Source organism: Amblyomma americanum, chromosome 2, assembly GCF_052857255.1.
Source record: "Amblyomma americanum isolate KBUSLIRL-KWMA chromosome 2, ASM5285725v1, whole genome shotgun sequence".
Taxonomy (NCBI): Eukaryota; Metazoa; Arthropoda; class Arachnida; order Ixodida; family Ixodidae; genus Amblyomma; species Amblyomma americanum.
The window spans coordinates 74270091-74335797 of NC_135498.1; the positions used below are offsets into that span (position 1 = coordinate 74270091).

The 65707-nt window shown below is 45.6% G+C and overlaps 1 long non-coding RNA gene across 1 annotated transcript; it reads left to right on the forward strand.

The window, feature by feature from the left end:
* The first annotated feature begins 56254 nt into the window (after positions 1–56254).
* LOC144119773 (uncharacterized) lies at positions 56255–60712 on the forward strand. Its single transcript, XR_013312410.1, has 2 exons — positions 56255–56289; positions 60455–60712. It is a non-coding gene; the product is annotated as an uncharacterized LOC144119773 (long non-coding RNA).
* Positions 60713–65707: the final 4995 nt, after the last annotated feature.

A 65707-nucleotide genomic window follows, 5' to 3' on the forward strand; every position in this document is an offset into this window, starting at 1 on the left:
AACGTGACTTCCCGTAGAACAGAATAGCAAGTTCCGTTTACTCATACGTGAAACGGCGCGTGCAATCTAAAGGACAAAAGCATCTCATAACAGAGTATGCTCTCTTGCGACGACTTACTGTTACTTCTGACAAAAGAACTTCTATAGGTAACTAACTATTCGCAACATGTAGTGATCAGCCTAACTTCATGCGCGTTCAATAAACGGGACACGTATTTTCTGATTGCTGTTATTATTACACAGGTCGCTACTTGTTTCGATGACACACACACACGCATCTCTGCATCACAAGAGGCAGTCGTGCGCTTATTAAGGCTGAGTGCGCAGTGATTTCTTGCATGGTGCATGCGTAATGCTTCAATCTGCTGAACGTCGCACAAGTGGGCAGGTGTGAGTGTGAAAGCTTTGATTGGGAGCAGCCTTAAGTGTTTGTTCCTATCTGCAATGTATGGCTCTGTAGCGCTTATAGTGTTAAGAATGCTCTGCTTAAAAGCCCAGAAACTTTATTCTGACAGCACCACTATCATAATAAGTAATTCTAGGTGGCTCACTCCCCATAGAAACTTAACTGAATGCTCCTCTTTAACACGTCAGCCAAAAACTTATGTATTTCGTGTAAAGCTGATCATTGCAGCCACGGTACAATTCACGCTGTCAAGCGATACAAGCACACACAAATACTCATGGCGCTTTGCTGGCATTATTAATATGGGGAAATATTTTTAGGTGGTTTAGGTTTCTTAGCAACCTCACGAGTACACTGCAGATCTGAAACGTCCGCGTGGCGATGACGTGATAAAAAGTGCAAGAGCTTCAGTACCACTTGCGGCATTAATGGGGAAAGCCAATATCTGCTTCAAATGCGTGTATAGCTCCCATCACTGACCGCTCGGATCCGTGATGCGTCTTCCAACCAGTGTCTTGACTTCCTACAAGAAAGCCTAAGTTGTTGGTCTGAGATCTAGAGATACAAGGCCCGCATTCCTAATCCCACGGGGATAACACTCGCAAGACTGCGATCAAGGCGCCGTAAATAGAGCGGTAACCTTGCCATGGCTGCTTCACTGCGTGTAGGATAGACGCGTAGGGCGGCAACAACTTCGCAGGATGTGACACGTGGGGGCTATGTCAGGAACGCAAGGATGAGTGGCGAGGCCAGCTTATGGAATCTTGGAATGTATAACCTCCCATTCTTCGCGCTGCCTGTTCCGTCAGGTCTTGGAGCATCAGGCAAAGCTCGCCAGGTCTAGTTTTCAGCCCAATGGTGTGCTTTTTCGGGCTAGTTGATATATTACAGAAATGGTAATAATATAGGCCGAAACAAGACGACCCAAGGCAAGCCCTTAAACTTGCTGCTGACTTTCAGCTCCTTTTTATTTCTAGAAATTCGAAATAAATTTGCTACTAGCTATTTTATAAAACATGCCGTCCGAACACCTGACTCATAGTTTGTTCTGATCTGGTCGCTGGTATATATTTGTTTGGCGTTGCCAAGAATAAACTGTTTGTTAATGCGGTGTCAGCCTTAGTCGTTTGTGGTCCGTTCGTGTGCCCTCGGCTTACTCTACACAAAATTATTTCCATTAGAGTTCTACGCACCGGTTAAATACTCCGCGTGCTCGAAAACGAATTTCTAAGAAACTCATTATGGTTGTCCTCCAAGTCAACAATTTCTCTTATTTTCGGTAGTTTCCCGCGTTGTATAATTTAAATGATTTAGTTATGAAACATGAATACGTTAACTACGCCGGTATGAACACCTAGTTGAAGCCCTCCAACAGTGTGTGCAGTATTCGTATAATCACACTTTCTGGAAAAACCAGGCCGTATCCAGTTAGCCTCACATACATAAGTGGTTCTCTTAACTTCTATGAGGGCTCGAACTGTCTATAACGCCGCAAGGAAAAATAATGAAATACTGGATTTTTATGAATGATCCGCTGTGCATGTATGAATTGTGTCGGATTGGATATTTAATTTGGTAGGCAACTGCGACATTGCCCGCTTCTTGTGCACAGAATTAGGTGACTGCTCAAAACCTCTGCCTTATTAGGGAACTTGTAAAGTTTCTTGATTCATTTTAAGAGCCACTTTTTTTTCTTTGCATATCTATTCCAATAAAGTCACCGCGTTCGATGCGCGCACTCATGATGTATGCATCGAAGTTCTTAAGCCTTTGCTGCAGCATGGCAAAATTTCGAAATCTCAAAAAAAAAACTTTCATCAGCTCAGGTTCTGCCATGACCTGCAGGCATCAAGAGGACGCATTACAAAACATGTTACACGGCGATCAATTTTAATGTAGTAGCATTAGAGGCCCAGTTCACGGGAAAATCCGGCGTCGTAACGAAGTTCCCGTTTGCCGAGATGGTCCTGACGTGGTCGTCAGCGCTGTCGTCGAGAATAAAAAGAGATCGAGAGGGCATTGAACCGCTGCCCTTTGGGTGTCGAGTCGAGTGTACTGCTACCCCTACACCTCTAAGGAGAGTCCTTTCAATGCGACAGTTCTTGTGCGACCACCTCATACTGCAAAAAAGGCAACAAATACTTATTTAATGAGAGTTACAAATTAGCGTCCCCAATTATCGTCACCACCTAAGAAACACTCTATGCGCATTGAACAGCCGGAAGAGACATGTCTGACGCGTCATGCTATTTCACTGTATTCTCAAGTGTAGGTTAAGCGCCGGACAAGATTTTATTCCTACAGAAGAGGTAGGTATATTTTGAACCCAAAATTAGTAGAGATCGCTTTTTTCAAAAGATAAGAGGTAAGATTCTCCGACATCACTGAAGAAACTTAACAATATCCCCACACTATACATATGCAGAATGATTGGCAGACCTCCATGATTAGCAGACCTTTTGACTGCTACATTGAAAGTAGTTCTCTCTGAGAAAGGGAAGCCCCTCAGTTCCAGGACAAGGCACAGTCATAAATGCTCTTTAACAGCTATTTTCGCTCGTACAGTTTTTCTTAAAAACAGTTTTTTTCCCGCACGGGTGCTGAGTGGAATTCACTACCGGCTAACGTTCTCGAGAAAACAAATTTTGTGGCTGAAGCAGAGCGTCTGTTCTTGGTTGGTTAGAATTTAATCCTCTTTTATACACTGCTTTGGGTAGTTTACTGTGCTGCTTGTTTTTCATCATTTATTAACACTTTTGTCGTGATGCTGTTCAGCTCATTCATTTATTGTCCCATCGGCTAAGGCCAAAGAAATGACCTGCAGTATATTGAAAAATAAATAAATTTTAAAATCTACACAGCGGACGAACTGAAGATGGCCTACATCGACATTCAGTTTAAAAAACAATGTGTCGAATTTTATGCTGAGAAAGTTGAACCTCAATATTTTGCCACCACTGGATTCAAAATCGAGACGTCTCCACCGTAGAGGACTCCGTGATTACCGTATTGTAGTGAATGGCAGTGTAGTATAGCCTTTGGGATCCGAGAAAACTATACATGTCGACGCACTCAGTTTACCTAGGAAATCAGCCGGTGATGGAGACTCCTTCATTTTGTTGTTTCTGGTCTTCTAGTTCATAAAAACTCCGTTTTTATGGGAGTTTTTTTTGTGCTTCCAACACAGTGCACCCTAAAGATACAGTCCAACTTCAGCTTGTCTCCAGGGTTCCTATGATAGTACGCGACAAAAACTCGTTGATAGGTTCCTTACGCGCTCCAAGTAGCACGTCTAAAGCCATTCAAGCATTCACTCATACACCTGCCAGTAACTTCAAATCTGCAATAAACAACTTCGAATGCGCAAGATTCACCGCAATGTCGGGTAGGGGACCTACCAAAATATCCTTTTCGTAGGCGGGGAACGGGTCCGCTTAGGCAGTTTTCTGCTCCTCGGAAGTACAGAGCGTATGCATACAGTAACGGTCACTGAATGTGCAGGGATGATTTGTAACCTTCAAAGAAAATTTTCACACCGAAACAACTTCAGGAAACCCTGTGATGTGACCTTCGCCTATCATGGAAAAATGACACAAATAATCTCTGTTTGAACCATTAAAACGATGCTTTCTTAATATTTTTAGCACCAACAGCAATGTATAGGTGTCCTTACAGTTAGCAAAACCAAAGTAGGACCGTATGCACTTCTGCCCGAACTCCTAAACGCGATTCCAGCAGGGTGGGAAGTTGAGATATTTTGTAAAGAATGAAAAAATATATATATTAACATAATGATCACAAGGGACGCCTCACCAGCGACGTATGAATCCATTGCGCATGATATGTGCATTCCCGTAATGAATCGTATAAATGAAGTAGGCTCGAAATTTTACATTAAAAACGGCGCGTAGTGGAGATCTACCATTTTTCTCGCACCCGTACTTAGCCTAATTTAGAACTCTGACGACATAATCCTTTAACTGGTTCATGCAATTCGCCGCACAAATCGTTCTAGGTAATGTTTTATCTCTGCACCTTAGACCTCCGGAAGCGGATACGCATGTTCGTTCATGAACTGCGATTGCTCATTGGCTGGGCTGTCAATAGAAAACAAATAAGCTCCAAAAATGCAGTCTTTTCAACGCAAAAAAAAAGTTTCTTGAAGCTGCAAGTGAAAAGGCTTATGTTTAGTTTTATGGGGGTTTAAAGTTCCACAGTGACTCAGGCTATGAGGGACGCCGTAGTGAAGGGCTCTGGAAATTTCGACCACCTGGGGTTCTTTAACGTGCACTGACATCGCACAGTACACGGGCTTCTAGAGTTTTGCCTCCATCGAAATTCGACCGCCGCCGCCGGGATCGAAACCGCGCCTTTCGGGCCAGCAGCCGAGCGCCATAACCACTCAGCCACCGCGGCTGCTCCTGCAAATGAAAAATTTGCATCAGAATCACCTTATAAAGCCATTTTTAGTACACAATTAATGAGCACCCAAAATGTAATTACACCATGGTGTTGAGATAAAGGAGCCGAGTGAAAAAATTCGCACTCTAATAGTAATGAGCACACCTCGCATTACAGTCCCCGGGTTTCAAAATTCGGAACGTCAACACAGTATACACCTGAATGAAATGACGGCACCCTTTTTCTTCCACCCAGAAATACAAAGAAGAAAGCACTGGCTACAAGCAGTATCTTTTTTCATTCGCATTTAGAGAAAAATATACCAAACAATACAAGACCGCCTGACGTAGATATAGGCATTCATAAAAATTTGTCAACAGCTCACCCTATATTCCACTTCGAGATACACCTGCGGACCAGTAAAGAGCAAAGCTTCGAGAAGAAAAACGTCCCAACCGTCGGGTTGCGATGCTCGAGTCCACAAGAAAAGATAGGGGAGATAGAGCAATATTGGGAAAATTAGAGACAGGCGGATCACGTTACCTCCAGAAGTGCGTTCCGAGATAATGATCACGCGACAACTTTATTGGTCTCACGTCTGCAGCCACTTCCTCATTGACCCCTCACGTGTCACTAGGCGGACTCTATAACGACTCTTTACGAGCCCGCTTCACCTGTGTAGGCTGCACATGTCGCTGATGATGACGGCAACGACCGGCAAGGTCCCCCACTATAGGCGCTTGCATTCTTGTACTTGCGTCGTTGTTCATTTAATTCCTCGATCAAAACATCCGCGCAGAAGGCCTGCAGAGATTACTTCTAGTTTTCCTCTTCTATTTCAATCTCAATAACTTTACACATATGATGCGTCAGGGTTGCATTCTTTACCCTCCATATATGTAGTTCTTTCCCTCATGCTTTCATAGTTCTTTCCCTCATGCTTTCATTCCACTTTACTACAGTCTGTTCTTACGTCAGATGTGGCACTCCGCAGGTATATAAAAGGAAACCGCGACCATCACAGCACCAATTCGTCCTTTGGAGCCTCATTCAAGAGCCCCCCAAGAAAGAACCATGATCACTGTGAGTATGGCAAGTACTTCTAGGATTCAGTTGATTAAGTGTACATGAATATAACTACATAGCGAACGTTCAGTGTATGAAATAACCTGTCTCTCCCGAACACTGAGTTTTTGTATCCCAGCAGTTAATGGTCTTTACTTGCTTATAACCGGGAAATGAGTAAATAAACGCCGTATGAAAGGTCGAACAAGCACCAGGACGCCTGAAAACGCAATAGAGTCTATTTTGTGCAAGCTTACCCTCTCTGGTCTTGAAAAGGCGATCAAAATGCTTTTACTTGTACGCATTGCTGAACTGATTAACTGTTTTTAGCACATTTACCTTTTCATAAACAAAAAAGTAATGTTGTAAAACATATGCGGCTGCGTAAGGAATCAATACATGGTTTCGAGAACGTGATATATTTTTTTTGCTTCTTCTTTACAGTTCGGCATCATCCTTACATTGGCCAGCGCCGCCATCGCCACCCATGTTTCTGCACACGCCGTCCCTGTAGCAAGTGTCGCCACCACCTACCATCACGCCGTAGTGCCAGCACCCTACGTTGCTGCTGCGGTTCCCGCCGTATCCACCACGTATCACCACGCACCTGCCGTGTCCAAGGCCAGCCGGGTGACCAGCTTCCAGACCGTTCACCCGGGTGTGCCGCACACCGTAGCCAAGGTGTCCACCTACACGCCCGCAGCCACCGCCGTCCACACTGTGCACAGCTCGGTGCCCACCGCTGTGGTCGGCGCGGTACACCATGTTCCCGCGTACGGCTACCTACCTCACTACACCCATCGCGTTGATGCCCACCCCTACGTCTACGGCCTTAGTCCGTACGGTTTCAACTACGGCTACGGAGTGAAAGACATCACCCACGTGACACCCATCAAGAAATGTAAGAGGAACCCTTCACTAACGCGAAGTTCATTGTTGTGTCTACGTTTGTGAGTAATAGTGTGTTATTGAGTGCGAGTAATGAGGCTGCTCAGAAAGCTCTCTAAAGGTCTAATTTTAACCTTTATTTCACTGTGAATTTACTGCCGTATTTTTTAAAAGTTGTTTCTTTGCATGCACTTTATGATTTAAAGTGTAATTTGGCAGCTAATATTTTTCTAGCATCCATTTTTTTTATGATGTGCCGTAAGCTTTTTTACAGATGAGAAAAGAATAGCGTGCCATGTTATCGCATTTTGCGGAAATCCTGGCTATTTGCTCCACATAAATGATATGTGCATTCATTATTTATCTGATTTCCAGAAGGACCACGCCGTGCACACCGGCAAGACCTTATCCCCTGGCACCTGCGCCGCCTTAAGGCAGCTGCATCAACCTTTCAGTGAGAATCTATTCCACCACCACCAATGGGGCGTCGTTCCTTTTAGAAATAAAACGTTTTTGTTTCTGCACTTCTCCGTTTCATACGTTGCTCGGAATTTCCTATACACAAGAGGGTACAGCAAGTGCTCTCCCCTTGCCTACATTCCGCAAAGAGCACGAAAATTTCCGTTAGCTGCGCATCACAATTTCTTGAGCGTGCAAGAAAAGAATGCAGCATACACGATATTCACTCTTTCGTATAATACTAACATTTTTTAGCGGGAGAAATGAAAAGTCGGGGTTTCTTCATCCCACCATCATGAACGAGATTACATTTATTGAACTAACTCAGAAAAAAATTTGTAAAGCTTGGCATAGCGTCTTAGAGCATTAATCAGCGAAAGGGGTTATAGCTGTGGTTGAGCGCGATTTCGAGTGGGCCCAGGGTGCTCGGGCTACGTCCCTGGATACGTCTCTGCCACGGATGCCGCTTAGGTTGCCGGAGACGATGGTGCCAGGCTTGCTTGAGGAAAAGTTGATGGACCGCAAGTAATAGCTATCATAGACAGAGCCGACGTGGCGTGCGATGTGGCGCAGCCGCATCCCCTGAGTCGACACAGGTCTGAGTGAAGCACTCGGACACTCGGTTCAAACACCTTTCACGACGGAGCATAACCTGACTAAGTGACGTATTCTATATGCAACTAAAGATCACGTGACACCACCTGCAACGGTGTGCGGCGAACGACTGTGCCGAAATTTTACGCGACAGCGTATGCAGCTCACTCGGTGGAAAAGCCGTTGGCGTAGTCGGCGCCGCGTGTCATGAGTATTCGGGGCTGCGTAAAAAAAAAAGTCGTATCATGCCAGTTGTTTGCCGCAGAATGTTCTGAATGGTGTCATACGATTCAGCGTTCCATGCAGAATTAACTTACTAGTGAAGTTAGAGCCTAGCTTATGACATGGATTCGAACCGGCGATTAATAGTCGGGGACTGCTCCAATCCACTGTGCCTCCAATCCAAACTGTTTCTCTAATCCACACTGTGAGGGTAGTTGAACAGCGAAGCTGTAAAACGACACCCAATTACTCATTGTGACGTCGCTCGAAAAATCACGAACGTGCCTCTACAAAGAATGAAACTAGAGACAAGTGAAACGTACTGATTTTATCCTTTATTACTTCACAACTTTATTATCAGCATGATGTACGATTTCTATGCTGTTGGGTACTTTTCCCCTCGGAGCTGTTTAGGCAACCGTAATCTTTAATGGGAAACACACGCGGGGAGAAGAAACGTGCTTCGCATTGTTTGCAGGCGCCGTTATCATACATCGTGCGGTTTGCACTTCACACGAGGGCTTCGAACGAGGTCAACCCCTTTCGAAGCAGCTGTAAGCCTAATTATCACCGGAACGCGTCGGACAGTGTTCTCATTGTTCACACGCGCATTATCATCAATCATGTAGTTTTCATGCTTGTTTTGTGGTTTTTCCTGTTGAAAACCAGTACTGAGCTGTGTGCTGTATGCTGTATTCCTGATTTCAAAGGAGATATGGTGTTTCTATCAAGGTGGCTGGACAACGAAGGTGTAAGACGACACCAATTACCTACTGCGACGGCACTTGAAAATTCACACACGTGACTGGACAAAGAGTGAAAGCGGAGAGAAGTGAAATGGACTTATATTACCCTTTATATACTCTTTTTTTACTTTTTATATATTTTGAATTTCTTATATTTCTTGTATTTTTTTGCGCTGTTGGTTACTTTTCCACTCGGAGTAACATTCAGTTTTTAGCCTGGCGTTTTTTTTTTTGCTTACGACGACACAATTTTTCTCACGGCTACACGAAACTTTCCTGGCACAGTAGTCAACGGACTATGCGCCCCCGCGTCGGCAGCCACTATTCGCAGCCGCAACATAGAGACGGCAGAACAAGTTGCCATAGCTCTCGCTTGCGTTGGAACGAAAGCAAAATTCATAGTCAGGGATAGTAAAACTGCCATCTGGAATTTCATGAAAGGCAGAATCTCGCCGGAAGCGGCGAGGATCCTGGCCGGCAGAGAGCTGACCCGCAAAGTCAGCTTAATATTGACCACAGCGCACACATCGGTTCCCGGCAACAAAGCGGCACACGAGTTAGTCCGAGCTCTCTACTTCCGGGTAACCATATGGAACCGCCGGGCTGTCAGAATCTGGATGAGCGCGCGCACCTGTTCCGAAATCTTTGCGAAATACAGACTGAACAGAAAACTGGTGCCACCACCGGATAAGAAGGTAAGTAATAGAGAAGCGACCGCGTGGCGGCGCCTGCAAGCCGGAATTTCGTTAACCCGGTATGGGCCTTTCATGCCCTACCAGGGGAACACGAAAACGATGTTTGTAAAACGTGCGGAGAGAGGGCCACCCTCGACCACATAATATGGGAATGCGCCGACTCAACCGGAGTCGAACAAAATATTGCTAGCAGAGAAAGTTGCCAAGCCCTGATCCGCCTGGCGCTTGACGCCGCAAAGAGACAAAATCTCTTTGTTAGCCTTTAGTGGCACAGGCTCCGGCCCCCGTCCTCCTTGTCTGCGTGCCGCGGGTGGGCAGTAGTAAGGGGTCTTCATTCACGGTGGAAATACAAGTTGTCAACCATGCATCTTGGACGGTAGAGGTATAATCGTCACTGTAAAAATTGGAGGACGTTTAAGCTTCGTCGTTGAGTGGAACGCGACAGCGTGTTGCCGCGCTGCCAGGAAGGCCACGAAACGCCATCGCCAGTTCGGCGCGACACCTTGCCCGTTGGACAAATCGCTCGGAATCTACCTGCTCTATCCCTTCCGTTACAGCACGGTTCAGGTGTCCGCCGAGATGTGAGACAGATACTGCGCTATTTCCTTTTCCCAACAACCAATTTCCCGATTTACTCTCGGAGGCCTCTCAAAAGAGCCCATCCGCCGCCTGATGAGATCCCGAACGCGTGCTGCAGTGACACTGCTCCTTGAACTGGCCGTTGTGCGTCTCAGTTGTGATTGTTACTTTAGAGGAAAGGAAAGGCGCAGTAACTGTCTTACATATCGGTGGACACCTGAGTCACGCTTTGAGAGGCCTCCAAAAGACTCCGAGCAATTGGCCACGGGCAAGGCGGGCAAGACTGCCTGGCAGCGCTGCAACACGCTGTCACCTTCCACTCTTAAAGGCGAAGCTTAAACGTCCTCCAATCTTTTGGTATGAAAAATTGGTTGAATTTTGGGGAAAATAAATGGCGCAGTATCTGTCTCACATATCGGCGGACACCTGAACCGTGCCGTAAGGGAAGAGATAAAGGAGGGGGTGAAAGAAGAACGGAAGAAAAAAATTGGCAGTGGTTTAGCTCAGCTATGCCAGGATATACGTAGCGAGAGCTATAGTTCTCCGCTGGTTACGCATGTTGCCGAGTTTGTTGTTGTGACTAAAATGTTAAGCATTGAAGAAGTATTCGGTGAGACACATTGTTTATTTATTCAATTGTTTTGACAGACATAAACACTGCCCGATGATCGGTAAAGTAACACACAGTTGTCTCAATGCTGCCTACACAGTATTTAGACGGGTTGCTTTCTCTCAGATAAACAAGGTCAATCCCTCCAGTCCAGGATCCGGAGTACCCAGGATCATACCCGACCGCGCCATAAGGGAAGGAATAAAGGAGGGACTCCAGAAGAGCGCCGACGAAGCGGGCGGCGCACCAACTCCTCCTCCCCGGTTGCCATGGTAACGGCGCATGCGCACAACTGGCCTTAACCTTGCACCATGGTAAAGGCGCATGCGCACAACTATCCTCTCGCGTGTACAGAGAAATGCTCGACTGGTAGCCTAGTGTACCCGCCGCGGTGGCTCAGTGGTGACGGCACTCGGCTACTGATCCGGAGTTCCCGGGTTAGAACCCGACCGCGGCGGCTGCGTTTCGATGGAGGCGAAACGCTAAGGCACCCATGTGCTGTGCGATGTCAGTGGATGTTAAAGATCCCCAGGTGGTCGAAATTATTCCGGAGCCCTCCACAACAGCACCTCTTTCTTCCTTTCTTCTTTCACTCCCTTCTTTATCTCTTCCCTTACGGCGCGGTTCAGGTGTCCGTCGATATGTGAGAGAGATATCGCGCCATTTCCTTTCCCCCAAAACCAATTATTATTAATATTATTATTATTATTATTATTATTATTATTATTATTATTATTATTATTATTATTATTATTATTATTATTATTATTATTATTATTATTAATATTTTATATTATTATTATTATTATTATTATTATTATTATTGTCCCGCGCACACTCGAATCCGCGTCCCTCAGGGTCCAAGGACATGCTACAGGTGCACGGGGTCGACCTGTCGGAGTCCTAAAGCACTTGGATGGATGGAAACAACTTTTATTAGAAAAAAGGAAAGAAAAAACCTTCCAGCGTGGTCTCTTTATGTGTTCCTTATGTGATCGGACCTTATGTGCCTCACATAAGGCCCGATCCACCAGCCATTTCTGGCCGGCGGGCTGAGCGGTCCGTAAAGCAGCCTCCCAGGAAGAATGAGTGGGATTGGGGATGGGGGTACTGCCTGTGGGGAAGCACATGCCCAAAGATAGTGGAAAAGTGTGGATCTGGGCACGCCACAGGTGTTACAATGAGGAGGAAAAGTGGGGTGAAAACATCAGAGACGGTAGGGTGAAATAAAGCGGCCCGTCTGCAACTGTCGCCATGTGGCGCTGGGTAAGGGCGACAAAGTACTGTGGGGTGGTGGTAATGTCATGCGGGTGAGTTTGTAGAATGCGGTGGTTTGATGATATGTATAAAGAACCGATGGGGCCTCTTGCGCAGGGTTGGGTGCCTGATCGTCCGGGGTCCGGGAGGAGAGTTCTCGGACCAGCGCATAAACCTTGGTGAGCCTCTGTGCATTCCTCGAACACATGGGCTTGACGTCCCGTCGGTTCTCCGTCAGGTAGTTACACGCAGTGACCGAACGCTCCGCGAGTTCTACCTTGAACGAGTAATAACTGGACGCCCCACTCCAGTTGTAGTCAACAGAGTGCTGTGCGCGTTTTAATTCCTTCAACATGAACTAATCACGCCCACAGCCTTGACACATTTCTTATTCTGTAAATAGTTTGTGTATATTACTTCTCCCTCTATCCTCTCTTCCTGTCCTCTCACCTCTCTCACTTCATTTCTCCATTCTGCCTGCTATTCCTTATTTCCGCTGCCCCAGCTCAGGTGCTTCAGTATCGATGGCAGATGCCGGGGCTAGCAAAAATATTTTCCTTCCTTTTTTATACTATTGTAAAAAAAAAACACTACCACCACCAATTTTTTCCATTCACCCACCGCAGTGCCTCAGTGGTTAGTGCGCTCGGCAACTGATCCGGAGTACCCGGGTTCGAACCCGACCACGGCGGCTAGATTTCAATGGAGGCGAAGCGCAAAGGCAGCCGTGTGATGTACGTGCAATGGCAGTGCATGTTAAAGAACCCCAGGTGGTCTAAATTGATGCTGTGCACTCCACTACGATGTCCCTCAGAGTTCATGTGACGCTTTGGGACATTTTAAAGCTAAAAAAATTTGCGTGAGCCTGCGACTGTCGGCGCATATCCAATTTTTAAGTGTGAACACTTCTAAAAAAAATTTACAGTAGCTCGCAGCTAGCGCCGCGATGCTGTCTTTAGCGCCTCATTCAAAGAAGCGCCTTTTTTTATTAAAGCTGATCGTGAGAGAGCAGACGGGCTTTTCTATTGCATTTGTATATCAGGTGCTCTCCTGCACGCGTGAAAAACAAACATGCCTCTAGACATACCTCGCCTAACATTTGTTTCAAAACCTTACAAAGTTTTACACAATGGGCGTGTAATGAAATGACGAAAATTTAGAGGTATTTTGATTGATAAAAATGCGACGTCTGACATTTATACAGTTACAATCGCTTTTTTTTCATTGTGCTATATAGAAGAGGGACAACGCTTAAGAAAAAACCACAGCTACTTGTTTCTTGTTATGAGGCCCGTGGCGATAAAACAAATGAGTCGCAGTTACGAATTTTTCTTGACACTTTTTCAAGCTTACTACTATATGCTAGACATGGCAAATATTTTTCAGGCGTTGTGCCCCCAGTCCATTGAGTGCAAACAACTATTCTGATCAACCGCCATCAACGGACACGTAAATATGCAAAACCAAAATTATTTTTCTTAGGAACTGAATGGCGCAGCAACTGTCTGGCTTCTCGGGGGACACCAAAAACCGTGCCGGGGGTGGGGGGAGGGGGAAAAGGTGGGAGTGAAAGAAGAAAGAAAGCGATGTTGGAGTGGAGAACCTCGGTACAATTTCTACCACCTGGAGATTTTTAATGTTCATTGACAGCGCACAGCATGCGGGTGCCTCCTGGTAATGTATTTAGTTAAGCGACTTAGTAATGGTTTCGCAAATTATTGATGTTTTCTGGCGAACTTGCAGACACTACACTACACAGGCACACACACGCACACTGCACTGCACACTACTTATAAAGAGACCGGAAGCTCGCTAGCGTGTATCTAGCGAGTATCGTGTCTGGTTATGTATAGTGTGAAGTAGTGTGTGTGTGTGTAGAGAAGAGTAGTGTCTGCAAGTTCACTAAAAAAGATGAATAATATATGGCGCCTTCCGAGTTTCGCCTCCCTCAAAACACGGCCGCCGCCATCGGGTTCAAAGAGGTAACTTACCTGCAGATAGAGTAATAAAGGATATACCGAGACCAGATAGAAAAGAGGTGATATCTCGCACACCACTATTGAATCCAAAGGAAGCGTTTATGCGCTCGTCCTCAGCAATAGAATTAAAATCTAGTTAATAAAAATGTTTAGAGCGTCTGTCACGCTGGATGTTTAAAACACGCTATAAAACTTTAAAGTATGACATGCCCCTGCATCCATAACATATGCATGGCTTCAGCCAAAATAAGTCTTGTTAGATACAATTATTCCAATTCTTAACAGATCATCATGAATCTTTCTATGAACTCAAATATACAGACACCATATTTTTAGACTTTTCAGGCGATTTTGACAGCTTTCTTCAAAAAAGACAAATGAAGAAAGTCAACAACTCCCAATTAAACCCCGACATGATCCGCTGGGTTAGAAAACATTTACGTATTCGCTCCCAACGAGTCGTTCATAAGGAGCACATATCTGAATGTTCGTGCGTCATAACTGGAGTACCACAGGAGTTTATAGGGGGTCTTTGCATTGTTACTTTGTTTCTATATTCTTTTTAACTTAATTTTTTAAAACGTTAATCTTCCGTTTTTAACCAATTACCGACCGACCTGCATTCTTTCCTTCTTCAGTAATGTTACAGAAGAACTGAGACCCTTTTGCCTAAATACGTTAAGAAATTCTATATTATTTATTCAAGGCAGTTTGGTTTAGACCTTTTTCTACGGTGCTAGCTCTTATTACGCTAACCGACCAACCAAAGACAGCCATAGACGACAGTAAGTTTGCAGGCTCAATTTTTGTGGATTTGTCATAGGCTTTGGACAAAGTTATTCACTTAATCTTATTATGTTGGGAGAAAAGGAAGAAACTGGTCTGCCTACATTACTAATTTAGCGTCATTTATCTAAGAGACCTCAGATTATTTGTGTTGCTGGTGTTTCTTCTGAAGTTAAGATTTCTAACATGGCTGTACCACAAGGATCAATTCTCAGCCTAATAATATTTTTAATTTATATTAACTGCCTGCCTTAATGTCTAATCTCTTCCGAGCGTATACTGTATGGCACAACGATATATAACTCCGATCAAAGAGTAACAGCCCTTCTTAGCCAATCTATACTCCTGGTGAGCCCGGCTTGTGTTTCAGATGAATGCTAACAAAACTAAGGTTTCATTGTTCACCTATCCCCGACGGCAAACCATGTGTGATCCTGCCATTTGCATAGGGCCTCACTTCATTGTAGTCAGCGAGTCATCATTATCTTTAGGATTAGAATTGGACCGCCATTTAAAATTTCACTCCCACACAGCTCGCTTTAGATCCAAGATTGCTTATGGCTTAAGAATTTTATCCAGATATCGTTCATACTTTACTCAATCTGCATTAATAACACTTGGCAACTCGTTCATAGATCCGCATCTCACATATTGTATCGTATGCTGGGCAACACTTACAGTGTTCATTTGTCATCCTTATAAATAGTTCAGAATCGAGCAGTCCGGATTCTAACGTTCATCGCTTTCGACTGAAGTCTATACTTCATTCCCTCAAAATTCTTTCCATACCCGAGCTTATTCAATATATTCCTTGCATTCCGCGGCCAGACCTTACAAGCACTAACGTTATGAGATTTGCGATTAGCAGAAACCTAATTCTAACTAAAAACCACACCAATTATGCGAAGAAAACAGATTATTTTTCATTATTTTCTTAAGAAATACCTTACCATAGGAACTAAAAACATTCATCTCCTATATAAATGCAAGACTACCAAAAACGCTAGTACTTGACACTAATTATTAGGCTGGTTTCTAAATTATAGAATAAAATTATTAAATTAACTGCACTGGATGCGAACAGCATATGCGAGAGCTGTGAATTATGTATTCCCAGCGCAACATATCGATTACTTTTTGCTTTGCTTTTGTTCCTTGTTTTTTAGTGTTGCATAACTCTGTCAACTGTGTACTACTTGTATAATACTGTGTTTGTTTGCATAAATCTTATCTTTATTAACTGTACTGCTGCCGAGAGCGGTAAGTGGATAATTGCTCTTTGAGTTTTAATACAGTTGCTGTGTTATATATATATATATATATATATATATATATATATATATATATATATATATATATATATATATATATATATATATATATATATATATATATATATATATATATGCTCCTGTTTTCCTTATTGATATAGGTGGTGCCAGTGTAGTTACTGAATACGAAACTCCTGTAGAAATTTCTCTTTTTTAAAATCTGTTTTCGACACCAATAAACTGATTCCGAAAATGATTCTTCCATTTTGTAATAATTAACAGATTTTAAGTTTGGACTCTCCACTGGTGCCTGCGCAATTTATCTACAAAAAATTGCCTCCCTTGAGGCGCTTATTACAAGAGTCCATATAACACGGGTACATAACTCGTATAGTAAGGAGATATCGAAGAATTAAAAAATAAGCTGGCGACAGTTTCCACACTAATACCGTCTAATGTCTACAAACTAAAAACAAGCGAATAAAAGAACTACTTTTAAAAATCTTAGCATTTATTTCACTACTCGTTTAGGCCGCAACACCAGCGCGGATCACGTTAGCATTTAGAGCATATAAAAAGCTTGGTGTCAGTAAACGCCTTTTATACCTTGCACCTCTGAGACGAAGTTTCACGCTTCAGCATATGACATTAGGTCTGGATTTAGAAAACGCCTAAAAACATGAAATTCAAGCAGGAGTATATTAGTTCAGCGCCTTGTGTCTGTCCAGAATAAAGCTGCCGGGTCCGCTCTTTCACCCAAGCATCGTATCAGAGTGTGTCATTATTAAAGAAAAATCTTGAAATTTCAGAGCCCATCAATCGACGCGAGTCCACTCGTTTATTGTCCGTCCATTCATTGCACTGTGATGACTATACGTTCGCTGTTGCTCACATCTCTTCAGTTCACCATACATCGTGCTGTAATGTTTATGGACAAAGAGTTTCCATCTTCGTAAAACATTACGGTGCCAAACCTCACCGCTTCTTTAACCTGTGAGCGACTGGAACTCGTTCCCTATAAACACGTTTCCCCGAACTGAGTTATCTCATTTTGGATTAACTCACCTTAAACCTTTTTGCCTATACCGTAAATGCGCCATTTACTCAATCAGCGTACATATATTTTCTTCCCATTGAGCATCCGCCTCGTATGCAGGAGGTGCGGGGTTCGATCCCCAGTGCCACCGGGCACCCACCGGTAATACAATGAGTAAAAGCTTTCCCCTGGTCTGGTGCTCGGCTTATTTGGGGTGAAATTCTCGAAAAATGGGTCTTTGACGCCACTTGAGAAGCCAAAAATACCGTGTGTCATGGCGCTCTTTGGTCATGGATGCTTCTGCGCCATAAAAATCCCTAATTAACATCACCCCATTGTACTTCCTTACTAATGCTTGTTGCCTATTTTTATGTAAATTACTGCTTTTATACCATCCCCCTCTCCACGTAATGATGTCGTAAGCTTTTCGGGCAGTTCAGTAAATAAATAGAAACACATAGGCGGACCATCAGGCTCTGCCTGCCTCATAGATAATTCAGTCGCCCCGATTTGCGCATGTCCCCGTGACAGCGACGGCTTTGCTGCCTTGTCCTTAACTGGCACTACAGTGACTAAGAAGGCAAGAGGGCAATATCGCGCCCTTTTTTTTTATTGGGCATTAAAAGTGGTCACACACCAGCCAAGCGACACAAAACGCGTAGTACACGCGTCTGCGACACATGCCGACAGACATTTTGTATGCTAGCCGGCCGTGAATTCCCAGCGCAGCTTGGCAACCACTTTTATGGCAGTTGGTTAAATGGTGCCATCTAGCACAACCGAAAGCATCTTATCCATTAGCTTTTAAATGAACCATACAAGAGTGATCTCAGATTACGCTATAAACGGTGCGCTGGCATAGTTGCGTGAGGATGAGAACTGCCCCTTTGCGAAGGGTATGAGTGTTGTCCGTTTAGGAAGGCCATGTGTTTCTCCCTGGGTCCGACTTAGTCGATGCTTTGCTGCACTTTTATAACTTTTCCACGGGTCGAAAACGAGAACCGTTAAACGAGAACATGTGAAAACGCAAACAAAGTTAAATGCACACAAAAAAAACAAATGAGCTGTAATCAGCGCTTTTGCAGTGTCCGTGAAGCACACAAGTGAATGGTGACAATAAGCGGAATGAAAACAGTAAGAGCGGGACTACCGACATATATGAACATGTGCGGAACTGAATAAATACTCAGCTTCGCAACCGACTTGCTGTCGAATAATAAGAACGCCACGTAGCAGAAAACAACATTGTGCTGTCGATCTGCAATGGAAATAAAGAAAAGAACAGCACGCATCATTGTTAAATGAGTTCAGTCTTAAATGCCAGCCTTCTTGATTAAACATCATGCTGTAGAAGAGAACGTGGGACTTCACATTTTTGGTGTGAACTCAGCTGGAGCATCGTGTAGAATATAAAGCACAAAAAACGACGAGCAACGCTGCATGGAAGATACTACACCAAAACATCAAGCACACATAGACACCGGCAACCTCAGCATGCCCGTTTCCGTGGGAATATGGCACCAGTAAGCCGCTTTTAAGTGCCTTTAAAAAGAAAGCAAAGAAAACAACGAAAATTTTAATAAACTATAAGCTTCGACTAGTTCAAACTACACGAATGCTGTCGACGACAGGAAAAAGCATCGCAGATAAGCAGGCCTTTCGAAAGGGTATCGAACGCACTCATCGTGTTCTGTCCCGTCCCGCCGCCTTAAGATAGCAATCACTCATTCTGAATGATGTGCATCGACATCTCGAGCTGCAGACTCCCTGCCTCTCATCACCACGTGGACGTTAGGAACACCTGGTTTCTATGCATCCTTGTCGACACAGTGTGCGGCGAATCAGGGGCCTGAATACTAACACCAAACATTCGCCTAGCAAGATCATCTTTTTTCGTTTTTTTCTTTGCGTACTTTTCCGACTATCTTCACGTGCATGCGTGCGCACTCTAAAAATAAATAGCCTCTCGATAGCCTCCCATTTCATGCTCCTACACCATTTTCGCAATCTCTATGATCCGCATGGCGATGACACCACTGTACGCTTTCGGTGGGCTTATATTCTTACCCTTTGGCCTATCCTTCTCGCTCACACCGTAGGGCACGTGCACAAGCCAGCTTCACAGTAGCGGAACCAAGGTGTATAAAAGAAGACCCGCGATCGTCTCTCTTCGAGATCACCTTCTGCAAGTTAATCCTAGCGCCCAAAGGAACTGCAACCATGATCACTGTGAGTATGCAACTTCAAGACATACTTTGTTGGGGTTTTCAGGCCAATACTTCAAGGGACTCAGTCTGTGCTTAATGACTACTAACTGTATTAGCCATCAATCAGCTTTTTCTTAGACCTAACGGCAATCCTTTAGACTGTCTTTATCATAGTTCCTGCATTGCGTTCACCTACATATATCATTATCTTATCGTAGAAGGCGCATAAAGATTTTGTAACACTTTCATTGCTGTGATCATTGCTTTACCGAGATAGACAGTATTTACGCAACACGACGTTCAATCTAAATGACTCGTCTTGTATGCGTATTTTATTGTATTCGCATTATTACTTATTTCCAGTTCTGCCTCGTCATCGGTTTAGCTAGCGCTGCCATTGCCGGCAGCGTAGCCATCCACGGCGTCCCAGTAGCCAGTGTCGCCACCACTTACCGTCATCACGCCGTAGTCCCAACTCCTTACGTGGCTGCTGCTGTACCCGCTGTGTCCACCGCTTACCACCATGCACCAGCCGTGTCCAAGGCGACTCGGGTCACTAGCTTCGAAACGGTCCGCCCGGGCGTACCACACACACTGGCCAAGGTGTCCACCTATTCGCCGGCAGCCGCCACTGTCCACACCGTGCATTCTTCCGTGCCCACCGCTGTGGTCGGCGCTGCCCATCCCGTTCACGCTTACACCTACTTGCCACGCTACAGCCACCGCTACGACGCCCATCCTCTGCGCTACCGCCATGTGTACGGCCTCACCCCATACGGTCTCAACTATGGCTACGGCCTGGCTGCCCTCGGCTACGTGACTCCTCTTAAGAAATGTGAGGTTTGCTCGCTTTATGATTCCTGCTAGCGATACAATTATCACTCCTTTCTTCCAGAGGTTTGAGACAAGAAGATTTTGTCTGAAAAGATCTGCTACATACTTTTTAAACCTAGCCTTTAGGACAAGTGAATGAAGAATCTCTGACAAAGTCTTCCATTAAGCAATACACATTCGCTACCTAGCGTCCTGCTGAAGCGAGCTCGACATGCATAATCGTCGAACGTGTGTAATCATGGTCATTACTTCTGCACTGCAATGTTGACTGCAGAGCTAAGGTCTCCTCAAGTAACCCTGTCCTGCGCCACGCCATCCTGTTCGCGCAGTCATCCTGTGTCACAGTGCAACACAGAAACGACACGACACGACACTGACACGTAAAGGAGTACGTGCCTGTTAAAGGAAATGTGGGCTTCAGTATATCCCCACTTCCTTAGCTCGTGTGCCCAACCTGATCCTGCCACCCCCGGCTGTCCTTACCTTTCTTGAAATCCACTCCCTTACCTAACGGACCATTGCTTATCTGTTCTCGCTGCATGCCATGCCCATTCAAATTTCCTCCACTTGATCGTGACTACGATGTCTTTAACCCTCGTTAGTTTCGAAACTGAGCTTAGCTCTCTTCCTTAAAGCTTACATTTTCTTAACAATAGCTCGCCATCCTACGTGCCATTTAAGTTCAATATTAATTGTTATATTTCCTTCTTATAACCTACAGTGCACTCGATTACATGTTTATCCTTCTCGTTATTCTCCTTCCTTTGGACTAAAACTGCTGTAACTACTTCTCCTGTATTTTTGCATATTCCCCCACACTTCCGACAGCTTTACCTCTATTCCCAAGTATTGTTTCCTTTTCAGACTTGAACGTCATTTCAGTTTTCATCACACAAATTTTTAGACGCATCGTTCTGGTATGAGCAAATACGTAGGAGCTAATAAACTTGTTACATTATTACTGCTACATAAAGTAACTAACGCTAAAATGTCTTCTCTGTTTTACAGAATGAAACCACCAGCCTAATGAAAAGGGTTCTCGCCTGCACGCCTGAATTGCCACCAAGTGGGATATTGTCATACCAAAAGCTTCTTTTAAGGTTCAGTACCAACGGCGAAGAGTTCAGTACATAGGAAAAATAAATACATTGTTGCTGTTTTCAAAACTTTTGTGCTGTCTGTTCGCCATTTTCCCATCCTGGAGATATAATACAGTAGGTTAGTACTAAAGCTGCGCGAGTAAATTTATGCACCGTCTTTGCCAAAAATAGCCAGGCTGCATGTTCCACGTCGTACGGTAGAGCAGCTATGCCAACTGTCTAGCTTTAAATCTATATAACGTTAGGAGAACCCAATTTCCTCACCTGAAAGGCCTTTAGTGCGAAGAAAAGACGTAAGGGCTCCATCATAGGAGGTACATGTAAACCATGAAGGCTGGTTACTTTACTCAAATACGGCATGTGTGCGTGCGTGTGTTCGTTCGTTTTGTGTGTGTGTGCGCGTCTGCTTTCAGGTCAGTAGCCGAGCACCATAACCACTCTCACCACGGCGGCGTATGTATGTATGTATGTATGTATGTATGTATGTATGTATGTATGTATGTATGTATGTATGTATGTATGTATGTATGTATGTATGTATGTATGTATGTATGTATGTATGTATGTATGTATGTATGTATGTATGTATGTATGTATGTATGTATGTATGTATGTATGTATGTATGTATGTATGTATGTATGTATGTATGTAAGCATTGAATAACACATGAGACATGAAGAACGCTGTACTGAAGGGCTTCGGATTAATTTGAACCAAGTGGGGTTCATTAACTTGTACTGACACTTTGACTGACACTGGTACTGACACTTTGTGCTGATACTTTGCACTTACAACTGCATCGAAATGTGGCCACTATGGCCGGGATTTCATCCCACGAGCTTTGGATCAGTAGCCGAATCACAAAGCCACCGAGCCACCGCTGTGGCTAGTATGTTGGTGTTTTTCACGAAATCGGCGCCGACTCCGGCGGTGCCGCGAACTAGTCCAAGATAGAAGGGCGCGCGCGCCCATCTATCTTTTAGGAGCTTTGCTATGCGGATATTTCCAAGCTGACGAGACAGTTGAGCCGTTAAATGTTTTTTGTCAGCTTTTTGGCAAAAAGGACATGAAGAAAAACAGGTTGCTCCTAATCACTGGCCACTGCGTTTATTCTAATACCACTCTGAACAGTTTTCATTTGCTTCCAACCATAACGTCAATACGTGTGTATCTATAAGGCTGATAATTGCCATACTGCGCTTATTAGAATACACTGACATTTTATTGAAAGTGAACTAGGCCACTAAGTCTCTTGCGCTTAATTCTGCGTTTGTTTTGTAGAGAAGGAGACTCAGCCTGGTTTTCTTGCTTTTATGCGTAAACACGCTTTCGTTTCGTGGAAAGAAAAAAGTGGATATAGCCGCTAATCACTGATGTTTTAGAATAACCACCAGGTGCGCATTAGTAACTAGGTGCGCGCTACGTTACATACGTGAGGCTGATATTATTCGCACAGTTCAGGAAGAAACTCTTGTCTTAATGAACAGCTTTGTGTTGTTCGCATGCGCAAGGCGTATCACCTTACAGTCTGAGGTGTCAGTGCGTTTCTAGTTTAAAAACCCGCTGCATGCGGCTTAAAATCACACCAGAGCGGTACCGCCAATGTCTCAAAGGTTCCAGACATTCAATTTATAAATTAATCTGCGGAACATGAATGAAGTAACAAATGAAATAGTTTTTCCGATAAACGTTTGTATTGATCAAAGGACGAGGCAGCACTTTAGGTTACTTTCTTAATTCAGACTGCTTTGCTTGGTCTAAACTACGAACCAAATACCAGGGCTGCACCACTTTGATTTGAACGTTTGCCTCTAACGCACCTAATGCTGCACAGTATCGTTCGTTGCACCTGTGACTGTCTTCCACCACCAGATTCGATAGAATCCACTTCGAGGTTGCCAGAGGTCTTTATTTCTGTGCATGTCAGAAGCCGGGTGGACTCCATGGATCGCGACTGGCAATGCAGCGCTAAACGACACGGTTCATATCGACGGAGGGTGTGCACTCTCTGGAGAATACTCCCCCTTCTAGCAGTGTGTGGGCCAGCAGGCACCATCCCAAAGAACTGTCTTCTACGGGGCAGAAGACTTGAAAGAAAGCCGCACGTCAACAGCGAAGGGAACCAATCCCAAACGGCCGCTGGCTCTGACAACTCCCGCCAACATCGACCGCGAGGAAATCAGGCCTGCCTGCTTTTCCCCGAGTAGAACATGGTTCCGCAGGATCCTGCCTGCTCCCCACAAACTGTCACATGTATCCAGTTAATCTCCCCAGTGCGCATACACTCCTTCACACAAGGTTCATGTCGTCTAACGCTGCCCTTGCAGATGCAGATCATGGTCCTTGCTGTCCGCTCGGCTACTGACGTACACATGACGACAGAGCGCTGGCAACCACAAAAAAGATGTCTCGGACTTGTGCTGCTGTCTGGTGGTAGAACACAGTCTCCGCTACTAATGGCAGGTACAACGAATGATACGGCAGTTCATGCGTTGCGGACGAAACAAAAGTGCAAATCAGTGAGGAACGGCCGCTACATCTTCACTTCCCGATACTTACGTTAAGTCGGCATTTTCGTTCGCAACTCATCACAGTATCATGAGATTTTTATTAAGAAGAATCATTTGCATTTTCAGTTACCTATAATTCATAAATAATATGTAATTTACCCTATAAGCGCTTAGAATGCAACACTCTATTTCAGAATATGTTTCACCGCATGTAAAATATGAAAAAGCCAAACTTCGAAACGATGCCGTAACTAAGAACACTTTCTCCCGCTCTGATGCTAGGGCGCAATGCAGTGGAGACACTTGAGTCTACGGCTACTGGCACGCTATGGCGTCTGCGGCTGCGCCCACTGGTGCGCCGCGTGGCGCGGAATTTCCGAAACAAATTTTAAACGGCTTGACACATCACTGTCACTCATTCGCCTAAGACAAAAGGAAAATGTATATTCGTTTTTATTTCATATCAATAATAATGTATTTATTTGTGCCGTAGAGTACATGATCGACACTGGAGGCCGGCAGTAAAAGCTGTCACAAACGACAGCTTGACAGAGCCGCGGGCCCCCATGCACTTGGCAGCGGTATAGCGGTAATACTTCTACGCAAGAACAAAAGATGTAATACACAGTACAGCTCACAGTACACCCTGTTAAATAAATTCCATTTTCCTAGACTCAAATACAACATAATTTTTTTTTATATACGGCACAAATGAATAGATAGAACATAAAATAGAACATACAACCTGATGGATAGAACATAAAGTTATCTAGATTTAAGGCATGAAAGAATAACAAATCCAATTCTATGAACTAATAAGAACAAAAATGCATATGCGGTTATAATCTAGTAAGGCAAGAAAAGACAGTCATATTTATAGTTCACTCGTCAGGGGAATTAGTATGGATACAATACAGTAAAATATTGGTAGGTAAACGTGGCCACTTGGGGTAAGGAGAAATGATTCAATTGAAAAAGATATAGGTGTAGAAACAGACTCAAGTGTTAAGAAACAGAAAAAAATAAGTGTAATTGCGGAATGTCAATGACAATCAGGCATAATCATTTGGACATGAAGTATTTTCTGATTTCTTTAAATGCATATATTTCTAGCTGTACATTTTCTCTGTTCATTTTATTTCATAACCTCGGCAACTCATTTTGCAGTGTTTGATAACCGTATGTTGTGCGGTATGTTTTGACATTCCAGTATTCACTATAACGGGTGACATGACTCGGGGTGTTGTTTTGTAAGTTCGCTAACTGTTTTAAGAATGTTCCACTATTCTTTACTTCCTTTTTATAAAGCTTACTCAGTCGGTAGTCATACATTGTCATAATAGGCATCACATTGTATTTTAAAAATAGCTCACGGGTGTGCAAACGACTATCTACATTTTCTACTGTACGAAGAAACCTTTTCTGCAGTATATGGAGCTTTTGTACATTTTCCTTTATTGTAGGCGCCCAGACTAACTGACAGTAGTTTAACCTTGAGGAGAACAGGGTGCTTTAAATGGCCAGCATAACCTTTCGGGGCATAATACAGCGGTTGCGATATATGAGGCCTATAACTTGAGAGAGTTTTGCTACTAGATGGTTTATATTGCCGCGAATATTTCCAGTGTTTGTTCGTTTTTCAAATCTGCCGCGACACCACCTTATCGCTTTGTTTGCGACGCAAGACGCGACTAGATTTATCTCGATTGATCGCAGCCAGGCAAAGCTGATTCTACGTTGTTCCGGAATGTTCTAGTAACTTTGCGCCCTTTATCTCGAATGTTCGCTATCAGCTTTAAATTGAGCACGGCCGACAGCGGCGGGCATTCTGTTCGACGACTGCCGAGCACGCTTGTCGCTTCGCCGCCGCCGAGTGATTCAGTCCATTTTGGGTGCAAGTCAGCCCAATAAACAGTTCTTTTACAAGACCCTTTCGTCCGTCTTCATCGCTGCTTCGACTGCCGTCACCACTACGTGACATCTGGTGGAGGTGCTGGGTAGCCTTCCATGTTCCGTACGCCCCCTTCAAGTCGTGAAGCCAGCCCTGAGCGCTTCGCACCCGAGGACGAGCCAGCAGCTCAGCGAGCCAGCCGACGTCTCCAGGGAGAGGAGCCTGAGTTCGGGAAACTGCCGGACCGCACCAGACAGCGAAAAGACGCGACTGCGAGCACCGCAACCTCACCGAAGATGTCGACACCGATCATACTGCAGCAGCCGCGGGTGCCGCCAACTTTCAATGGATCCCTAGGCGAAGACCCTGAAGAATGGTTGGACCAATTTGAGCGCGTGGCGTCATTCAACAAGTGGGATGATGCGGCAAAGATTGGACACGTTTTTTTCTCATTGGATGGCTCCGCACGCACGTGGTACGAAAACTACGAGTCGTCCCTTACGACATGGGAGCTATTCAAGAGAGAACTATTGAAGGTATTCACCAGTGTCGTGACGAAAGAAAGAGCCGAACGACTCCTCGAGTCCAGGATCCAGCTTCCGAATGAGCCCGTCCGCAGTTACGTCGAGGAGATGAAGCGCCTATTTCGCCGCGCCGATCCCGGGATGACCGAGGAAAAGAAAGTTCAGTTTTTAATGCGCGGCGTAAAAGAACAACTCTTTGCAAGCCTCGTGCGCCAGCCGCCAAAAACAGTCGAGGAGTTTATGCAAGAAGCACGCACGATTGAGAATACCCTCGACGTTCGAGCTCGGCAGTACAATCGCCCTTCCTCTGCCTGTGCAATCCGTTAGGACACGCCGGCCACCACCAGCGACAGCTTGCGGGAAGTTATCCGCGAAATCGTCCGAGAGGAGCTACGCCGATTACTGCCATCTTCCCCACAGCCACAAGCAGCGACTCTGATGGATGTGGTACGGGAAGAAGTGCAACAGGCACTTGGCACCCCGACGGCCACAGAACCCCAGGCTATTACCTACGCCGCTGCAGTAAGTACTGCTCAGCCCCAGCGACAACCCCCACGTCCTCCCCGAGATGAGCCAATCGTTCCACAACGCCGCCTCCCAGCCCCCGCCCGCCCAGCCTATGACCGACGCTCAAGCCCCAGGAAATGCGACGCCTGGAGGACTTCCGACAACCGGCCGTTGTGCTTCCATTGCGGTGAGGCCGGCCATATTCTTCGTCACTGCCCGTACCGACGTATCGGTCTTCGAGGATTTGCCGTTAACGCCCCACGACCACGCTTCGGACAACGTCCGCACGAAATCGACGAGTACCTACGTCGAGAAGAGTACACGCCGAACCGCTTTTCGCGCTCACAATCGCCGTCAACCTCGCGCTTTGCGTCGCCACGCCGCAGCTACGCAGCCGCGGTACGAGGAAGGTCGCCCAGCCCCCGTAGGGGAAACTAAAGGCAGCAACCTCTGAAGGTGAGGTTGCTCACGAGCTAAACGCCGAAGATCCTCCACCGACCACGCCCCATTAAGACGCTGCACCCGCGACGCCGCATGAAGAACCGACACTCGCTGCACCGACGCCGCACACAATGAGAACCTCGACCACGACGCAAGCTACCTTGAAATCGACGCCGCCACCCAGAGGAGCTTCGACCACACGCCCAACCCGTGACTCGCATACGCGACGAAGCCGTGACCCGACGCCGAGAGCGACATGCAATGCAAGAGCCAGGACCTCCGACCTAGAAGTGACTATCGACGGCCGGAAAGTTACCGCTGTAGTCGACACAGGAGCCGATTACTCGGTGATGAATGGAACATTCGCTGCGCAGCTCAGAAAAGTCACAACGGCTTGGGACGGCCCACAAATTCGCACCGCTGGGGGCCACCTCATTACGCCATCAGGACGATGCACAGCGCGAGTGACTGTCAAAGGACATACCTATCCTGCGACCTTTGTTGTGCTACCGCAATGCTCCCGCGAAGTGATCTTGGGTATGGATTTCCTTAATGAGCATCAGGCGATCATCGACCTGCGATCCAAGCTGATCACGCTTTCGACAGACGAAGCCATCGCTTCGATGAAAACTCGGGAAAATCACGTTGTCCTAAGTGTCCTGGAGGAAGAAGTGAGCGTCCCACCCCGTTCAAGCGTTATCGTGACCGTAGGCGCCACAAAAGCCATAAACACTGAAGCCATCTTCGAGGGGAACATGCAGTTGCTACTAGACCGAGGAATCAGCATCGCAAGTGGCATCGCACATTTCCGCAATGGCCAGGCCGAAGTACTGCTGACTAACTTCAGCGAAGAACACCGGCATATTAACAGAGGAACGACGATTGCTTTCTATGACGAAATATCTGACGTACGAGATTCCTTCGCCCTCTCCGACCCCTCCGCAGAAGATCCGCCTGACCAAGAGAACTCGCCCACTTTCGACATCAACCCAGCCCTGCACCGGAACAGACAAGACCAGATCCGCAATCTGCTTCAAAACTACAGTGAGTGCTTTTCGACATCGCCGAAGGTGCGACAGACGCCAATTGCCAAGCATCGCATTATAACGGATCAACACGTCCGACCTCTCCGTCAAAGCCCCTACCGTGTGTCTCCGCGAGAACGACAAGCCATCCGGGACCAAGTCGAAGAAATGCTTCGCGACGAAGTCATCCAGCCTTCAAACAGCCCATGGGCGGCACCGGTTGTTCTAGTGAGAAAGAAAGACGGCGCACTTCGATTCTGCGTGGATTACCGCCGCTTGAACAACATAACAAAGAAGGACGTCTACCCCCTCCCCCGCATCGACGACACAATGAACCGCCTCTGCAACGCCAAATATTTCTCATCGATGGACCTCAAGAGCGGCTACTGGCAAATTGAGGTCGACGAAAGAGATCGCGAGAAGACAGCATTCATAACTCCGGATGGGCTGTTTCAGTTCAAGGTGATGCCATTTGGTCTCTGTTCCGCACCAGCGACGTTTCAGCGAGTAATGGATACAGTGCTGGCAGGCCTGAAGTGGAAAATTTGTCTGGTATATTTAGATGACGTCGTTGTCTTCGCCTCGAACTTTGAAGAGCACCTCAAAAGACTTCGAACAGTACTAGACGCAATCAAGTCGTCTGGCCTAACCTTGAAAGCAGAGAAATGCCACTTTGCCTACGAAGAGCTGCTGTTTCTAGGCCACATCGTTAGCAAGGAAGGAGTACGCCCAGACCCGCAGAAAACAGCTGCTATTGAACAGTTTCAACCGCCGGCCGATAAGAAAGCAGTGCGCAGATTTCTCGGACTATGCGCATATTACCGAGGATTTGTGAAAAACTTTTCGCGCATCGCCGAGCCCCTGACCCAACTGACGAAGGCAGACGTGCCGTTTAAATGGGAAGCGCCGCAAGCAGAAGCCTTCAAGGAACTTCAGCGTCGTTTACAGTCCCCACCGATCCTTGCGCATTTTGATGAAAACGCCGATACTGAAGTTCATACCGACGCAAGCAGCGTGGGACTAGGCGCCGTTCTCGTTCAAAAAAGTGACGGGCTGGAGAAGGTCATCGCATACGCTAGCCGTTCCCTTTCCAAGGCCGAGGCTAACTATTCGACCACTGAGAAGGAGTGCCTTGCCATCATCTGGGCTACGTCGAAATTCCGCCCCTACCTCTACGGACGGCCGTTCAAGGTGGTCAGCGACCACCACGCGCTCTGCTGGCTTGCCAATTTGAAGGATCCCTCTGGCCGACTCGCTCGATGGAGTCTGCGTCTCCAGGAATTTGACGTCACCGTCGTTTACAAGTCCGGACGCAAGCACACTGACGCCGATTGCCTCTCACGAGCCCCTGTAGATGCACCGCCGCTGGACGACGATGAGGACGCCTTCCTGGGACCCATCAGCGCAAGCTCTTTTGCCCAGCAGCAACGCTCGGACCCCAACCTAAAAGGCCTCATCGAGTACCTGGAAGGCAAGGTTTCTTCACCCCCCGCTTCATTCAAGCGAGGACTGTCTTCTTTCTGTGTGCAGAATGAGGTCCTTGTGAAGAACTTTACAGCGAACAAAACAGCCTACCTCCTTGTTGTACCTACTTGTCTCCGCGAAGAAGTTCTACAGGCTTCACACGACGAGCCGACAGCTGGACATCTCGGGTTTACTCGCACCCTCCGCCGCATTCAAGACAAGTATTACTGGCCCCGACTGTCTGCCGATGTCGCACACTATGTGAAAACATGCCGAGATTGTCAGCGACGAAAGACTCCTCCCACACGACCAGCAGGATTTCTGAACCCCATTGAACCTCCCTCAAGACCCTTTCAGCAGATTGGCATGGACTTGCTTGGCCCTTTTCCAACGTCAACATCTGGAAATAAGTGGATCATCATAGCGACCGACTACCTGACCCGCTACGCCGAGGCGAAAGCCCTACCGAACGGAACAGCAGCAGAAGTGGCCAAATTTTCGTGGAGTGCATTCTTCTTCGACACGGCGCCCCCCATGGGCTCATCACGGACAGAGGAACAGCATTTACGGCGGAACTCACGCAAGCCATCCTGCGCTACAGCCAAACCAGCCACCGGAGGACAACTGCATACCATCCACAGACCAACGGACTGACCGAGCGCCTGAACAAAACCATCGCCGATATGCTCGCTATGTATGTCGATGCCGAACATAAAACCTGGGATGTCATCCTGCCTTACGTCGTCTTCGCCTACAACACCGCAGTGCAGGAGACCACCCAGATGACGCCTTTTAGGCTCGTCGATGGCAGGGATGCCACGACCACGCTAGACGCCATGCTGCCCAACGTTACAGAAGAAGAGAACGTCGACGTTGCCGCCTACCTTCAACGCGCAGAAGAAGCTCGAAGGCTTGCCCGATTACGGATCAAAGATCAGCAGCGGTCCGACGCCAGACGCTACAGCCTACGAAGACGCAACGCGGAATACAAGCTAGGAGACCAAGTCTGGGTGTGGACGCCCATTCGCCGCCGTGGATTGAGTGAAAAGCTTTTGCGCCGCTATTTCGGTCCGTACAAGGTTCTTCGTCGGTTGGGTGAACTGGATTGTGAAGTCATCCCTGACGCAATGACTGCATCCCAGCGACGCCGCGTACGACCAGAAGTTCTCCATGTAGTCCGTCTGAAGCCGTATTATGCGCGCTAAAGGCCGCTGCATTTCCATGCTCTATTTTCGCAAGATCCGTTTTTTTCCCTTACTAGTCGCATTATTTGTTTTAATGCATCGGGTCGATGCTTCTTTGAGAGGGGAGTAATGCCGCGAATATTTCCAGTGTTTGTTCGTTTTTCAAATCTGCCGCGACACCACCTTATCGCTTTGTTTGCGACGCAAGACGCGACTAGATTTATCTCGATTGATCGCAGCCAGGCAAAGCTGATTCTACGTTGTTCCGGAATGTTCTAGTAACTTTGCGCCCTTTATCTCGAATGTTCGCTATCAGCTTTAAATTGAGCACGGCCGACAGCGGCGGGCATTCTGTTCGACGACTGCCGAGCACGCTTGTCGCTTCGCCGCCGCCGAGTGATTCAGTCCATTTTGGGTGCAAGTCAGCCCAATAAACAGTTCTTTTAGAAGACCCTTTCGTCCGTCTTCATCGCTGCTTCGACTGCCGTCACCACTACGTGACAATATGATAATCCAGGATAAAGTTTCATGAAAAATAACTTCTAAAGTTTTAAAAGTAGAAACAATTTCAATCGGAATAGAGTTTAAGGCTGTATTTCTGTTTACTGTTATATTTCTGCCCTTAGACCTGAACAAAATGCATTTCGTTTTGGACACATTGACCGTCAGGCAGATTTTCTGGGTCCATTCTTCTAAAGCAAGCAGTGGGGATTGTGCGGAGTCAAATAATTCTTCAATATCTTTTCCTGCGAAAAAAATGCTTGTGTCGTTGGCATATATAAAACATTTAGCAGTGGGGGAAATGTTTGTAATATCATTTATGTACATGTTGAACAAGAATGGATCCAAAATACAGCATTGCGGTACGCCACTACGCACCTCTAGTTGCTCAGAGACCGAGTCAGCTATCTTCACTATTTGTTTTCGATGTTCCAAGTAAGATTGTATTAAATGAATGGCGTTGCCACGAAAACCATACCGATGACATTTAAGAATTAATATTTTATGATTTATAAGGTCGAACGCCTTGGAAAAGTCTAGAAATATTTCAAGTATAAAGTTACCTTGCTCGAAATGTGTTAAAATATGTTCATTTAGTGTCAGAAGAGTAAATTCTGTACTTAGACCTCGCCGAAAGCCATACTTAGAGTTAGTTATTATTTAATGTTTTTCTTCAAATTTGCTTAAGCGGCTCAATATCACTTTCTCGAAGGCTTTAGATAAAATAGGTAAGATTGGTAACATAGGTAAGATTGGTAAGATTAGATAAAATAGGTAAAGACATTTCGCATAATTTTTTAAAATTTTGTCGCAGTGTTGCTCTTGTAGATGTTGTGGAAAGGCCTAATTTTTAAACGTGCCGGGTAGTCCTTTGGAACTCATAGGTACTGTTTTCGTACTGGCCGCTCCATTACGAGACTGCTCGCTTCGAAACTTTAACTAGCCGTTAAATGTGGCAACTAAGCGCTGCCTTCCTTCTAGAAGGTTACCCACCGCACACTGCTTCGCGAAAGTTCTAAAAGGCGGAAAATTCAATCAGTATCGCTGATTCCTCTAAGAGCCATATTCATCGTTAGGACTTGAGCGTGGACTTCAAGCCGACATCGAAATGTTGAAGTCTCTGTATTAATGTTTTCGTAATCAAAATTCCTAATATAAATCCACAGAACATGATTCAGTGACTTTTGTTAACCTACGTATAATTCTAACAAATGCTGGCAAGTTTTTTCAAACCTTTAATTCTGGGTAATACATGCAGAAAAGCAGTACCTAGAAACCAGCTTGATGCTGGCAACTAATAGGTGTTTAGCCGGACATCTTTTATTACAACTAAATTGTATCTGAAGTCCTCACTAGGAAACAGCAAACGGCAGACTTAGCTTGGCATTAATTCAAGACAACTTCTATAAACAAGAAGGTGGTTGTAGCTGAACGCTTTTCTAGCCCGCAAACCCACTGATACTTGTCACCAAAACTTGCAGGCAGTGACACGCTACCCACTAATCCAAGTCAAAGCGTGTCCACATATCAAGCCTATCTTATTATTAGATACACAGTGCACAAGTTTTCTGCGCTTTTTTCCTTTGGCATCGCTCCTCCAGCTAACCTGTATGCGTCATTGCCGTCAGATTTACTGACCAAACAGGTCTTCAGTGACAGATTGTAAGCGTGGTTGGTGCGTTAATATGCATATGTCCTAAAGCACATCGAAGATACAGTTTCGTTTTTCTTATTCTTTGCCATATCCGGCGTCAGGCCATAAAATTGTCTAAATCCCTCTGGAAGTGCAGTAAGATTCGACAGCTTAATTTCTTTTCGCATGTTTTTCTCTTTTATTGCTCAATTTACTACCTGCACTTTTGCTTCTGGCATTTCTTGCTGCTCAACATAACCTCTGCCCAGTCCCCCCAATCGCGGCACTGAATTCAATGACTTGTTTTTTTCAACGCTAGTTGATGTCTTGTTCTAAAGCCAACTCGCCTAATTCAATGTTTGTCCGCGATAAGCTTCTGGTCTTAGCGTATAAAAGAGGAGCTAGGATGCTGTGTTCTTCAGACCGCATCGGAGATCCTTCGGAGCGCAAGACAGCATGATCATGATAACCGTAAGTTCTCTGCAAGTGTTTCTAGATCTGCGATGTTTAGTCTGCACTTGGCACGCGCACAACCCTCTTGCTGAAAAGTTGAAGACAGAATCATGTTTCGTGAGGGCATTATAATTAGCATCAGCTCTGTTTTCCTCTGTAGTCGAATAAGCCTCATGGCATTATTGTAGACTCCGGTGACAGGACATGGAGCTGGCTGCAAACAATAAATACCGCCATTTCATTGCTGATAGGTGCTGCACTCTTCCAAGCATTCGAGAGGGCAATACAATGTAAAGCTGGCGTGTAAAACTTAAATGTTTCTCTCTTACACACTTCCTACGCTTCGTTTGATCTGGATAACGGTAGTGGTGGTCCACCATACCCGCATGGCTATGCTCTTTCTCTTTAGAAATCCACTTTTTAGCGCACATTGAGGTTCTTCGTTTACAACGATAACGTTAGCAGGACAAGTTGCATCACGGGGTTTTGCGAAATTGGCAGTGTCGTCGCCTCTGTTGTTGGTTTATTTAACATAAGAGGGCTCTCAGTGGCGTCACCAAAGTGAGACCATGCGATCAGCTTGAGACTCGCTCAGAGCAGTTGTCGCCTATTTGCATTGGGGAAAATCTAGTAAGCATGCGACCATGATTTTTTTTGTTCCAGTTCTTCCTCGTCGTTGCTCTTGCCGGCGCTGCCTTGTCCGACAGTGTCCACAGTGTCCGCACTCTTGCTGTGCCCGCGGTCGCCGGCGGATACTACCCCACCGTGGCAACCACACCGTACGCTGTCCCCGCCGTGCCCAGCGCCTACCACCAGGCACCTACCGTATCCGTGTCCTCCCGTGTGACCAGCTTTGAAACCGCTAGGCCTGGGGTACCGCACGCCGTGGTCAGTGCGTCCGGATACGCGTCCGCCCTCCATGCCATACACACCTCGGTGCCAACGGCGGTGCCTGGAGCAGTTCACCCCGTTCCTGCATACACGTACGTGCCACGCTACAGCCAACGCTATGACGCCAACCCTCTGCGCTACCGCTACACCTACGGCCTCAACCCGTACGGACCCAGCTACGGAGCGGACACTATTGGCTACGTTGGATTCGGATAATCCGGTTAGCGCACCTGCTGTATTCGCTCATCTCTCGTTCTCTTCTGTCGTATATTTGACGCCACTTGCGCTGCTTTATTGCTGTTAAGTTTCTGCAACCATATATGCACAGTAACGGTTCCCATCATTGCTTCTATATATGCCTAACATGTCACTGATCGCCCCTTTTCAGATTTACGCGCATTTCACGTAACGCCTGTGGTGAAATATGGGCTGCTGTGATTCCCCTACTGCGTGTCATAGACAGTCTGATTTATTCGCATGCATTCTACTGCAGGAAAAGCACCGCTGACGTTACTCCACACGGTTCGTTCTCCGGACGGCTCAAGCACCATCGGCTGTGATAGCGTCGTAACATCACCGTAGTTATCAGCCTCCGTATCAAGATCGCAACCAAGTCACCCGAAAAAATAAAATAAAGAATTTATTCGAACACTTACTTTCATGCCACATCAAGTTCTTTCTACGTCATTTTCACTTGTCCCTGTGTTACTGCACGGCCTCTTCCTCAAAACGTAAAGATGCATGGTGTTTCATCTTATTCAATACACAGTTATTTGAAGTGAGAAGGCTAAACAACACAAGTCAGTAGGTAATCAGTCATTCACATATATGCATGAACGACATGTTGGCCTGGGCAGAAAATGTAACATGGATTGCGATCCTCTATACTTTCTACAGCTTTTTATGAAATACTATACTGAACAAAATGAAATACCAAGCATACAATATCGCATGCGGTATATGAACGAGGCGCAGGTTAAAAATTATATGGAGAGAGAGGGGTGCGGGAGTAGCGTAATGAGCTTCATAAAGTTACTACACATCATACATGAGGCCCATAAAGATGAATGTGGAAGCTATGCGTAAACACATGACACTCCACCCAAGACACGCCAGCAACATCGACGCAAACCATGCCTAACAACCGACATCAGCGTCAGCTCATACACGTTACTTTTTTATTTGCCAAGCACTCATTCGCTCAGCCAAAACCGACTACTTCCCGTCACTTGCAGATTTTTTTCGCTTGCAACAGCATAATATTCTGCAGGTTGCAACCTGAAGTTTGAAGACGACTAAGTACACCCTCGATTCAAAATGTGCTCTGGAGTCGTACGATTGATTTCCGTATATTTTACTTTTATTGCTTTTTATTTATCTTACGCTCACTTGCAAGCCAAATCCAATACGCAGACAATTGATGGAGAGCTCCGTGTCTTTTCACAACGCTCTTAGTTTCAATCTTTTGGTCGCACCGCTGCGTGGCTGAAATGAAGAAATTACGGCCGCGTGAATTCCAAGATCGAATGATTGAAAGGACCTTAATATATGCGCAAAATCTAACAACCTCCAAACAGTTCGGAGCATGAAACGTATGAAACAAGCAGTTCCACAAATAAAGTATGGAAACGCTTACTATATAGAAAAATAAGCTCTTGAAATTACAAGTTTTTGTAGCTCGTGTGCATCCTTTGAAGCAAGAAGCATAGCGCTATTTTTTGAAGATATATATCACAAGGTTCACAAAACGATGTTTTCAGAAGCGAAGGCGGTGAGCCGAAAACGAAATCCACGAGCAAATAATAGCATTTCGAGTGGTGCACTTTTTAGTTGTATAGTATCAGTTTTAACAAGCTGATTGCACGATGAGCAGGCTGCCAGCGAAGCGCTGCCCTTAGTAGCAAGCTAACGCCGCCCGACCCTAGAACTACTACATTCAGTATGTTACGTGTAATGCGTCGTTTGTTTTCTTGGAATACAAAAATCAAACTGATCCAGGCACTTTGTGATGTCTAGGGTCGAAATCCTAGATACTACTACAGTCGTGTACGAGTCATCAGAGTATATGCACAATAAACAGAAACGTCAGTATACGCCGTAGGTAGCGAAAAGGCATTCTGAAAGCCGGCACTTGTTTTCTTAATTGAGTATGACGAATTCGTGACAATACTTCAGTTCTTTTTTTGTTTAGGCAACCTGTAGGCGATATGCCGCAGGCGTTCTCAGGCACTGTCTTCCGGTCCGCACCCAGAGGCGCGATATACACAATACCATCTCTGTCGAATAAAATATAACTACCGGCATTTTCAACAGCGGCTTCAGGAGATGCGCCCTTGTATAAATTACTCCTTCCCTTTTCATTGAGATACCGCGTGACAACTGCGTTTTCTGGTCCATTGAAATGTCACTTTTTTGCACTATGTTTGATTGCTATGCATCGTCAGCTGGAAATAAATGAAGAGTAAGACAGGCTTCACGAGTAGATGCCTCAGGTGGAAATACTTATAGCCATATTATATGTTCCTAGCTGCATACAGTCGCCGCCCCGGAGCTAGACGTAACAATCTCAATTTTGCAGGCATCGCTCCAATCGCCCCCATATTACCCCAGGTTGAGGTTGAAGTTGTTGTTGGCAGCATTCGGGGTTGCCAAATCGGCCGGCAATGGCTTCACTGCACGGACGTACTAAATAATAATTAGTGAAAAGATCCTGGGCACCATTCCAAGGTGTATCCAAGCACGCATGCACTCACAAGAGTAAAAATTCCGCTGTCATCACTGAGAGTTCAGCTCTGCCTTAATGCGGAGCTTATGTGCCCCTCCAATTTTTCCTCACTCAAACTTTGGCGGAATCCTGTCACGCACAGCGAACGTGCCCTGCTTTCCTCCAGGCACCATATTTGGCAAACGCTCGCCAGCTTTTCTATCAGCTTAGCTGCAGAGGGTATAAGTGACACAGAACGAAACGAAACCATACCCATCATCTGTATTTGCCAGGCTTCAGCACCGGAACAACGAAAGCCTGTTTCCAGGACGGTAGTACTTCGCTGGTCTCCAAAGATTGATGGATGTAGCTCAGTGTTGTCCCCCTGTAGTACAAAGAGAGGTAACGCAGCAGTAGGTTTGTAACGCCGGCTGGATCAGGCGCACTCTGACGTCGCGGGCTGTACAGGACTGTGTGCAATCTTTCAACAGCGAACGGCGCGTCCATGACAGACGAGGGCGAATCTGGGGAGACAGGACTGAATTCCAGAGTTCCTACACACAAATGCGTATGCAAATTTCTCAGCCATGCCTGCAAGTGGCTTCTTCTTGCGCAAAGCGGGAACATTACAAATGCTTCAAAGGACGAGAATCCCCAACAGGAATCCTCAACGTCTCGCCGTGCATTTGTCTTAAAAGAGAACAGAGACAAGCCGGAGCAAAAAGAGGCCCATTGCAACTTCCGCAGTTTGTTTGTGTGGTGTCATATGGCAGGGTTCAGCCTGTTAAAAGTTCACTTCAGGACTCGGTCCTTCTTGTTCGGCTTGACTTGCCGACCCGCCCTCCCACGCGCTGCGCAGAGGCTCCTGAGCTTCAGATCTGGAGGTGGAAAATTGTCGGCTAACGTGACCTTCGACGTTGCTGCGATTTCCTTTGAAAGCATTTAAAGTTAATGTCTCCAGAAATGCATGCTTAGTACTGGCTGTACTTGAACCAGTCGATGATATGGCTCGTACTTGAACCGCGATGGTGAGATCGGCAGAAAACACAGAGATTGAGAACAGTTGTTTCCCATCGGTCAGGTGCCGCGTTCCACTTCATCCTAGCATCAGAGAAATGAAATGTCAATTTGATGGCCCCACATATATACGAACGTAGGTGGGGCTTCACTGACTAGCAACACATAGGTCCAGATTTTCATAGACGTCTCCTGGAGTCCGTGCTTCTGTCGCCCGAGACAGAATATGAGGCATCGAAGCCACCGCACAAAATTCGGAGAATTCGGCAGTGGTCTCAACACTGCTCTAGAAGCCAACCCAACGCCACTTTCTTCCGCGTATGCGACAGGGAGTTTTCATGCACCTAATTTTCCCGCCAACCCAGCGATTTCAATGTTGTCCAAGCGAAGGTCCTTTACGCGTAGACAACCATGCGGAATTTTCAGGCATACATATAGTTAAGTTGCCGAGCTGTTGCTCAGGAACCGATCACGCGCGCACCCCGAAGCCGGTAGCTTGGTCCAAGGGGTTTCGTGTGAGTTAGTTATTTTGTCGGGGCACCTCGAGAGGCCGGCATCCCGGCGCCGCCGAAATGGGATTGTTTTGAGACAAACGCGGCAGATGGCGGCAACGGCGGTTGACCGGCAGTGAGGAGGCCCGTTCTTGTAAGGTCGCGCTCGGGCCGCAAGACGCGGCCGACGCGCGGACCCCTATGGTTTGGAGAGGGGGTCGCGTGTAAATTTATTCCTTTTAACGGCGGACCCCGCGAGACAACAATAGCGTGAGCCCCGGCGTGCTATTGGCTCCTTCTGTTTGAACGAAATTCTCTTGATTCGCTCCGAGAAGAGCATTTCCTATTGGTTACAAAAATGGTCCCCAGAATGCTGAGCGAAGATATTAAAGGGCGAGTTTTTGGCGCGAACGGGGGAGATCGGAGGGCAGGTCGCTGGTGAGCGTCCGTGCAATAAAGTGCATAGAGTCCCGAAGAAGTTGTCCGGTTTATTCCGCAACGTGTCGGCGGATCACAGAACCATCAGAAGACTTCAAAATCAACACCGTCGATTTGTCGATCACCAACATCGATCGACCCATCCTCACACCTGTATTTAAAAAATTAACTCATATAAAGCATTATAGCTTCTGAAAGAACTGATACTGCGGCTTTTTTGTGCGACGTAGCAGTTACGAATATGTCATTGAGTAAAACAGCTTCCGGCATCGTCAAGACTGGAATTCTCGTTTTTTTCTTCAAGAAAACATTTACTTTGTTCATCTGACTATTGGGGGCTTCCAGATAACATCAACCAAACTAGTGCTGGTAAATTCTTAAATTGACATGAAATTTTAAATTCTCGTTGCCTGATGACTAGAATGAAGAGTTCTGCAATTGGTTGGTGCCTAAAATTCTTTCAAATCACAGAAAAAGTTTCGATCACGAAGAGGTGCAGTGCGGCGCTTATGCGCTGTGCTGTTTTGGCCAACTTCAGTTATGCCTAAATTAAAATATAACAAAAATACCTAGATACCTGACATTTTTAGAGCGAAGCTATGGACGCTTTACTCTGCGCCTTGTTATTTTTGTCTCCTTCAAGATCCGAGTTTTTTTATTAAAATTTCTCACACTTTGACCAAGTGAAGTTTTTTTGTATGCTTCGTTGGCATCTGTATATTTCAAGAAAGGAGTGGGCTAAAACTGCGGTAATTTTACGTTGTATTTCACACAAGCATGCTTATCGAAGTGAAAAAGGTCATGTTTATTCGGTTTATGGATAAAAAGATAATGGCGCGCAAAATTAAAAAAAACACAGAACAACAAACACTTTAGGCGGCTAATATAAAAAAAATATCTGATATTTTTTTTCCACGTATTCCTCTCTACGCCAACTTTCATAAACGTCAAAAAACATGTTGCAGAATGAGACCCTTGCGCAAGGCTCAGCACACCACGTAGAGTATTTATCCAGCGCAGTTCAAGTGCGTAAAAAATGCACTTTGCGGTTGTCAGATGGTCCTCGCGGATTAACATTGGCCACGTTATAAGCATGCAAGGAGTTCCCTGTGAAAGAGATAATCGCAGGTTCAGAATTAGCACAACCTGAATAAAGCTCTCGATGGAGCCAGGGGGCATTACTTAAACATGCGATTGTAGATCGGCAAACAAGGCACCCAGAAGCTCGGAGATATCTTAGTTTTAGCCTCTTTCTCAGTAACCCACTGGGTCACGACGTCATTAAAGTCTGTTAGATGCAGAACTTCGGTAACCATTAAGTGCGGCACAAGCCGGCAGTGAAGCCTGCGAGGTCTTTCTGCCTCATGCGTAGCTATTTTCTTGCACCTATGCATCATGACCACTCTTTGTAAAAGCGACAGGAAAAAATGCCTCCAACCCAGGAGACTCATCTCCTTCAGGCACATTTTTCTGCAGAAGCTGCTCTTAAAGCACAGATAAAAACCTTTCGATAATGCAGCGCGCTGATACAGAAGGGGCTGCTCCTTAGCTTCCTAGGCAGTCAGCACCACACTTGGCATAAAGTCTGATTTGCAAGCTTAAAATTTGCGTGTCATTGTTTCGCTTAGAGTGTCGGCCCTTTTTGCTGAAATCAGAAACATGCCAAAACCATACGCTTCAGAAACAACGGGGGGGGGGGGGGGGTCTCGGTGTACTCGATGATATGATGCTTCGCAAACTCCAGTTTGCTTTCTTCCGTGCACTGAGGATTTGGTGCAAATGTCAACACACCATAATTCGTGAACTTCACTCACCCTTCTTTCGCTGACCTATTTAAGCGACACATAATGTTCTGCACACGTAGTACACCCTGAGGCTGGAACGCATTTAGCGGTACACAGGTTTTGCATGTAAAAGTGAGGCAGTGGGGCTTCGACATTGACGTCACAGATCTTGCACCACAGCAGGAGCGTATCGACAAGCTCTGCAGAAACACCCAGATGAAGCGCCCATTGAGATGGGAACCGTTTGTATATTGGGGCTGTGCTAAGGAGAGACTTCACAGCTTTGAACATTGTTGTCGAGTCTATGACACTTATAAGTCAATTCTGCTTTGCACTGGTGGGATGATCACCGGCACGCTGCCAGTACGCGGCTTGCGATGGCTTACCACCTTAAGTTTCTTGTTTTCAACGTTAGCCATTTGAGCCATCATGTGCCCGCTGACCACAATCGTAGAGTGGGCCCCGCTTACTGAATACCTTGCACTGGCCTCATCGTTGTCCTGTTGGTCCTCCCGAAGATCTGTGTAAGCAGGCGTGCCTTCATACCCCGCGCTATCGTCCCTTGAGTGCAGCAGTACCCTTACAGATACGGGCATCAGGTGTGAATCGCTTTTCCCATAAGGAGAGTACCTCCTTTTAGGCGCGGCCGTCCTGGCGGAAAATATTTTAGCAGCTTGAAACGAACAAGTCAAGAAGCGAGGCAGCTTAGAAACACTAGCCGGCAGCTGCAGTAGCCCACTCCGTCTATTCTCTGCTATGCCCAAGCAACTGAGGTGTTTAGCTTCAACGCCACATTTGAACGGTGGTGATATTTCGCGGATATTTCGGTGCGCCGCAAGGATTCAAAGCGGTTAGAATTAATCTGCAACCTCCCAAGGGGGCGCGCACCATAGACAATATTTTGAAGCCTTGGATGTGCTCGTTCAACATGCCGCCAAAAGCACCAAAAAAGTAATAATGACCTCAAGTTATTTTTAAAGCGGCCATGCATTTTTCTTTGTGTTCGCCTTTTTCGCCTTTTGTTTCGCGTTAATTCTGAGCCTAACTTGCGACTCCCGACTCTGGCGCTTTCGGCGCATTGAGTAGCGAGTATAATGCGCGTTTTTCACTCGCCTTCTGGCCGTGAAGCTACGTGCACGAAAACACAATTTATGTTCACCTCGGCATATTTAAGATCACAGACACGTAATTCACTAATTGGAGAAAATTAAACTCAGAAGTCGTAATTACCATCGCAATACCGTAAAACACCAAATCTTGTCTCGGAAGTAGTAGCTCCCCGCCGAGTGCTTGCCGCTGTACTCTTCACAAAACTATTTCGTCCGAACACATGCATTCACATGTTCTGAAGTAGACGCACAGAGCGGTACACGTGAAACTTCTAGCGACTCATGCCACAAGACTCCCCAGAATGGAAAATTCCCGCATCCAGAGGATATAATTAGACTAAGTACGGCAATAAAGAAAAGGAAAAGGCGCGATAAAAGACACGTTAACAGTGCAGGCCCGTGGACGCACCGGCCGACTGACGTCCAAACTCATCACACATTCAGAGCAAGTGGTATACCGGGTTCCCGATATGAAGTCGGAGGCCACCGGCCCGTCAATCTACGTGCTCAGACGCAGGCAATCTATCGCGGAGAAGGTGGTGGGGAAAGAAGCAGGGGTGCTCACATTTAGGTGTCTGCTTTAATTCGTCTACTGAGACTGACCTTTTATTTGTTTGTTTAACTTTAATTATGCGAATACCTTACTTGAACGCTTCGCATTCTGCGAGTTTTCAGCGCATTTTCAAAGATATAGCTGATCTGTTCCAGACTTTCCGAAGTAATTATCATGCTTGGTTTTCGTCAATTTTTGTTTGTACTCCATTTACTTAGCCCGTTTCCTTCCGAAATGGTCTGAATTAACAAACATTATTCTCAATGTTTTATTCATTGTATCCCTCATTAGTTCCTTCTCAGTCTGTTCCCACGAATCGCGGCACCTAACCCTGTATTTCAGCTCGAGGCCAGTGGGGTGTAAAAGAAAACCCACGACCCGCAACGCATCAACCCTCCTTCTTCGAGCCCCCTCAGATCCTCCAAGAGCAACTATGATCGCTGTGAGTTTTTCTCTTGCTACCTAATCGTACGGTGAAATACTTGGTCTTGTGTGCATGAAGGTGTAATTTTACCATTTAAATTATTGCCACTGGGATAAGCACCCAAATTTTCTTCAAAATGATGCATCACAATATTTCCCCAAGTGCAATGTTATCACTAATAATAAATCTGGGAACATCGATGTCTCAGCAACTAAGTTCATGCATAGTGTGGGCAGGCAGCAGGCATGAACAGTGTGGGTAGGCAGCAGGCTCTTTTGTGTTTTGTCCTTGACCATTCTCTCTGCCTCTCATTCCTGTAGCAAGACCAGTAAGCCCAAACCAAATTTCTAGTTCATGCAGTAACAACTCCTTCTAATGCTGCTTATCGGTGCGCGAATAATTCATTCACGAGTGCCTGCACGAGTTGGTGTGCCAGGCGCGATAGTATGCCAGGCACGATAGTGTCCCAGGCCTGGATCAAACAGAACTAGCGCCGATCATAGTTGCGGTTTACAAAGCTGTGTTTCCGTGACAGAAAAGCACAGATGTTCAGGCTGGTCTGATAAGCAACAGACACATGCAGTGTTAAGGTAGTGCTCCAGTTGTTCCACTGAGCCCTTGAAAGCTACTGCCGCCAACCGCTTGGGTCGCGACAAACCGCGGACACCTTTCTAAATGATTGGGGGAGCGCGCGCGTGGCTGATATCGTTCACTGCCTATATGCTCTCGACGTAGCTCAGTTGGCCCAATTGGCTTATGCCCGCCACGTGTGGGTTCGACAACGCTTCGAAGCCTACACCTATAAACGCAAGCATGTGGCTTGGCCAAGCGCTATGAATACACCTTAAGAATGCTTGCTCCTTTCCACGGGCCGTGTGTTAAGGCACTCCGAAGGGCAGACAAACTTTACTGCAAGTTGCCTAAAGCCTCTGCGCAAGGTGGATTGTTAGTTCTGTGTTTTTCTCAGCCTATTTGTCGAGGTCACCGTAGTGTTCCTAACAATTTTTCGTCACTGGGCCTTTCCTAGCTGTGCTTCGTCATGGCCCTGGCCTGCACGGCGTTCGCCGACCTGGTCCCAGTGGCATCGGTGATCCCTGCCGTGTCCACCACCTACCACCACACTCCTACCGTGTCCAAGGCCACCCGAGTGGTCAACTACGAGTCTGTGCGCCCGGGAGTCCCGCACACTGTGGCCAAGGTGTCCACCTACACGCCCGCTGAAACCACCGTGCACACTGTTCACTCTTCCGTGCCCACCTATGTACCTGGCGTCGTTCGCCATTTTCCCTCTTACAGCTACGGATATTATCCAGGCCATCCTCTAGGCTACCACTATGTCACCGGCCTGGCCCCGTACGGACTCAGGTACAGCTACGGACTGGGGCCCTACGCCTACGTCCGGCCACATGTGAAATGTAAGTCCACTTTTGTTCAGCGCATATCTGTATACTTTGTTCTTCCACTCACTGCCCCACCCCCACCCACCTTCAACCTACAGAAGCCCCACCCATCATCCTCCAAAGGCCGCCACCCACTAGAACCTCACGCAGCAGCGGAGCAACAAAGCGACAGATAAATCGAACACAGACGCAGTAATAAAGCCAGCTGCCCTTCACAGTAGCAACCCTGCCACCGCCTTTGAGCCTCTCTTCCGCCCCCCTCCACACACACAAGCTGGAGGTCTGCACACAAGCGCCGCCACCATCGATCCGACTCCTCCAGCATTCACACCCGACAAAAACTCTTCCACGTGCAGGAAGCCTCGGCTTAGAGTGAAAGGATTCAGCAGAGCGACGGCATAAACTTCATTCTCTACAGTATATTTAACTGTTTTCGCGAATTGTCACATCAAATGCCTGACCTTCCCGTTATTTTTAGAGCCATCCTTTTTCATTTTGAAGATTTCTCATAATGATGCATTTTTTTAGTGTGTACATGGGATGCAAATGATGTGCTCAAAAATTTTGTATTTTTCTTTTTCGTTTCTACAGAGGTGGCGCTTATTGTGATCCTTTCAAAGTGAATCATCGATCACGGATGCCAGTGACCCAATATAAAGCGCCTACGGTGAAAGCATTGGTTCTCTGCCAAAATTGGTGCATTTCATATGTTACAAATAAACATATTGTTTCCATGCCGCACTTCGAAAGACTCTCGCTCCATTGTATGTCCTTTTGGGCAAGCGACAAAGGTAGAGACATCGAAGGGGACACTATGACGCAGCGCTTAAAACCATTTCGTTCTTCCTACATTCGCAAAGCATGAATTAGGCGACATACCTGAAAGCTGTAGCAGCCATAACGCCCATTCTGTTTAATGACTGTGCGACGCTCTGCACCGGCTACTGACTCGTATGCGGTGTGGGGAAAATATGAAGAAACAAATTTACTTATTTCGCTATAATGTGGCAGTATCTACCAAGATACCGATGCAGGCCCACTCAATATACCCGATGACTGAAGGTTCAATGATAACGAGGATTGGTAACGTAAATTCAGGGTAATGACATAATATAGAAGATAAGAATGCCAACTGCTGTTGTGCGAAAGTAAACGGCTTGTGAATTTGAAAATGGCGAATTTCTATATTGCTGTATGGAGGTGGCAACGTCGGGGACAATAGAGGAGAAGACTGAGGTGTCGCTGAAACAAACCCTCTATTACGGTTATTTGCGCACGAAAAGAAGTGTGGAACTTGGCAGTCGTCGAATAACAACGTCACCGCCACTGTCGAGCGCGCTCAGTTTAAAACTTGCGAGGAACTTTCGAGCCAAGGCGGTGAAAGAACCTACGGGTGTCAGAACCTAGGTGTCAGGATCCAAATTTTAAAAATGTATTTATAAATGATCGGCTTGCTTTATAGGGCTTAGACGCGCGCCGGAACGCTGAGCAGCCTTTTCTGTACGCAACTCACTCATTTTCAAAATCATTTGATGGAACCTTTAAATATTGTTTCAACATAAAAAAAATACCGAAGCTGGTAGCACCCGCCAACATCCCGGAAGAATGATCCTCTTAATATCCATTCAGCAAGCCATGGGGCCGGCTTGGCCGGTACTCTGATTTTTCTGGCGCCTATGGGGCTAAAACAACACGTCCTGCTACTTCTAGCCGATTAACCTAAGCCCCCATAATGTATTATGATAAAACGATCACCCTGTGTGCGCCTTTTGCCATGCGCGACGTGCGACAGTTCGCCAACATTCGTTATGTTAATGCACGTTTCCATCACCTCAATGTCTACGGACAAAGTCTACTTAGAGGCCAACTGCAACGAAATTGTGCTTGGCTCAAATGACTCTTAACACTTTGAGGCACACCACGAACCTAGCTGTGACAATGTTCATACTTTTTGGAGAGGCAGTTCTGTTCTCATAAGCGATTAAACATCTCTAGAGCAGGCGACGCGTGCAGCGGATGTGACTTAGCGGATGTGACGCAGGTATTGACCATGCGAGAATCATAGTCAAATAAGCCCATTAGGTATGAACGGACTACCGACTGCGTGGTCTGAACGGTTGGTTGCTGAAATGCGTATTCGCAGTACTACCGGGGTAGTGTGGAAACGTTTGTTTATGTTTAGGCGAGGTTACCATGCCGAAGCGCTGTGTAGCCGTCGCGGGCTTGAAAGCGACGCCGCTCACGCGCCACGCGCTTCCGAAGTACGGCAAACAGCGAACGTCGTGAAGCATACAGATATTTTCTTCCACGCGGCGTTCTGGCAAGATTCATTCCTGGATTGGTCAAAGTGAGCCGCAACTCAGCATTGTTTGTCGCGATTCCGGTCGAAAAAGAGGGTTTTCGCTAAAGCTGTATTAGCAGGGCTATACCTCCTCGGTGACAAGAGCAGACGCCCTGAAACAAAACAGTGGTCTTCGCTCGCGTTGGTGTGTTTGCAGCGCTGCAAATTCTCGCGATCGGTGTTCCAGGCCCTCAAAGTTAAGGCTTTGAGGGACTCCTCAATAATCTCCAAGCAGCCACGGACTACTTTACTTTCCTCAAGGTATCTATTGGTGGCCTACCTTCATGAACAGCTTCCCAGTCTCACAAACACTATCTTCACATTATCACGGGTATGTACTGAAGCATGAAGGCAATGACGATGTGCCTGCTGTGCATGGGGTACTTTTGTCGCTTTTATTTGTTTCACCTGCAAGTTATTTCTATTTGCGCTCGGTACCCTTCAAAATGTGGCGCCTATGAAGAACTGCAATAATGTTTTTGATTGGGTTACTTATCTGAAATGCACTGACACAAATTTAGTGTTCACATGTCTTCTAGTGTTGTTACTTCAGCATAACTTATTACGTCACTGCCCTCTTATCGCGATTCCCCTAGCAATGCGACCACAAAAAATATATTAAACTGTGAGCCTACGAAATCATAGAGGCGTGCTGAAAAATTCGTCACAACACTCTCAATGGCATTACACAGGTTTAGCGCTGTAAGGAGTAGCTGGGAAGCAGCACTGGGATTGCTGTATGTTTTTTGTGCATGGTGTCGTTGTGGTTTACATGATGGATTTTAATGAGCATCAGAAAAGTACCAGAAAAAATAAAGCAGTTTGCATGTATTTTAGTGCTCAGCACATCCAAAGCTTTCGCCTCAAGCAAAGGTAGCAAGTAGTAATTGTGCTGCCTGCCTGTATAGTCGATACAATTACGTGATTTTGCGAACCAGGCCGTTGAGTTTATTCGTTATTCTTAATATTTTAATATGCTAACACGTTCTGGCTGTGTGTCAAAACTTCTCCATGTTATGGGCTTCATGAAAAGATTCAGACCACATTTAAATCCTTATTGTTATAAAAATAAGTGCAATAAAACCTACAAAAGATACATTTTGGCGGCCCCGCCTGAGTATTCCCCACGGGCTGAGGCTTTTCAGTGCGCAGTCATTGTCGTAGGCAAGCTAGCGCTGATTTCCTTAATGCTAGCCGTGCAACCGTAATTTATTTTTTTTCTTTTCTCTTTCTCTGCTTCCGCTGTGTGGATCACAGCGCCATATCCGAAAAAAAAACACTTCATTTTTCATCTTCTTTAATGGTACGGCACATGATGCAACGGTCACTTTTTACACTGTACAGAGGAACGGTTCAGACTTTTGAACACGCGTATTTTTGTTGTTTTAGCGATAATTTTTTTCAGCAAGTCATGTATATTAGCCCCTTTTAGTACGAAAATCTCCCTTCACTACAAACTGAGCAGAAAAACCGGACCTACTTCGACTGGGTAAAGAGCACACCATCCAAAGCACAAAAAGCCGCTACGCTGTCGGCATAGATGTCAGCAAAAAATATCAACGCATATGTGTACACAACGCGATTTGCACGAAACATGTTGGAACAGGTACAACTTACAACGATAACAAGATGGAAATTTGATGATCGACCGCGGAGCACTGCTTAGCGACCTACCAGACGATTGCGGCCTAACGTCCTGAAAGAAAGTTCGAGATGACAAGGATCATGGTCCCACCGGCAGCGCTAGGAACTACGTGATCTATTCGGGAAAGAAGGCGTGCATGTTGGAAGCCTGCACGTTTTCCCTCCAACAAAAAACACGAGAGTGATTTTGCCGCTGTGACCATTCCGACATCTGGTGAGGCGAAGCACGAGGACCGCGCGCCTGATAGTAACTTCAGAAAAGAGTGGCAAGAAGGGGAGCATATGCACCTGCTGTAAATAGATCGCTTATCCGACAGCTCAGCGTCTCACGCGCGTGGACCACAGAGGCCACCTAAAGACCTTGACACCAGGGCGCAAAAAACACTGAAGTGGTAGCTTAACCACGGTCATTTACGTGCATATCGATTAGTAGATCTACAAAGAAACGTATCTCAAAGAAAACGGTTTTAAGTGCTTAGAGTGGGTATAAAAGAAGGCCGGTCATCGCGTTAGAGGCATCATTTTTTCAGGCACCAACAATCTGCGAGAAATCAAGACAACCATGATTGCCGTAAGCAGCTCCTTTGCAGTTACTTAGAACGTCAAAATAATTATTCCTGACTTCTCAGCGATAATAATTTTGTATGACTTGAAATTCACCTCGAGGCTGAATTGAAGAAATTTCAGAATTTCAGTTTCCTTCGCTTCATCAAGTCCACTCATTTTTAGTCCGCCGCAGTGAATCCGTGGCTACGATGTTCATCTACAGGTCATTAGGCCGCGAATTCTATCCCGGTAAATTTGCAGATTTTCGATAAAAGAAACGCTGTATTAACATCCATAAATTTATTTCGGGTGCAAATTCAAGACCGCAGCTATTACAAAGCCTGTAATCTGGATCCCTTAACTAAACCTCGCATATTAACCCAATGTAGAGGTGCGTAATTATTAACACCATGAACTCTACTCAGTTCTGAATGCAAATATACCTTTTCCAACAAAAGTCTAGTAACCGCTGACTAGATTGTAAATATCGTATCTCTCAGTTCCCACGCGGCAACGCTTAAACGAAATTAATACAGTGCTTTGTTTGCTTCTGTTCGCAGCCAGAGGTTTGGGAAATGAATTTTCGTCATTTAGCCGCCGCGGTGTCTGAGTGGTTATGGCGCTCGGCTGCCGGCGCGAAAGACGCGGATTCGATCCCGGCCGCGGCGGTCGAATTTCGATGGAGGCGAAATTCTAGAGGCCCGTGTGCTGTGCGATGTCAGTGCACGTAAAAGAACCCCAGGTGGTCGAAATTTCCGGAGTCTTTCACTACGGCGTCCCTCATAGCCTGAGTCGCTTTGGGACGTTAAATCCCCCATAAACCATAAACCATTTTCGTCATTTGTAATTTTCCTTTGTGGTATTTTTTTCATTCACAACGCATAAAAAGCCGTCCGTAGCACCACTCACATATTCGGTGATTTCTTTTCTGAAGGTGGCGACCTAATAAAGTCACATGAAGTCATCAGAGTTAAACTACCTTACGATATTAAAACCCGTTGTTTCCTCCCGTAAATTTAAGTGTTCCTTCTCCATTTATGGGCTCACTCTGTAGACTGCCATATCCTTATATCCTTGCAGGTCCTGTGCCTATTTGCTTTGCTGGGCAACGCCCTCACCGCGTACGTTCCCACGTACGGAGTTCCTGTGGCCGGCTACCCCACCGTGCGTACTGTCTCGACGGTGCACACCGCCCCCGTAGCCGCAGCAGTCACTGCCGTCCACGGCGTGGTGCCAGTGAATCCCACCGTGCACAACGTGGCCACCCCGTACGGCTACCGCACCACGGGCGTCAGCTACAGCCACCGGGTGGACGCCCACCCTGTCCGCGTCCGCTACGTGTACGGCCTCAGCCCGTACGGCCTCAACTACGGCTACGGACTCAACGCTTTCGGATACCCCATCTTGAAGAAGTGGTAAGTGGCGAAAACGTCTACACAGCTATGTGTCTCAATCAACTTAATTCCGAGGTTTGGGGCCTGTGAACTGGTCATGCACAAAATAACACGAGACTCTCCTTTAAATCTTTTTAAGTGCTAAATTCTCAGCAGGTGTTGACGTTAAAAAATTTTGCTTGTCCAATGCGCGCAGCAGCAATGAAAATTGGTGGTCTAAATGAATAGTGTTCAGTTGCCACTGGCCTAGGAAGAGAAGGAACATTTTCGCTTTTATTACCTGGCCATCAATCACAGCTACCTGTTCTGCTCGGCCAAAAGCTGGTGAATAGATGGCAGGGAGAAGCCCTTTGTTCTAATATAGGTGCACAGTGACGTGCATGCGCCCCTCAATAAAACAGCACGTAGATAGTACACAGAAAAGATATGGACGTCACTCAAGAATCAAGACGGATTACAGGGTAATTGTAGTTCATTATAGGGTCGAATTTCCTCAGGAATTGAAGATCACCGGATGTTGGAAGCTCCGGAAAGAAGTATTTTCTCCAACTCAATATGCTTGCTCCGGAGCTAGAAGCGACTTTCTGAGGAAGGAGTATGCTCCTTTGGACACCTCATACTGGTGTCGAATAGTGTTTACAGAAGGAATTTAATTGTATGAAAAATCCGTCGCAATGTATTCTGATCTTTATCTGCATTTCACAGTCTACGAGCTAGCACTGAACCACTGTGCGCAGAACCATTGCTTCCTGAGTGACGTCCATATTTTTTATATGTACTACCTGCGTGCTGTTTTGTATGCGTATTACTCCGCCTTTTGCGCACCGATTATGGAAGTCCCCGTAATAAATCAAAATAACCGAAACCATAAGTTGCACAATTCATTCCCTTTACCAGGCAGAACATTTTTGTGTTTCGTTCATTTTTTTCTGTATTCATTTTCAGAAACAGCTCAAGAAGCCCAGCTCGATGATTCGGCAGCGTTCTCTCCTGGATTGACAGATACGAAGGCTAGCTTTTCTCTACGACATTGTTTTTGTCGTCTTGTTGCTTTTTGCCACACACCAGACTAATAAATAAATATTGCCAAACAAAAGCAGGTATTCGTTTCAATCCATTTGAATGAGCTCTTTATTCTTTATAGAAATGCTGAATACTGTTGCATTATATGAGTTCAGTAAGTGCTCAGAAGACAAAGAGGCTGAAGTCCCAGAAAACGAACCTTCCGTGAGGGGGAAAATGCTTAAAAAGAAAATACAGGCGCCGCCCACCAAAACAGTCTTCACAGTGTTTCTTTGTGTGCACGCGCGTGTGTGTGGGGGGTGCGTGCGTGTGTGTGTGTGCGTGTGCGTGTGTGTATGTGTGTGCGTGTGTGTATGTGTGTGTGCGCGTGCGTGCGTGTGCGTGTATGTGCGTGTGTGTGTGTTTGTATGTGTGTGCGTGCGTGCGTGCGTGCGCGTGTGTGTATCTGTGCGTGCGTGCGTGCGTGCGTGTGTGTGTGTGAGAGAGAGAGAGAAAGAAAGAGCCTGTACCATGCCGCCAATGACGGCGGTGACAGAGTCCCCAATGCACTCGATGTAATCACCAACGTCATGAGTCAGATTCCGTTTCATAAATCAACTGTTTGCAGTTAACTCCTGATTACTGCACAATAAATTCGTCATTTATAGCTGAAAAAGAACTACGGGATCCCAAATAACCCTACAATCAAACTTTACAAGACAAAAAACGACATTGAATGCCGTTTTTCCCAGTGTCCCTTAATTCGGCGTTGCTTACATATATCATTTGAGAAATAGAAGGCGTATTTTTACTTTTCTTCAACAGTCAAAAACCGCGCTCTAATTATTCGCGAAGTGCATTTCGATATAATTTTGAACTGGTACCCTTTACGACAATGTGACTGGCTGCAACAAGCATCCGTTGATCCCTAACTTGCGAAGGGAGCGATATATTCACGAACACCCTAAGAAGAAGCAAAAACATCGCAAGTAACCCTGAACGCCCCGGCAAGAAAGAGTGCATACTGCTCATAGCATATTTATTAGGACCGGTATAATAAAACAATTCTTCTTCGACTGTTTTCCTCGTTCGTCTTCCTACGCGGCGAGAGGCCAGCCTCAAGAAAGCAGAGGCCTAGCGTTGTGCCTGGTCACCTGAAAGGAGCTAGAAGAGTGAAAAAGATATAATGTTCCAGTACAGCCGATAGATTATCCCATGTGTCTCAATCTCAAATAAGGTGCCGAGAAATCATTCAGCGCTCCTCCATGCAGTATACAGTGATGGCAAAGTTACGAGCGGAGGCGTCAAACGAGGACGCGAGATAACGCATGCGCAGAAGCGAGAAGTGTTCCAAGAAAAGTGAGGCAACGATGCTTCACGATGACAAAGTGTTAATTAAATATTTTCCTCACGCCGCCAGGGTGCTTAATATTAAAAGCCTGCATTACCGCTCCTGCTGCGGCAAAGAACATCGCCGAATGAGGCTGGCTGGCGAGGCTGCGGCGCGAACAGAAATGACTCACTTTGCGGGACCGCGCAGAAATTGCCTATTTAAAGCACACGCCTACGCCTCGACCAGTGCAGCTGTAAATGGCATTCTACATCTCGCCGCTTTGCTTAGCGATGAAATTTATTTCTGACCGCATTCTACAACAATGATCAAATTTCTAAGTTGTTATGTAAACCGGGTTCCTTCCCAGATCAAATACGTCGCTCCCATGTTTATTATGAAGCTCAACTCCTACCGCAACCAGGAGAAACACGTGAAGAGCAAATAAGCTTTGGTAGCGGCACGCTGCGCCGTCCAATCATTTAGTGGAATTTCTGCGGCTAAGCCCTGGCTATTACGCACGCTAAAGAGAGCCGTTCCGGGTTAGTTCCACCACCCAGTGTGTTCTTCACCGTACACATAAATCCGCACATCTGCAAATGTGCGAACCACGGAGCCACTTGGCCTGTCGTCCCTCGAAGGTTGTCATCTTCCTACGTACCAAACTGTAAAAAAAAAAACTTCTGCAACGAGTAATTCCTATATCTCATAGTCTGCTAAAGGGCACCAGCGTCCAAGGCTATATGAGACCGGAGGTCAGAGAAAATGTTGCCCTTTAAACAAGCGTGGACAACTGCAACCAGAAAGTAAAGGTAGGGTCTTTGTTGCGCAATTTAAATGTGCCTTTCTGCCGTGTATGTCAGCATTGGGAAATCAAACATAAACTGCCTCTGACAGGATGCACGCAAGCTTCTAAAGCTTGCATTAACGTGCTTTCCAGCGTGGCAACAGAAATCAAGACAAACAAGATGCGCACAGCGCCAACTCCCTCTCGGACGTTAGCTACCTCACGCAGCTTGTCACGATGTAAGACGCGGAGATTCTCTGGACGGGTGTGGTCACGGGCGTCGTTCTCAAATGCAAGGTATCTCAATATACAAAACCCGACACCATAGAAGTACAAAAAGACACATAGGACGTTAACTATTGCGCACGCTTCCTGCTATAAATTCCTTGCATGTAAGGTGCTGTGCGAGGCATTCGAACGCACCGAACCATAGCGTAATTTGAAATCTTGAAACGCGTAGAAATAAAATGCACGTTAACTTTATCAGGTTTGGAGTATTGTAAGTATAATAATTTAAATGCATTATACTTTCTTTTAGTACAAACGTGAAGCTGCTTTCGATTAGACAAATAGCAAAAATACAAAAATGCAGCGGAATCCTATTAGAAATGCTACATTAGCGAAACTCGTATATGCAGCCGGCATAAAGAGCATCCACCGAATTCGGCGACCCTAACATGCTTTTGCGTGAGCGACTATCTCCAAGATCTCCCTAATAAGAAGAAATAGCTACCAAGGTAAAGATTGGCCCTTGCGGCGTATTGATGAAGTAGGTTAGCAGTAAAAAATTCAATTAGTATTAAGCATTTTATTGTTTTCAAAAATAGTACTGAATCAGTGCTTTGTATGGATTCTCTAGTTTAGAATGAGATTTACATTCCTCAAAAAAGAAAGCGTCAAAAATGCGTTTCTTCTTAAAGTGACAGCGTCTATGTCTGCGCACACCTTGTCCGGAATATCTAGCAAAGACTTAAAACAAACAAAAACAAACGATAAGTTGTAAAAGCATGCTGTTTAAGAAATTACGTAGAGAGGAAGTGAGCAAACCAGCCCCACTGCTCACGTTTTCTCCGCTTTAATAAATGGTTCTAAGTCTAGCTACCGATTACTCATTTCTACTCTAGCTTTCTTAAAGTGCCCACTTCGTCACCTAAAACTTTACGGCTGCTCTACCTATTCCTTAAACCGCTCCTAACTTCACCCACTCTATGCCCTTGCAGACTCGACTACAACTCTAACCTTTTAGGAACCGGCTTGACACTTTCATTCCTGCTGCAAATAGTCCTGAGATGGCAGCTATATTACGGACTATAGATAAGCATTGTAGAAAACGCTTAGAGTGAAAGCATCGCCTGACAAGTTGTAGATAGCTAAAACAAGAGAAAAGAACAAGTCGCAAGGCATCTGAAATTCAATTCCTGCCTGATTGAATGAAGTCAGTGTCCATCGACGAGCAAAATGGCATTGCGCGGTCCGCAATGAAGCATGAATGCTTAAGTGGACATGCATTACGAACTATGAGGCGTTTGTGTGATCTAAAAAAATTGCAGTAGTAATCGCAATTCCAATATAAAAGTAGCGTATGGAGGCAATAATTGTCGCCTTGTCCTCGTGACATCCCCAAAGATAAGGATTTGTCCATTGTGCAATTACTGCGAGAATCTTATTTTGATGAAATCTAAATCATTCGCACTATATATATCTATAGCTGGAAAAATAAACTGTGTGGTGGCGCATAGCGATGCGTTCAGATGAGTTGGGTGCTCAGGCAACGTTCATTTTTAGCCGTACGTTCGCAAAAATCTCAGATTACACTACGTCAACAGCTTTTGGAATAACAAGAGCAATCAAACAGTTTTTACACTTTATATTTCTGCCAACTACGCCAACCTGTGTGCTGAAAGTGCTAACACTCACGGACGACTTTGTACTTTCAGCACCATTTCCACCCTTCCCGGGACAATGTTGACACGCGTTCACTGAAATCGCAATGGGAGACTGTCTAGCTGAGCAGATAGCTGCCTTAGTTTCTTTAGCTTGCCGGCCTTTTACAGCGATTTATATATGTTCCTCTTTTGCTCTATAAAATTTTCGCTTGGTCATTCATTCAATCGCACCATTGCCACTACTTTGCGTGCCATGCCACTTTTCGGTGCTGACACTTATGAATCAAGCGTTTCGAGCGCGGTCTATTGCACACAAACCAACTTGTGCTACAAGTTAGCGAGTTCCGGTAGCAGCCCGCCAAATGCCTTTATAAATTACGTCAACAGCTGTAATTCATCATGTCTAGACGTAACAGAAAGCAGTAATTCCCAAGCATGGGCTTAATCAGTGTCTTTATAACCCCGTAAAAAGCCCCTTAAGCGTCCGCCAACAGCCTCTCCAACTTTCCTTCACCTTAATTAGGCTCCATTTGGCGGGGAATTCCTTCCAGAGACATACAGCTACGGAATTAGATGAAACACTCAGTTCACATCCTGGTCGAGAGGGCTTAGCGCCAAAGAACGCACAGAAAGGCGTACCCGAACGGACAACATAAATGACAGCGCAATGGCGTGGTCGTTACGGGAATCGCGCAGTGTGTCGACACCAAAGACGAAGGCACTTGAGAAGCGTCTCGTAGATGGCAGTGGAACGTCAGAACAAGCACGATTCGTCGGTCGCTGACCAGAAGATGGGATGATAGCGACTCGACGGAAAGTTCAAGGCAAATCGACGGGTGGCCGTGGCTATATATGGAGATAAAAAAAGTGAGCTGCTTTGCGGGAAAAAGACTTCGCTTTCGTCAATGCGTCGTTACCTACTGCCGGCTTCTGTTTCGCACAGAGCACTGGTCGAATGGCCAGACATCACACACCAAGGGCGGCAGTGACAAAGGGCACATTGCTGTCGCAACAAACCTCAAATGATGCATTGCTATTCGACAACGCGCATGGTACCACCGCTTCCATGAAAGAAAAAAAAATCATGCCATGCTAACAATCACTGTGACGACCGGGAATGGGGAAGCTAAATGCGACCATCGGCTCATATGAGCTACCATTACAAAAGCCCTGTGAGCACATTACGTCACTGTGAGTATAAAAGAAGTCGGAGTGCGGTAACTCAGGTGTCATTTCTTCCAGCATCCAGTTGCGAGGAACCCTGTCCATCATGAAGGTCGTGAGTACCACCGGCGGTTCCTATGACCATGAAAGCGGCGAACTAGACATCTTAAGTCCCGAAACTTGCTGTTAACTAGACTCTTTTTTTTTCTGTACTCGCTACAAATGGCGTATTTTCCAAAAAAGAGTTTATATTGAGGCACGCCACATGTGTATCGAAAATTGTCAGATTAAGTGTGAACCGCATAAATTGACGAGCGTGGCGCTAAAGAAGAGAAATTATGTACATTATAGGTCATGGACAGCTTAAAGAAACTGTCATCAGCGTGAGAGGCTACAGAGACATTACTTAATTCAATTATTTCGCCAAAGCATGATGTAAAACCTATTGTGCTGCTGCTATATAAAACCAGTTTAAAAAACTGGGGCCGTATTCTACAAGAATATGTTATCAATTTGCCATTTCGTATCTATATAGCCCTCTGATATTAGTCTCTGTTGTTCGGTGACGTAGCCGCAGCTTTGAAACGCCCGTGGTAAGCGACCATACCGTCGCCCTATTGGCAGTCGGACCTTACCATTGGCTACACAGCACAGCCAATGGCGAGCAAGTGCGTGCGGCGAGTGGCGAAAGCTATCGTCAACGTCAGGTCCCGCTGCCTTGTGATTTCTGTGATTGGCACCTTCCCGCTTTCCTCTAATGCGGCGTCACGTTGACGTCACACCAAACGAAATGGGAAGCCTTCTAGAATCTGACTCCTATTTCTATCTTTATGAATGTCCATGATGACCACCAAAGCCAACCGCCCCTATATATTCACGAGAAAACTAGTCACACTTTTTTGAGTTGTATAGATTATATAGCAGAGGTTAATTAAAATTGTCAAAGTAATTTATTAACGCCTGGAGATGGTTGCGCAACCAGTTGTGAAGACGTAATGCATTACCCGTTTTGGCTAAGATGTATAGCAAATATTTAATAGCCAAGTGAGGAAAAGTTCATCACTTAAAGATACCATAACCAAGCATTAGTGCAGTTTATAAAACGAAAATCCTTAAAAACTGCTCTCGTAACAAAAGGAAAGAATAACAAATGTTGTCTTCATGGAGTTTGGACTTTCTTTAAACCTTTAGAGAATTGTTTAAATTATAAAATTCAATACTCTTCTTTTAGAAGTTTAACGGTTGCGGTAGTAACAAGAATGCGCTAAAACCACTGGATACTCATTTCCATAATTATTTTGGATTTTAATTCCTTGTAGGCGTTCCGCTTAGCTTAACGTTCACAGGTTATGCTGTTGAGCAAGTCTTAATCTAAGGCCTTGTTTGGCTCGTTCTGTACTTAAAGACCTTGCAGTGCTCGGTACCCCAGATGAATATTTAATTTATATGCATATTATGGCAGTGTAATTTATTTGCGGTAACCTCACGTCTGCAATAGGCAAGGCGAAGGTATGGTCCAGTACGCTTTCTTCGTGGCTTTCTTGCGGCCAACTGAAGCCAAACTCTGGGCAAAAAAACAGCCTATATGGTGTATCCCATAAGAAATTCACAAATAAAATAACATTGTTACGATAAAGTTCAGTTATCGAAAAAAATACACTAATTCATGCATCTTTCAGGAAAGATGCATATAGATTCGTTGTTTTCGCAATAACGCAATTGAACGCGTCAGGTCTCATACATGCTGACAGAGCGCTCAAGCGTTAAAAGTAGATACATTAACAAAATAAAGGTGTACTTTAAAAACCAGATATAGACGACAACAGTACTTTGCGATGATTTTTCCCCAGTCTAATGTACATATTTTACTGTGGCTGTAACGCCACACTTAAACATGGCTTACAAGCAAAGTTATGCCCAGGCACCCCTTGTCTTGGAAAAGAAAGCCGTGCAGTCCATTTCAAATATTTATACGGGTAACGAAACCATGTTAAACAATTAGCAGCTATTACAAGTTATTGGCATGTTTTTCCCGATGTTACCAACATAAATGTACAGCGTCATTAAAGGGTAACTGCACCACCTTTCGAGAATTCCGCGCTATTCAAAGATTCAATTCTATATAGGCTGGAGGTAAAGCATGACAAGTGTTTTTGCGCTAGCATTTAAAAAAGTCCCGTAATCAACGATTAAACTTTAGGCTTCTTTTAACAGCTCCAAAGGAATACAGAGAAGTTCAATGTAACGTCACGGAAGGTGGGATTTTAAATTTGCGCTGCCGTCAACCACATCATGCTGTGCATAGTTGGATGCTGCCAAACAACATTCGGAGGCCTTTGCCTTCGGTGGCGTTGGTTTTTTTTGTTCTTGAACGCAAGTGTTTATGCGTCGGAAATGTGCTGGTACCTTCGATGACGTAATGATGCGCCCCCCACTTGGAGCTGTGTCCTAGAGAGATGCTTGATGGACGTCTCGATTTCAATCGGCGATTACTTATCCATTTCAAATGCTATCCCAAAAGTAGTTCGCATGCTTTACCTGCAAGTTTCACACATTGGACCCTTTTAAGCTCGTCGATTTCTAAAACATACACAGTTGCCCTTTAAGTCATACAGGTCGGCCCTTCCGTAGCTGTGCAAGAAAGTACATTTTATTTTTGCCCTATGACAGCAGAAGTAGATAAGGAGACCGGTTAAAAGACTGTAAGGGATAGAGTATATTCATTCACAGACACAAATTTAAAAAAAAAAACTTAAGTGTTAAATACAGTGGTCTTTTCATTGAAACGGCCAGTTAACCATTAAGCGTTACGCGCATGAGGCGATAATTCGCGGTGACACGCCACGCGATGGATTCGCGCAATAAGCTGAAGGCCGCTTAACCGCTCATCGCGTCTCTCACGGTCCACGTTTGTAGAAATTTTTATCCATCGCTCGGAAGTGGCTTACGAGGATGCCTAATAAGAGATGGCGTTGCGGGGACATATGTGACTTCCTATCTATTTTGGCGAGCGAAGTTTGTTTATTAAGTGACGATTTAGCGCATATCACGACGCTCGCTTCGTTATCACCTGTGCATCCAGACAGTTCAGTGAAAGCTTATAGTAAGAGCTCTGGAGCAGAAAAGGCTGTTGTAGGTAACGCCTCACACTGATTACAAGTCTGAAGACCTTCCTCAGGTTCATAACTGATATTAATACCAAAGAAGGATTTTGATCATCCCTTTACAGAACTTCATGCTGTTTAAAAGTCTTTAAAAAGGAGGCTCTAGCCCAGGCGTACCCGTCTTATAAAGCGAGGTGACTCAACACAGGATATGCCGAAATTGAACAATTCCGAAACGCGCCCTGCTACTACTAAGTCTCGTCGCTTTGAATGTGTGGACGATCAGCAAAAAATGAAACTCTAACAAGAAAACTGAAATGCCAGCACAGAAAAACTAATATATTTGCTCCTGGAGAAGAAACAGAAGTGATGTTAACACTTCTAAAGGACAGTCTTATCTCATTCGAACTGAAGTTACCCTGCTTATATAATAATATCCTTTCATTTAAGGTCTTCTCATTTTGCTCTTCGCATGTCTGCGATTTTGTTCGTGTTTGATTTCTTGCTGACAGTACATACCAGCGGCGGCAGTAGGCGACGGGAGTCGACATCGTGCGTCGAGTCATGAGGAGCATCCCTATAACACACTTAGCGATACATCCTCAGAAAACTGGCTACATTGACGGTCGAAACTAGGAGTATAACTGAAGCCGAAATTTTTAATATTCCCGAGTTTGTGTACTTCAAACATCAAATACATTTCCCTCTCTTGCAGCCTCTTGTACGTACGTAGTGTAACACGGGAAGTGTTCAGAACATTGTTGCATGCCAAAAACGAGTTTACAACATCTCGGTACCTTCTTTCTACGTACCGTCAGTATGTTTATTTATTTTTTTTGCGTGAGTGTGTGTATGATAGAGCATGCAGGTATATATTCTATGCATTTCCATCAATGCCGGAGAAGATGTGGGAAATAAGCTTCGGGAAACCTTCAGACGCCTCATTTACATAGGCTAGTTCAGCTCCGCACACCCAAACGCGCCTCGTGTGTACGCATTTCCGCTTACCAATTCTCCGATGGAAATAAAATAACAGCAATAAGCATCATAATCAAATACTCATTATGACCGAATTTATTGTAAAGTATACACCTCTAACTTATATTCTGCTTGATGAGTCACGTTACTTTCCCATAGTTCGCGAATTTAAAAATTACGCAACACAACTACGTGCAGGTGCTGTGCTTGCTTGCCGCTCTGCTGGGCAACGCGATCGCAGTGTACGGATCCACGTACGGCTGGTCGGGAGCCGCCTACTCCGCCCAGCCGGGGAACATTATCTACCACGACGTGGAAACCCCGTTCGGATACTACAGAAGCGGCGTCAGCTACCGGCACCGGTATGATGCCCACCCGCTGAGCGTCAACTACGGCTATGGATTCAGCCCGTACGGAATCAACTACGGCTACGGCGGCGTCTGGAGGAGGCGGTAACTATCGAGAACTCTTGTTTAATAGCGCCATCTTTTGTAACCACCTGTGTTATAAACATTGTTCTAGTAAATTATTCTAGCGTGTCAGAGAAACGCCCTATACATCAGGTGCACCAGGACAGACGTTGCCGGACTGTTTGTGTAAAGCACACGGCAAGGAAGTACTGCCGATTTGAAGCCACTAGAGATGAATTTGTGCTCCTCGCATGAAACCCAGTGCCCCAGCAAAATACCAATAGCGAACTTTATTTACTGACCGTTCTCAAAGCCGGCATTCAAAAGAGAACTTTCAGTTGTGAGTCAAGTAACTCAAGAACACTGATAGCGTAAATTCCTTAGGTGGACGCAACTTTCCAGTTCTGCCCTAAAATAAGGCTCTCAGTAAAACGCGGCATGGCCTTGGTAGTTTTTACTGATCAGTAATTCGCATTTTATTGGCTCGCTACATCGTATCACCATGCTCTAGCATGCTCTCCATTTCCGCAGCCCGTTCGCTCCTTTGTCCTCATGCTCACGCTGACGAGCATTAGGTATCGCAGTGAAAAATGCAACAATTTTGCAGTGTACAATGCCGTTGACATGTACCGTTTGCTTAAGCTTATATAACTCCGCTATATCTATTGGTCGTTTTCAGTAGAAACGTTATCCTATGTTATCATAACTTATGTGTTGTGTTATGTTGTTGTGTCGTCTTAGGTTATGTTATGTCATGTCATGCTATGTTCGCCGCGATGCACGTAGAAAAAAAGTTTCGTGACGACTAATCAGTTATATCTTCATTATAGGTGCTCCAAAAATATTGAACGTCGATTATAGTTCGTTCGGATGATAATCTACGGTGTGGGATACAAAATAGCGGACATTTTATCCCATACAAATTTATAAGAAGCTTTATTCCTTGTAAATAATGGCTTTGCACATCTCGTGCGTGTGCGTACGAGCGAGTGTGCTTCACTTTCTGGCGTGAGTTACTGTAGCAAAGCTTCAATGCTGTAAACACTGAATCATTAGAGTAGAGAGGGGGAGCAAACATTAAATAGTAACTACAATATTCGGCCTACTCACTCTTCATCTACCTCGATATCGCTAATGTTGTGTCCGTTGCCTGTGTGTTCAGACACTTCCGCTTAATAATTGTTTTTTTTTTGGGTAAAGGAAATGGCGCAGTATCTGTCTCATATAACGTTGGACACCTTAACCGCGCCGTAAGGGAAGGGCTGAATGAGGGAGTGAAAAGAGAAAGGAAGAAAGAGGTGCCGTAGTGGGGACTCCGGAATAATTTCGACCACCTGGGGATCTTTAACGTGCACTGACAACCCACAGCACACGGGCGCCTTAAATAAAGGACCATGGGGCAATCCTCGGTGGGTCTTTTGATTCCGTTAGCAGCCAAACGTTAGTTGTATCCGAGGTTGGCGCGCTAAAATTCGTTATACCTGAGGTGAATTCACACTACGTTCGTTACACCAGAGGTCCAGACACGAAAGATAGTTTTGTCCAAGGAGGCATACGAAGCATGTACACCGAGTTCGCTCATAGCCATGTAGCGTGGCAGCCGAGCCACCTGACACTGGCTGCTGACAAACTGCGGTCGCGATGTCCGCTTTCACACACCCATCTGATGCAAACGCATTAATAAAAGGCCGCTGTTCGCCGCTTCCCCTTTAGTTAATGGGGCGTCAATTTGATGCCAGGGAACAGCCCAGGCGGTAGAGGCAGCGACTACTTTGCAGAGGGTTTCCAAGAAGGTCTGGTGTGTGATTACGGGCTCCCAGACTGCATGTCGGAACTATACCAGAGGAAGGATTGGTAAGCAAGCAAACAGACTACTCAGAACTAAAGAAGATACACACTTTAAATCCATAGTCATATTGAATCCAGGAGACTATGCGAATGTTGGAAACGAAGGCGCTCACGCCGCTGCCCACGCGCTATTTACCCTGGGTCCCATAACATTCGCGGGGGAACAATGATTCAGAACTGCTAATAAGCTATAGGGATTTACTCCGAAATTTAAGATTAACGAGGAAAGTATACGCTGAACCGCACAGAAGTATAAACAGGGATTCAGGGATCATGCTAAGGACATTGCAATAGAATACTGACATGAGTCCCGTCAAATTCACCTATATGTTTCAAAATTCGTACGATCTTGCGCCTTCTGCGGTGAAATGTCTAACTTATACCATTTGGTATGGGCTTGCGAGAAAAACCCAGCTATACGAAGAATCTATAACAAACAACTGAGGACAAGATTTTGCTGGTGAACCGGGCAAGAGCAGCGGCAAAAGCCAATGGGCTCCTGAAATGAGCGTAGGATAAGAATGCGGGCTAGTTGGTGTTCTATGATATGTCTTCATTATGTCTTTTGCTGTGCTGCGCTAGTATGCTTCTATATCGTGAAATGAGGGCCCAACTAACCGCTTTGTGCATTAAACATTTTTATTTTTCCTCTCTCTCTCTCTCTCTCCTTTACTCATCTTCATCTTTTTCCTTACAGATAATGATGCAAGCCACCAACAAAAAAAAGAAAAACGACCAAATGGACAGCGGGGTTTAGAATGCAAGACACGCCTCTTTTCTTGGTGCATTTGCATTTCGGTGTAAGGACTGGAAAATAATATGTACAAAGGCATCGCACTACTCGCTCTCTTGAGTTGGTCTTGGTTGGCTACGACCACATTGTGCGAATTTCACCGTAGTATTGCAAATTTTTGGAGTGTGTGAGTTTTTCTCAGTGAACACGAAACATCCCAGATAGGCTTTTATAACCAACTTTTTTTTTCTTTTGACCTAAATAAATCTTCCGCACGAATACGTGCAAACCGCTGTACAGACAAGTGCCATCTACACCACAAATTAGTCCCCCCGCCCCTGCCCTACTTGCGCCAGTCGCGACTATTCTGCCCCTGGAAATCTTTTTCCATTAACTAATTCTCTGTGTTCGTAATTTCATTTTCCGCCTTACGATTTGTTACCTATGGGTAGGTTTTCGTACTTTTGTAGTCTCCCTGACATATGGAAACAACGCTAGCTGCCTGTTGTGTGCTCAACATGACCTGCACGAAACCATATTTCCATTTCTATACCGGCAACACTGTCATAGTGCGTTTCGTTCACCGTACACCGGACAGTAAATGAAAGCGTTCAGTGGCTCCGTAAGCCTTTATTAGACCGTCCATTGAGGTCTGCCACTACTTACATATGAAACGTCTCCGCGCCCGGGTTCATCAGCCACCTCTGTTACCACGATAGTTTATGGTTTAGGTGCTATGAGGGACGCCGTAATCAAGGGCTCCGGATAATTTCGACCACCTGGGGTTCTTTAACTTGCACTGGCATTGCACAGTGCACAGGAATCTAGAATTTCGCCTCCATAAAAACTCGACCGCCGCTTCCAGGATCGAACCCGCGCCTTTTGGGTCAGTAGCGGCCGATACAGGCCTTGATAGCAAGTCAGCAAACTAGCACTTGCCCACTATACGCTCCTAATCAGGAGCTGCACTTCGCGTTAACTTGAGCGAACGGGCATGCTCTCGACATGAACGGAAGCCGTTGCTGACACTACCCCCCTGGACTTTTTTTTCTGTGTGCTGTGATGTACACTGAAAAAGACTTGACGGTGCAGCTCATACCACACATTTGTGCTCTGTTTGACAAGCAACCGTGACAGCAAATGACTACATTGAAACTGAAATACTTCAATGACAGCTGTTCAAAGGGGATGGAAGGCTGCAACATCAACTCTATGTGTAACCTGCCCTAACTCAAGGGCGTAAAACATTTTACACACTTTCTTGATTTAGAGTAAAAAACCAATTGGTCGCCCTCGCTTCATTTTGCGAGTTCTAAAAGGAGAGTTGAGCTCATGGCGTTAAGATACTGAAGTTAAGATATGTTTTCCTTCTTGTGTTACCATTTTTCCATCTTTGGTTGTGGCTGGTCTCAACGGCGGTCGTGAACCTCCATTGAGATGCTAACGGCGGAATCGTTGGCTTCAATTCCATCCCCGTAAGCCGTATGTAAAAAAAAGAACGAGAAATAAAATTATCCTTGCACCGGCATTTTCCACACGTCTTAAGTTTGGGGCTTTGATTGCATGGTCAGAGCCTAGTTTCTTTGCACTCCACTTTCACATGGAAGGAGACCTTTGACGTCGTCTAATATCGCAGTGTTTTATACTTAAAAGGCCACACGAAAATGCACTAGTACTTCAGCGTCCAACAAATGGTAAGATACGTGAGTTTTTACTTCTCAAAGCTTTACATGGGCTATCACAGATGCCAGATGTAGGGGCTTCGGAAAAAACTGAGACCCCCTTAAGTTGTTCAACTTGCGCTAATATAGCACAGAACACGAGAATTTTTACAACTTGCCTCTATCTTAAGGAGGCCGCCCCGGCAAGAGTTCGAATCTCATAGGCGGTAAACCACAGGCAGTAAGTTATGGCGGTGGGTTGGACGAAATTATAAGTAATTATAGGCACAAAACTACAGGCCTGTGAAAAAAAAAATTATCCTGAATCTGCGAGATTTTGCGCATATGAATGAGATTAACCGCTCAAAATGCCGGGGGGAACAAGTGTGCATCCAATAAATATTAACCCCGGAAACACTTATCTAGTGCATGTTACTGCCACCCAGAGGGTTTAACTCCAGAAGTTACCAGTGTACTCGCACGGAGAAGTGAACTGCTAGCCATGTTTGTGTGGCTTGTTCCAATTTTTTTTTAGCAGTCAGTCTTTATCGGCTGGTATAAATCCGCTAACACCGGTTTAGTCGTTTCATGTGAGTTAGAAGGATTATTTGCTTACTAGTTGACGATTCCAGCGCAGAACTTGATTCAGCCTACAGCAAATAAGCTTCGAGTTAGCTTCTTTTTTCCAATCTAGGTGGCTGCAAAATTATTTTTCTCCTTTTTGTTAAATGACTAAACACGTCACCTTGCTCCGACCGTCCTAAAGCTTAGATTGCTGCAAGGGTGACCGTATTTATCC